Below are 60,948 nucleotides of genomic sequence, written 5' to 3' on the forward strand. Positions count from 1 at the left end.
AATTGCGTTATGGATTCCGTTACCACGGACCAGAACGCAATTCTATGACGGAATGCCTTTAGAGGCGTTCTGTTATTCATTCCGTCATAATAGAAGTCTATGGGCTGCAAAACTGATCCGTCCCGTTTCCGTTATGCAGGAGAAGACTCAGGATCAGGAGATGGCTCTCCTGCATAACGGAAACGGGACGGATCCGTTTTGCAGCCCATAGACTTCTATTATGACGGAATAAATAACGGAATGCCTCTAAAGGCATTCCGTTATGCATTCCATCATAGAACTGCGTTATGGTCCGTGGTAACGGAATCCATAATGTAAGTCACCTTTTACAAAAAAACCTAAGTGTGAACGAATTTCATAAGTGGATATTCGCTGATCTCTAATAATAATGCTCCCTGAGTGCGGCCCTAAAAAAGTTATAATGCCCCCCAGACAGTGCTTCTTTAATTAATAATCCCCCCAAATGTCCCACACATAATTGTCCCCTTTGTTCCCCCCAGAAAAAGAACTGTATGAACCATAATCAACAAAAAAGCATAGCAAACAAGTCCCTGCACAGCTTGCATTATGTCTTTGTGCCTCCTGCACCATCCACTGCTTGAGGCCTACAATACTGTGCATGGTAGAAGTATATGGCTCTCTGCTCTACCACAGGTTTTAACTGTATCAGCGCCTTGTGGACAAGAGTATTGCTTACCCTTGTGGGAACCATGGAGCCAGTGCCTCTGAAATGTGCACTACTTTCAAATGTGTCTGCATCCTCAGGACATGGAAACAGTTGAAAGCTATGATGGAGCTGGAGACCATCGAGCTGTCCCATAGTAAGCTCCAGGAATCTGGGCCTTTGGCAGGCAGCACAGTCTGTGCTATGCTGCTGAGACTAGGTGATGTCAGCAGCTGACTGCAAGCAGCACCATGCAGTGACATAATCACGCCCCCTAATGATGCCCTGTTCTAAGCAGCCCAGCAAGTGCCAGAGGAGGATCCACACAATATGCTTATAGTGGTTCGAGGTTTAGCCAAGCATCTTTTTTTATTTCTTTTTTTTTTTCATTTACATTTAGTGTACTCATTTTCTATTTCGAAGGCACAAAAGAGGCATTATTGCTCTGTGAGGAGCACAAATGTCACTGTGTGAGGGCTAAAAGGGACATAATTACTGTGTGGGACCTAACAGAGAACACTATTGGTGTATGGTATCAAGAGACCACTATTACTGTGTAAAACTCAATGGCAAACCGTAGTGTGCAGTGATGAAAGCAGGTTCTGTACGGGATTATGTACCCGCATTTGTATGGAGCCCGCTGGCACCTGGCCGCAATGACGGGGATCGACGATCCAGCCGAACTCCGCCATTTAACCCTTCAGCATACCATCCAACTTTTGAAAATTAGAAAGAGGGACATTATGTGCAGGCGGCACGCATGACGTGAGTTTTTTTCCACGCCTCTAACTCCCAAAGCATAATTACTGACTCCGTCAGAACTGCAGAAGCTGGGGATCGGTTAAGTCCTTTTTTTTATTTTTATGTGGAGCCCCTGGGATAATGTTGTCCTTGTGCTTCAATATCCATTTAAATATTAGCAGATAAATAATCAGATTATAGATATTTTAAGGTCCAAATTGCACAAAATAATGATTTTATGGTCTAATATACAAGTAGAAACTATACAGACACTTTAGTAAGGAGCAATTTAGTAAATTTTTTAATGCATATTTATGCATTAATTCCCCAGATGAAAAAGGGGGACATTTAAAGGGAACCTGTCACCAGTTTTATGGTGTCCTAACTAAGGGCAACATAAATAAGTGACTGATTCGCTTAGCAAAATGCTGGGTCACTTTCTTTAATTGACCCAGTCAATCTGCCAACATCTTGTATTGAAAAGCTCCAGATGATAATGATGAGTCGTTAATATTCATGAGCTCCTGACTCTCCCCGCCCACCTACTGCTGAATGACAGTTATTTTCCATATGAATCAGCAGCAGGTGGGCAGGGGAGTGGCTATAGCTCTGAATTAAATATACGCTGGACTCAATGACATCATGCTGGACTCAAATCAGCTCATTAGCATGCGGCATCTTTGTGTGTATATTATGAGGTAACCATCTGTCACACCAGTAAGTGAATACATCTAAGGCACTTTTTAGTAGTTAATGATTGTATATAATTAGTTAGATTATAATCAAATATCCACATGACAGGTTCCCTTTAAGGATCAAAGGGGGATAGAGGGACATGGGTCAAAACAAGGGACTGTCCCTCCAAAAGAGGGACACTTGGGAGGCATGCTTCAGATGCCACGATCAACACTGATTGCGGTGGAGTTAGGCCTCATGCACACGGCTGTTGACCGGCCCACAAACAGCGGGTCCGCAATATGCGGGCACCGGCCGCGTGCTACCCGCATTCACTTGAATGTTCTATTTTTTTGCAGTGCGGACGGATCACGGACCCATTCAAGTTGAAAGGGTCTCGATCCGTCCCGGCCGCCACACAGATGTTGCCCATGCATTGGAGACCGCAAATTGCGGTCCCTAATGCACGGAACAGCTGCACAATGGCCGTGTGCATGAGGCCTTAGGCAGAGGGATGCGGCTCCCTCTGCCTTACGATCTGAGCCCCTGCACGAGGCACAGCGCAGCAGGGATAGTGTAAAAATCCTGTTCGAGCTCATTCACACAAATGTATTTTTTTTCCCGGCCAGTATGCGGAATCATTCATTTTAACGGGGCCACAAAAAACGAACGTCCCTCTTGCAGTTGAACCGGGAATCTGCGATAATGAAAAAATCGTCCAGGTATGGTACTCTCAACACGTTCTTGAGTCTTATGAAAGAAACCAGCTCTGCTACAACCTTTCTGAATATCCTTGGGGCCATGGACAGGCCAAAGGGCAATGCCTGGAACTGATATTGTTGAATGTGACCCTCCATCACCACCCTGAGGTATTTCTGAAATTCCTGGTGCATAGGAATATAAAATTGGCATCTTTTTAAATCTATTACCGCCATGAAACAATGAGGGAAAAGAAGCTGGACTGTATTCCTCATTGTTTCCATTTTGAACTTTTTGTACACAAGAAATTTGTTCAAATCCCTCAGATTGATGATTGTCCTGTGAGAGCCACCCGGCTTTGGAACTAGAAAGAGATGGGAGAAATAGCCTTCGGATTGTTCTCCTAGCGGAACAGGAATCAGGACATCTTTCTCTATAAGGTCTAATACTTCCTTTATTATGGGAAAAGAGCCTTTTACACAAAAGTTTTTTGTAGTGACGAATCTTTGCGGCGGCAAGATCCCCCCCCCCACTCCAACTCTTAAGCCAAAGTGCGGAGTTGGTTAGGGATGCCAACTGAGCACTGAGCTTGATCGTATCGACTGAAGCGTCTGTCAAAAAGTCAGCCGCTTTTTGTAATGTGGGTAAGGAAGATACAATCTGTTCCCTAGGGCATCTATGTTTTTAACTCCAGTTGCTGCAACCAAAGAGCTAATGTTATGGCCGTAACCGTAGCCGCTATAGTCGGGCGAAAAGATAACGTGGAGGCCTCCCAAGCTCCCCTAAGGAAAGACTCAGCTTTTTTTATCTAAGGGTTCTTTAAGCACACCATTATCCTTAAAGGGAAGAGATGATCTTTTCGATACTTTAGAAATGGCGACATCAATTTTTGGGGCTTTTCCTCCTCTAAAGGATACTTGCGCTTAACCCCTTCAGGACACAGCCTTATTTCACCTTAAGGACCAGGCCATTTTTTGCTAATCTGACCAGTGTCACTTTAAGTGCTGATAACTTTAAAACGCTTTGACTTATCCAGGCCATTCTGAGACTGTTTTTTCCTCACATATTGTACTTCATGACACTGATAAAATGAAGTAAAAAAAAAAAAAAAAAGGCTTAGAAGTAATGTTACAAGGCTTAGAAGTTTAGAAGCAAATCTTGAAATTTTTCAGAAATGTTCAAAAACCCACTTTTTAAAGACCGGTTCAGGTCTGAAGTGACTTTGTGAGACTTACATAATAGAAACCACCCAAAAAAACTATACCCCTCGAGGTATTCAAAACTGATTTTAAAAACGTTGTTAACCCTTTAGGTGTTCCACAAGAGTTAATGGCAAATGGTGATAAAATTTCAGAATTTAGATTTTTTGGCAAATTGTCCATTTTAATAATTTTTTTCCAGTAACAAAGCAAGGGTTAACAGCCAAATAAAATGCTATATTTATTGCCCTGATTCTGTGGTTTGCAGAAACACCCCATATGTGGTCGTAAACTACTGTATGAGCACACAGTAGGGCGTAGAGGGAAAGGTGCGCCGTATGGTTTTTGGAAGGCAGATTTTGCTGGACTGTTTTTTTTTACACCATGTCCCATTTGAAGCCCCCCTGATGCACCCCTAGAGTAGAAACTCCATAAAAGTGACCCATCTAAGAAACTACACCCCTCAAAGTATTCAAAACTGATTTTACAAACTTTGTTAACCCTTTAGGTGTTGCACAAGCGTTATTGGCAAATGGAGATGAAATTTGAGAATTTCAATTTTTTGGCAGATTTTCCATTTTAATCAATTTTTCCAGTAACAAAGCAAGGGTTAACAGCCAAACAAAATGCTATATTTATTGACCCGATTCTGTAGTTTGCAGAAACACCCCATATGTGGCCGTAAACTACTGTACGGGCACACAGTAGGGCGTAGAGGGAAAGGTGTGCCGTATGGTTTTTAGAAGGCAGATTTTGCTGGACTGTTTATTTTTTAAACCATGTCCCATTTTAAGCCCCCCTGATGCACCCCTAGAGTAGAAACTCCATAAAAGTGACCCCATCTAAGAAACTACACCCATCAAGGTATTCAAAACTGGTTTTGCTAATTTTGTTAACCCTTTAGGTGTTCCACAAGATTTAATGGAAAATAGAGATACAATTTCAAAATTTCACTTTTTTGGCAGATTTTCCATTTTAATATATTTTTTTCCAGTTACAAAGCAAGGGTTAACAGCCAAACAAAACTCTATATTTAAGGCTCTGATTCTGTAGTTTACAGAAACACCCCATATGTGGTCGTAAACCGCTGTACGGGCACCCGGCAGGGTGCAGAAGGAAAGGAATGCCATACGGTTTTGGAAGGCAGATTTTGCTGGACTGTTTTTTTTTTGACACAATGTCCCATTTGAAGCCCCCTGATGCACCCCTAGAGTAGAAACTCCAAAAAAGTGACCCCATTTTAGAAACTACAGGATAGGGTGGCAGAATTGTTGGTACTAGTTTAGGGTACATATGATTTTTGGTTGTTCTATATTACACTTTTTGTGAGGCAAGGTAACAAGAAATAGCTGTTTTGGCACAGTTTTTATTTTTTGTTATTTTCATCATTCATCTGACAGGTTAGATCATGTAATATTTTTATAGAGCAGGTTGTCACGGACGCGGCGATACCTAATATGTATACTATTCTTTTATTTATGTAAGTTTTACACAATGATTTCATTTTTGAAACAAAAAAAAATCATGTTTTAGTGTCTCCATAGTCTGAGAGCCATAGTTTTTTCAGTTTTTGGGCAAATATCTTGGGTAGGGTATAATTTTTGCGGGATCAGATGACGGTTTGATTGGCACTATTTTGGGGTGTGTATGACTTTTTGATCGCTTGCTATTACACTTTTTGTGATGTAAGGTGACCAAAAATGGCTTTTTTACACCGTTTTTTTTGTTTGTTTTTTACGGTGTTCACCTGAGGGGTTAGATCATGTAATATTTTTATAGAGCAGGCTGTCACGGACACGGCGATACCTAATATGTATACTATTCTTTTATTTATGTAAGTTTTACACAATGATTTCATTTTTGAAAAAAAAAAATCATGTTTTAGTGTCTCCATAGTCTGAGAGCCATAGTTTTTTCAGTTTTTGGGCAAATATCTTGGGTAGGGTATAATTTTTGCGGGATCAGATGACGGTTTGATTGGCACTATTTTGGGGTGTGTATGACTTTTTGATCGCTTGCTATTACACTTTTTGTGATGTAAGGTGACCAAAAATGGCTTTTTTTACACCGTTTTTTTGTTTGTTTTTTACGGTGTTCACCTGAGGGGTTAGATCATGTAATATTTTTATAGAGCAGGCTGTCACGGACACGGCGATACCTAATATGTATACTATTCTTTTATTTATGTAAGTTTTACACAATGATTTCATTTTAAAAAAAAAATAATCATGTTTTAGTGTCTCCATAGTCTGAGAGCCATATTTTTTATTAGTTTTTGGGCAAATATCTTGGGTAGGGTATGATTTTTGCGGGAACAGATGACGGTTTGATTGGCACTATTTTGGGGTGCGTATGACTTTTTGATCGCTTGCTATTACACTTTTTGTGATGTAAGGTAAAAAAATAGCTTTTTTTACACCGTTTTTTTTTTTTTACGGTATTCACCTGAGGGGTTAGGTCATGTGATATTTTTATAGAGCAGGTTATTACGGACGCGGCGATACCTAATATGTATACTTTTTTTAATGTAAGTTTTACACAATCATTTTTGAAACAAAAACCAAAAAATCTAGTTTTAGTGTCTCCATAGTTTTTTCAGTTTTTGGGCGATTATCTTAAGTAGGGTCTTATTTTTTGCGGGATGAGGTGACGGTTTGATTGGTACTATTTTGGCGTACATATGACTTTTTTGATCACTTTTATTACCTTTATTTATGGGCAAAATTTCAATTTCATCATAGTTTTTTTTTTTTTTATTGCGTTCACCATTCGGGTAAAGCAACATGACCGTTTTATAGATCAGGTCATTGCGGACGTGGTGATATCAAACATGTGTAGGGAATTGTATTTTTTTCATTTTTAATCAGTGATAAATGTGTTTTTTGATTTTTACTTTTTTTCACTTTTTTTTACTTTTTTTTTTTACCCAGACCCACTTGGTTCTTGAAGATCCAGTGGGTCTGATGTCTGTATAATACAGTACAGTACACTATATAGTGTATTGTACTGTATTTTACTTACACTTTGTCTGAACAGATCTATGCCTTTAGCACAGATCTGTTCAGCACCATGGACAGCAGGATACCTGAGAAGGCGTCCTGTTGCTATGGGAACCTTCCCCGTCTGCCACAACTGAGAAGGAGGGCAGCTCCCTCCCTCTGTCACCCCCCATCCTGTCTGGGGGCTGCAAAGGCACAGCAGCCCCCGGATGGGAGAGGGAGGGAGCTCCCTGAATGTTAACCCTTTCCATACAGCGGTCCGTACGGACCGCGGTATGGAAAGGGTTAAACGGCTGACATCGCAGTACAGATGACATTCTGGTATAAACACTGGACACCAATGAATATTCAAGAGGAGGCGGACGGGGGATCGCGATCCCGCCTGCCGCACCGCCCGCCACACTGCCCGCCTCTCGCACCTCCTGCACTGCCTGCAACACCCCCCCTGCACCATCCGCCGGCATAATAATCATTCAGGGGTGCAGGAGGGGTGAAAAATCAATATTTCCGGCATTTTAAAGTTTCTGATCCCGGCAGTCAGGGACCGCGGGGATCAGAAACTGCAGAAAGTGCAGCAAACCGCAGGTCTGAATTGACCTGCGGTTTGCTGCGATCGCCGACACAGGGGGCGAAAAATAATAGAAACCACCCAAAAAAACTATACCCCTCGAGGTATTCAAAACTGATTTTAAAAACATTGTTAACCCTTTAGGTGTTCCACAAGAGTTAATGGCAAATGGTGATAAAATTTCAGAATTTTGATTTTTTGGCAAATTTTCCATTTTAATAATTTTTTTCCAGTAACAAAGCAAGGGTTAACAGCCAAATAAAATGCTATATTTATTGCCCTGATTCTGTAGTTTGCAGAAACACCCCATATGTGGTCGTAAACTACTGTATGAGCACACAGTAGGGCGTAGAGGGAAAGGTGCGCCGTATGGTTTTTGGAAGGCAGATTTTGCTGGACTGTTTTTTTTTACACCATGTCCCATTTGAAGCCCCCCTGATGCACCCCTAGAGTAGAAACTCCATAAAAGTGACCCATCTAAGAAACTACACCCCTCAAAGTATTCAAAACTGATTTTACAAACTTTGTTAACCCTTTAGGTGTTGCACAAGCGTTATTGGCAAATGGAGATGAAATTTGAGAATTTCAATTTTTTGGCAGATTTTCCATTTTAATCAATTTTTCCAGTAACAAAGCAAGGGTTAACAGCCAAACAAAATGCTATATTTATTGACCCGATTCTGTAGTTTGCAGAAACACCCCATATGTGGCCGTAAACTACTGTACGGGCACACAGTAGGGCGTAGAGGGAAAGGTGCGCCGTATGGTTTTTAGAAGGCAGATTTTGCTGGACTGTTTATTTTTTAAACCATGTCCCATTTTAAGCCCCCCTGATGCACCCCTAGAGTAGAAACTCCATAAAAGTGACCCCATCTAAGAAACTACACCCATCAAGGTATTCAAAACTGGTTTTGCTAATTTTGTTAACCCTTTAGGTGTTCCACAAGATTTAATGGAAAATAGAGATACAATTTCAAAATTTCACTTTTTTGGCAGATTTTCCATTTTAATATTTTTTTTTCCAGTTACAAAGCAAGGGTTAACAGCCAAACAAAACTCTATATTTAAGGCTCTGATTCTGTAGTTTACAGAAACACCCCATATGTGGTCGTAAACCGCTGTACGGGCACCCGGCAGGGTGCAGAAGGAAAGGAATGCCATACGGTTTTGGAAGGCAGATTTTGCTGGACTGTTTTTTTTTTGACACAATGTCCCATTTGAAGCCCCCTGATGCACCCCTAGAGTAGAAACTCCAAAAAAGTGACCCCATTTTAGAAACTACAGGATAGGGTGGCAGAATTGTTGGTACTAGTTTAGGGTACATATGATTTTTGGTTGTTCTATATTACACTTTTTGTGAGGCAAGGTAACAAGAAATAGCTGTTTTGGCACAGTTTTTATTTTTTGTTATTTTCAACATTCATCTGACAGGTTAGATCATGTAATATTTTTATAGAGCAGGTTGTCACGGACGCGGCGATACCTAATATGTATACTATTCTTTTATTTATGTAAGTTTTACACAATGATTTCATTTTTGAAACAAAAAAAAAATCATGTTTTAGTGTCTCCATAGTCTGAGAGCCATAGTTTTTTCAGTTTTTGGGCAAATATCTTGGGTAGGGTATAATTTTTGCGGGATCAGATGACGGTTTGATTGGCACTATTTTGGGGTGTGTATGACTTTTTGATCGCTTGCTATTACACTTTTTGTGATGTAAGGTGACCAAAAATGGCTTTTTTACACCGTTTTTTTTGTTTGTTTTTTACGGTGTTCACCTGAGGGGTTAGATCATGTAATATTTTTATAGAGCAGGCTGTCACGGACACGGCGATACCTAATATGTATACTATTCTTTTATTTATGTAAGTTTTACACAATGATTTCATTTTTGAAAAAAAAAAATCATGTTTTAGTGTCTCCATAGTCTGAGATAAAAAGAAGAAGTTCTGCATCGGCGCAAATCCACCAGTGTGACCAGTCTTAATTATTTTAGTTTTTAATTGGAAACAACGCGTTTCGGGGATGAAACACTCCCCTTCATCAGGTTACATATATACATAGCAAGTGTTACATTATTTATAGGTGAATAACTCCAGAAAAACCGCCAAAAACGATGTACCTGGGTGACGCCCCTTGTGGGAGGAGTCATCACCAGGTATCATCTGCATTTGCAATATTTTCGAATACCATAAACTAAGTGTGACTGTAGGCTGTTTATATATAAAGATCGCATGGGTTTTATCTAAACGTTCTTAGTAGATCATATTTTCTTTCTGTGATTCAAATACATTTAGTATCGCTCCCGGTCATGTGATCACTGGTATTAGTGTCACATGACTCGGGAGTCCGGAAGTCTGTGCTGGCATGGTGCCGCTGCTAGCATGGGGCGGAAGTGGAGAGTCCCCGCTCGCTTCAGACTGCGCATGTCTGCGCTGGCCGGCGGCTTGGATCTCTCACAGGATGGTGGCCGCACCATGCTTGCTCAAGCTGCGCATGCCCGTCCTGGCCTGCAGCTAGGATGTCACATGATCGTATCTTTGCGATCATGTGACCTACCCCACTTGTCATTCTGGTCTAGGGGATACTGTGGATCGGTTTATAGAGCTAGATCGAGCTCATTTAGAAAAGTGTATGAGACACATAAATAGATCAAATGAAAATGTTTAAATAACCATTAGGGGTAGTGATAAGAAAGAAATGGTAGATTTGTATACAGGGCAAAGGGATTTGTATACAGCAGACATATCAGTATAAGTAAGAATACATCTATAGATATATATATATATTTTGATAATAAAAATAGATCCTTATATATATTTAATAAATAAAACATGAATTAAATATGTATATAAAAATGTATAAAAAATTCCTATCAAATATGAAATTCCATGAAAAATTCCATAAAAAAATGTGAAATCACATAAAAGACTATAGGAAAATATACATATAAATAAAAAAAAAAAAAAAAAAAAAAAAAAAAAAAAAATTAAAAAAATTCTATATATATATAAAATAAATGAAGATAAATAAAAAACATATATATATATATAAATAATAATAAATAGTAAAAAAAAAAAAAAAAAAAAAAAAGTGTATATATGTATATAAAGGTAGGAATAGATAGGTAGATAAATCAATGAATAAATATCCTCATTATAAATTAATTTCAAACGCCTCATTCAGACCATACGGGTTCAAACTATTGATTTTAAAAATCCAATACATCTCTCGACGTCTGATGTACTGGGTGTCTGTTTGGAGATGTAATGGAATATGTTCAATAGGTGTTATAGTGAACCCCGCTGGGTTCCCTTCATGGTGTTCTGCTGCATGTCTGGACACACTGTGTTTCATATACTTTTTTCGGATTTTTGAACGGTGTGTGTTGAAACGTTTGCGTAGAGTTTGTATTGTACGGCCCACATATTGTAGGTGGCAGGGGCACTCCAATAGATAAATAACATGATTCGAGTTGCAGGTCAAGTGGGATTGAATTTCGAATGATTCCCCAGTACTCTTACTATTAAAAGCTGAACGTTGATAGATATTGGTGCAACAGAGACATCTCGAATGGCCACATTTGAAACTCCCTTTCGGAGCATCACTCTCTTTTTCATCGTTGGGGTAATGTGTTGTAGATCTCATTTTGCTGGGGGCCAGTATATTTTTAAGGGTTTTGGCTCTTCTGTATGTAAATTTCGGATTTTCCGGAATGATTTGACTCAGTATTGGATCTCTTTTGAGGATATGCCAGTATTTCCCCAGAGTTGTCTTGATGACATTGTGGTTTTGGTTGTATGTTGTTATGAAGTTAAAACAGTATGAATGGGTATCATCTTTGTTGTCGTTCTTTTTGTCATCGCTTTTTCTGGAGGGGGCTAGACTTTCAAGTTGGGTTAGTTTGTTCACTTTTTCTCTGGCTCCTGAAGTGATGTTGCTAGGATACCCTTTTTGATTGAAGCGAGATGTCAAAATATTGCATTGTGAACTGAAATCTGAGTCTAGTGTGCAATTCCTGCGGATCCGTTTGAACTGGCTAAAGGGGACATTTGTCTTCCACTTTCTAAAATGTGTACTACTAAAATCCAGATAGCTATTGCTATCCACCTTTTTAAAGAAGGTTCGTGTTTGGATTTTATTGTTTTGGATGAAGAGCTCTAGATCTAAAAATTCTGTTTTTGTTCTATCGTATGTGCCTGTAAATTTAATACCCCAATTGTTGGTGTTTAGGTGAGACATAAATTCTTCAATAGTTGATTGTTCACCGTCCCAAATGAAGATCAGATCATCGATATATCTTTTGAAGTAAATAATGTTTTTCTGCCAGAACTTGGTTTGGTATACAAAAAATTCTTCAAATCTACCCATAAACAGATTCGCGAAGCTTGGCGCGAAACGCGTCCCCATAGCGGTGCCTCGTATCTGTTTATAGGTTTGCTCTTGAAAGGAAAAAACGTTGTGGGTAAGAATGAATTCCATGCCTTTAGTGATAAAGGTTTTTTGTTCTGGAGGCATTTCGAAATCATTGTTTAGGAAGACAGTAGTGCAATCGAGTCCTAGGTTATGGGGAATATTTGTGTATAGGGCTGATATGTCCAAAGTTAGCCAATGGTAATTTTCTTGCCACTTGATATCTTTTAAGGATGTTATTAATGATGTTGAATCTTTAAGATGTGATTTTAAATTTTGGACATATTTTTGGAGGTATACATCAATGTAATGGGAAAGGTTTCTAGTCAGAGAGGACACTCCGGAGATTATAGGTCTACCAGGAGGATTTACTAAGGTCTTGTGTATTTTTGGCAGATGATAGAAAGTTGCTAGAGTCGCTTCCTTGACTAGGATATATTCCTTCTCTTTTTTATCCAGAACAGTGTCTGCTGATTTTATTAGTATTTCGAATTCATCCCTATACTGTTTAGAGGGGTCGCTATCTAATGGTAGATAATAGTTTTTATCTGAGAGTATGTTCAGGGCTTCTTTTATATAGTCGTCTCTGTTTTGGATCACGATTCCACCCCCTTTGTCTGCACTTCTTATCATAATTTCTGTATTCGATTGTAGATTTTTTAGAGCTATTTTCTCATATGGTTTTAGGTTATGTTTTTTGTGCTTCGTTTGAACTTGTGAAAGTGTCTCTTGGTTTATTTTTCTAAAATCATTTGATACTAACGAATAAAATGTGTCAAGAAAATTGCCCTTATGGTGAATTGGATAAAAATTGGATGGTGGTCTGAGACCTGATGGGATCGCTTTTGGGCCTAGTCCTTCTGTTGGGGTACTTTCTATTTGTATCTGTGGTAATTTCGCTGCTGAGTTTTCTTGTATTTTGAAGTGTCTTTTAAGGGTTAATTTCTTAATGAATCTATTGAGATCTAAAAACAGATCAAATTCATTTATTTTGCCTGTGGGGCAAAAGGACAGACCTTTCGATAGTACTGAAATTTCTGCTTTCTTTAGTGTGTATGATGATAGGTTAAAAATACCTGTAGATTTTTCGTTGTTAGCAGTTTTTTCCGTGTCATATCTCATGTTTATGTTTTTCTTTTTGATTTTATTTTTGCCTGCTCGGCATCCTCTTCTAGGTTTTTTCTTTTGGTGGGTTTCCGGCCTAGCGGATGAAAAAAATGAGTGATATCTACTGTTTTGGGGCTTTTCAAAATAGGATAAGCTGCCGTAGGGTGTATGAGAGGTGGTAGAGCTAAAAAAGATGGGCCTGCTATGGAAAGGTCTTCTATGGATTGGGGATCATGGATACGATCATGTGACATCCTAGCTGCAGGCCAGGACGGGCATGCGCAGCTTGAGCAAGCATGGTGCGGCCACCATCCTGTGAGAGATCCAAGCCGCCGGCCAGCGCAGACATGCGCAGTCTGAAGCGAGCGGGGACTCTCCACTTCCGCCCCATGCTAGCAGCGGCACCATGCCAGCACAGACTTCCGGACTCCCGAGTCATGTGACACTAATACCAGTGATCACATGACCGGGAGCGATACTAAATGTATTTGAATCACAGAAAGAAAATATGATCTACTAAGAACGTTTAGATAAAACCCATGCGATCTTTATATATAAACAGCCTACAGTCACACTTAGTTTATGGTATTCGAAAATATTGCAAATGCAGATGATACCTGGTGATGACTCCTCCCACAAGGGGCGTCACCCAGGTACATCGTTTTTGGCGGTTTTTCTGGAGTTATTCACCTATAAATAATGTAACACTTGCTATGTATATATGTAACCTGATGAAGGGGAGTGTTTCATCCCCGAAACGCGTTGTTTCCAATTAAAAACTAAAATAATTAAGACTGGTCACACTGGTGGATTTGCGCCGATGCAGAACTTCTTCTTTTTACCTACGAATTCTTTTGGAGGGACTGGACATCCCAGCCAAAAGATCCCAAAAATCTGCGGCTGCAACCCTGGTTCAAATGGTCTTATTTCTATCAAGTATACAGTAGTGTTGTGCCTGCCGGAGCACAACCCTATAAGGTGAGTTTGGATATTTCTCACCCTGATATCCCTATTTGGTGCTTTGAACATACTACCCTATTGTGCGCTCTTTTTTCTCTTTTTTCCCTTATTTCCGAGGGAAATCTAGAGTTGTCCGTGCTTCATACTTCCATAGTCTGAGAGCCATAGTTTTTTCAGTTTTTGGGCAAATATCTTGGGTAGGGTATAATTTTTGCGGGATCAGATGACGGTTTGATTGGCACTATTTTGGGGTGTGTATGACTTTTTGATCGCTTGCTATTACACTTTTTGTGATGTAAGGTGACCAAAAATGGCTTTTTTTACACCGTTTTTTTGTTTGTTTTTTACGGTGTTCACCTGAGGGGTTAGATCATGTAATATTTTTATAGAGCAGGCTGTCACGGACACGGCGATACCTAATATGTATACTATTCTTTTATTTATGTAAGTTTTACACAATGATTTCATTTTAAAAAAAAAATAATCATGTTTTAGTGTCTCCATAGTCTGAGAGCCATATTTTTTATTAGTTTTTGGGCAAATATCTTGGGTAGGGTATGATTTTTGCGGGAACAGATGACGGTTTGATTGGCACTATTTTGGGGTGCGTATGACTTTTTGATCGCTTGCTATTACACTTTTTGTGATGTAAGGTAAAAAAATAGCTTTTTTTACACCGTTTTTTTTTTTACGGTATTCACCTGAGGGGTTAGGTCATGTGATATTTTTATAGAGCAGGTTATTACGGACGCGGCGATACCTAATATGTATACTTTTTTTAATGTAAGTTTTACACAATCATTTTTGAAACAAAAACCAAAAAATCTAGTTTTAGTGTCTCCATAGTTTTTTCAGTTTTTGGGCGATTATCTTAAGTAGGGTCTTTTGCGGGATGAGGTGACGGTTTGATTGGTACTATTTTGGCGTACATATGACTTTTTTGATCACTTTTATTACCTTTATTTATGGGCAAAATTTCAATTTCATCATAGTTTTTTTATTTTTTATTGCGTTCACCATTCAGGTAAAGCAACATGACCGTTTTATAGATCAGGTCATTGCGGACGTGGTGATATCAAACATGTGTAGGGAATTGTATTTTTTTCATTTTTAATCAGTGATAAATGTGTTTTTTGATTTTTACTTTTTTTCACTTTTTTTACTTTTTTTTTTTTACCCAGACCCACTTGGTTCTTGAAGATCCAGTGGGTCTGATGTCTGTATAATACAGTACAGTACACTATATAGTGTATTGTACTGTATTTTACTTACACTTTGTCTGAACAGATCTATGCCTTTAGCACAGATCTGTTCAGCACCATGGACAGCAGGATGCCTGAGAAGGCGGCCTGTTGCCATGGGAACCTTCTCCGTCTGCCACAACTGAGAAGGAGGGCAGCTCCCTCCCTCTGTCACCCCCCATCCTGTCTGGGGGCTGCAAAGGCACAGCAGCCCCCGGATGGGAGAGGGAGGGAGCCCCCTGAATGTTAACCCTTTCCATACAGCGGTCCGTACGGACCGCGGTATGGAAAGGGTTAAACGGCTGACATCGCAGTACAGATGACATTCTGGTATAAACACTGGACACCAATGAATATTCAAGAGGAGGCGGACGGGGGATCGCGATCCCGCCTGCCGCACTGCCCGCCTCTCGCACCTCCTGCACTGCCTGCAACACCCCCCCTGCACCATCCGCCGGCATAATAATCATTCAGGGGTGCAGGAGGGGTGAAAAATCAATATTTTCGGCATTTTAAAGTTTCTGATCCCGGCAGTCAGGGACCGCGGGGATCAGAAACTGCAGAAAGTGCAGCAAACCGCAGGTCTGAATTGACCTGCGGTTTGCTGCGATCGCCGACACAGGGGGGTCACGGGACCCCCCGCGCCTCTAGCCAAGGTGCCTGCTCAATGATTTGAGCAGGCACCGGGTTCCGATCACCGCCCGCCGGGCGGCAGTGATCGGAACCATACATGACGTACCGGTACGTCATGTGTCCTTAAGTACCAGGACAGCAGGTACGTCATGTGTCCTGAAGAGGTTAAAGGACCTCGTGGCAAAGACCTTTCTACCTGGCTTTTTCCACTCCCTTTGAATCAAGGACATGATATTATTGTGTACTGTAAAACAATACCCTTTCCTCTCAGGTAAACCTTCAAAAAAAAGAGTCCGCTACTGATTTGTCCTCTTTAACGTCTTCAATGTTCATGGTAGATCTTATGACCTTTAATAATCTATCTGTATCCTCCGGGGGGGGGAAAAAGGAACTTCCCATAATTTCATCGTCCAAAGAAGAATCAGAAGAAACAGACTCTTTGGGAGAATTACTGTCGTCTTGACAAATAAAAGCTGGGTGGTAACTGGTTGCTGTGGGACATCTGTCCCATTTTGGGATGTCGAGGTCTGTATTCCGTGGCTGCCTGTCCATTGTCCCGAGACAGTACTTGATTATTATCTGGATGTAAAATTACATTTTATATTTGAGCCAATCCTATGATGTATGATGTATTACAGCTTGTTTGTACTTGATGCCTCCAAAAACAAATCACCAATTCCAAATGTTGTTTTATAATCAATTATCCGTCACCACACTTGACAGATGGTTGAAGACAGTTTGAGGAGTTTTTCACTGCTTTGGAGGACTACATCTGTTATTTTTTAGTGTTATAGTTTCCAGGTTCAGAGTTCGAGGGCTGCATTCACACAGCCATTACACAACAGTATGATCCAGACCCCGTGTATGACCACCATTGCGATCTATTACCTGCTGCCTCCAGGCATGTCGATTTTTAGCTGCCACAGGGATCTGGCAGCGGCATATCTCTCCTCCCTAGAGAAATAAACACGCACACTCAGCCATTCTAAGCATATGCTTACAGGGGAGTCTGAGAAGGCAGCTGTCATCTAAGGATGAGCAAATTAATTTGTAATGAACCAGGCTGAGGCTCATTAAAAATGACAAAAGTTTGTCCATTAAATGGACTCAAAGCCTTTCAGGTTCGCGTCTAATGAATTCAGTAAAATGGCACACAGCGCCATTTTACTACAGATATTGGTGGGCAAAACCACGAGGAAGGATCAAGAAGGATGCTCACGTGACCATAGGAAGAAGTAAGGGGGGGGGGGGGGGAGGGTTGCCCTGACTGGGTCCCAGGCTGACAGACAGCCTTGATCAGCCGATCAGAGCGGCGGCAGGCAGGGAGATGTGTGAGCAGAACTTCGTATGAATGCAGGGTCTGACAGAAAACCATCTTAGACAGTATATTCACAAGCAAGCATCTCTTGTAGTGTAAGGGTCCATTCACACGTCCGTAGCGTGTTTTGCGGATCCACAAAACACGGACACCTGCAATTTCCGGTCTTCATTTCCGGAGCCAGACCGCACATTGTGCGGCCCCAAAGAAATTATAGGGTCCGCAATTCCGTTCCGTAAAATGTGGAATGAAATTGCAGACGTGTGAATGGGGCCTAACAGGGACAGTGTAGGGAAATAATAGAAAGAACGAATTGGGGGACTTTGATCAGGGAAAGCAGTTTGAGGGAGAGATGGGCAGGGACATAGGGGGTAATTTATTAACCCCTTAATGCCCAGTGGCGTACATGTACGGCGTTGGTGGGGTCTTTAAAGATGGTGCCCGCTCCTGAACACTGCGGGTGCCATAGCCGCCTGCTTCTTCTAGCAGACACCCACGGCTCATGTCCGCAACCGGCAGTAATGTTGATCGCGGACATTTAACCCCTCAGATGCCGTGGTCAATCCTGACCACGGCATCCGAGCGCGTGAAACACCGGAAACGCGCTTTCGGTGATGCTCAGGCTCCCTGTGTGGCGATCGGAGGAGCCGGAGCGTGTATGCAGCAGCCCCTGTCTTTGTGAATGACAGGAGGCTGCTGCATAGTATTTCCTATGGAGCCCTTGCTTGTAATAGGGCTCCATAGGAAACAAGCAATTTTCTCATAGACTCCAATGCTAGTGCATTGGGGTCAATGAGAATAGCAATCTAAGGATTGCATGTTATAGTTCCCTATGGGAACTATAAAAAAGTGTAAAAAATAAATAAGTTTTTAAAAATAAAAAAACAAATTCTAATCACCCCCCCTTTCCCATAATAAAAAAAATGTAAAAAATACATATCATGGGTGTCACGATGTGCAAAACACCTATAGTATAAAAGTATAAAAGCATATTCCCCATACGGCAAATGGTAAAACGGAAAAAAGCGCCCAAATGGCCGATTCGCCGTTTTTGTTCACTTCATTTTCTACAAAAAATTACATAAAAAGTGATCAAAAAGTCACACACACATCATAATGGTATCAATGAAAAAATAAGCCCCCATACAGCTCCGTACACATAATTACAAAAAATCTATAGGGGCCAAATAATGGCAACAAAAAATAAAATAGTTTTTTTCCCCCTCTTTTTATTTTTTTTTATCACTATCAAAACGCAAGAAAAACTATACATATACTGTATCGCCGTATTCATACTGACCTGTAGAATAAAAGTAACTGGTCAGTTTTATTGCACATCGAACGTTGTAAATTAAAAACCCATAAAACTGTGGTGAAATAGTTTATTTTTTTTTGCAATTTCACCCCCTTTGGATTTTTTCCCCTTCTTCCCACTACATCATATGCAATATTAAATGGTGGCGTTAGAAAGTACAACTTGTCCCGCAAAAAACAAGCCCTCATATGGCTATGCGAACAGAAAAATAAAAAAGTTATGGCTGTGGGAAGGCAGGGAGCGCAAAACGAAAACGCCCAAAAAACAAACAAACCAGGGCCTTACAGCGTTAAACATAAATACAGCTAAATCAGGAGTATTTCTAGCGCAGATTGCAGCATAAAGGTCCTTTTCGATGCAATCTGTGACTTCTCCCCGTTCACGCCAAGTCTAAAAAAGTAGGCGGGGAAGGGAACAGGCCCGTGTCATTTACAATGCCTCTTCATAACTCTGGCAGATCCACCACCAGGTATAGGGCTTATTAAGACCGTCTAAAATGATGGTCTTAATAAATGTGCCCCATAGTGTTTAGTAATACAACTGCTGCAGAACCTCATTCTTGCTATTCTGCGCTACAAATCCAGCCAACTGCAAGAAAAAAAACAAAAAACTTTTTTCTCATTTGAACAGAGACAGCTTCCCCCCCCCCCAAAAAACCCCTCAAATTTCTACATAAATTTCCCAGCACAGCACCCCAATAGCATTCTGATGCTAAGCAATTGCACATTTTTTCAGCACGTTATATTTGTCCAGTAATATTAAAGGGGCAGCAGTAAAGCAAAAGCATTTTATAACAATAACGCAATTTTTCTAACAATGAAATTAAATTCAAATTAACCATCGACAGAAATATTACCGCCTTTCCTGCATAATTATATTGTTGGTGTTGGGAAGGGGGGGGGGGGGGGGGAGTATAATCTCCTTGTGTTTTACAGCAAAGTTTTTTTAGTTTTTTTTTAACTGAACTTTTAAATGTAAATTCCACAGTAGACAAATCTTACACCAGTCTTTCCTGCATCATTACATTGGTGTCGTATTATAAGTTTACAATGTGTTTTTAACAGTAGAGAGAGGTTTTTTAATCACCTCAGCCCCCCCCTAGCTTAAACCCCATTAATGACCAGACCACTTTTTACAATTCTGCACTACACTACTTTCACCGTTTATTGCTCGGTCATAAAACTTACCACCCAAATGAATTTTACCTCCTTTTCTTCTCACTAATAGAGCTTTCATTTGGTGGTATTTCATTGCTGCTGACATTTTTACTTTTTTTGTTATTAATCGAAATTGACTGAAATTTTAGCAAAAAATTAAAATTTTCACTTTCAAATAAAACTACATTTCTGCTAAATTACCCTCTCCTCAGAGTGAAAATAATTTCAGAATTACAGAAATGGCATTCGCTTCCCTTGTCCCTCCTAGGTAGATGTCAGCTCATCAAAATGATGAGCTTCTCTAAATTGCTCTACCCCCTCCAAACGCTCCCGATTTTACTGAAACATACTGATGTCGCTGCTCTGAATAAAGCGTTTACCACATTTTTGTGGTCCGGTAGGCGCCCTCGTATCTCTCTCTCAAAGCTCATGTTATGGAAACCGGAGGGAGGAGTGAAATTCCCGAACATTCGGGGATACAATCTATCCTGTCTTATGCGTCATATATCGGATTGGGTGCACAATACCGATCATTTCTCAAATAGGGAACTGGAACAATTAAAACCTCGCTTTTATTGAGAGATACGATAGCAGCCTGGAAGGCGATTAGGAAGACAGTAGGTCTGCCTCATGCAATCTCTAAATGGATGCCGTTGTGTGGTCATCCTGAGCTCCCTCCGGGGATTAGCCCGGGACCTTCTAAGCTGTGGGTGTCTAGAGGGCTGACAAGGGTGGAACATCTGATGCACCAAGGTGAGAGGCGATGGCTGACCCCAAAAGAACTGAAGGAAAAATATGCCCTGCCGGATTCCCATTTCCTGCTAATAATGCAGATTGTGGGTTTCTGTTCGCATAGGTTAAGGGATTTGTCAAAGGAGGCGATTACAAACTCCTTTTATGAGGTCCTCAGTTTCTCTCCTCAAACAGTTTCCCTCTCAAGATTGTATAGGGCTCTTTCAGGCAACTTTTTTTTTTAAACTCGTTTTATTGAAAAAGAGTAATAAGGCACTTTCATGGTACAAACATATGTATACAGAGTGTGTTTATACAGCATACAGTGACAATCATTGTGACATTTTCCTGTTAGAAGCACAGTGAAAAATATTAAGGTGGGTTTAATCACATCAATTTTCCTTGTATATATGAAGCGAAATGGAATGCAGACATCTATAATAATAAAGTAATCTAATAGAAACTTAATAAGTGTGTAAGACTTATTATTATACCACATCAAGAATCTATAGAGACTGCAGAGTCGGGAGAGGTGGTCAGATTAGACTCATACCACAGACCCCATACTTTTTGAAACTTCTCAGGACATTTTCTGTTCACATACAGTACTTTCTCAAAAGTGATGACCTGGTTTATTAACTTTTTCCAAATACCTACTGTAGGATAATCCTCCGCCATCCACTTAAGGGCAATAACTTTGTGGGCCATAAACAGGGATTCACTCAGGAGTATTTTATTATAGTGAGTCCATCCATCATTGTCCAATTGTCCAATATGCCCAACAGACATACCTTGGGACACATAGGTATAGGGCCCATACCTAAAGATGACAAAATACTCAGTACATCACGCCAGTACGATTTGATATGACTACAGTCCCACATCATATGCCAAAAGTCTGCACTGCCGTGAGTGCACCTAAGACAATGAGGCTGGGGCGTCCTCCCCATCTTATGCAGCCTGGTAGGAGTCAAATAGCTACGGTGCAGCATAAACAATTGAATGAGTCTGTTATTAATCGAGGGGGACACATGAACAACTGCCTCCAGCGCATCCGTCCACTCCTCTGCAGTAAGATGGGTCTTTCAGGCAACTTCACGAAGGCCAAGGTATCCACCCTGTTCAAGAAGTGGAAACGCATCACCATGGATGATGAGATTGGGGAAAAGATCCTGGAAGGTTGGAGTAAGGTCCGCCAGTGTGTAATAAGTGAAACGTGGCGTGAAACATATTTTAAACTGATGCATCGTGCCATTTATGGTTTTAATTTTGCAGCCTCGCCTCAATTCCCGGATCGTATCACCCATTGTCCAAACTGTAAAATGGCGGCAACGTATTTCTGGCATGGTATATGGACATGTACCAAGGTAGCAAATTTTTGGGCCACCGTGGTTGATTATGTCAAGAAACACTGGTTGTTGGATTTACCTATGGAGCCCTAGGCTCTGGTCTTTCATTATATAGGTCTTGAGGGGGGACAGCCTGACAGCCCAACTCAGATCCCGATAATCTTACATTCTGTACTACTGATAGCCAAAAGAGTTTTGCTTCAACGATGGCTTATGGATGCCATGCCAGATGTTCCCGTTGTGGTCTCGGAGTTAAAGGTACTGTTGGGCTTTGAAAGAATAGAGGCATCGAGACACAAGGAGGGTTCAGCTTCCAAATTTTTCAGCAAATGGCGCACTTTTATTGCCGCACACTTCAGTCCAGATGAGATTACCGAATTGGTCAAACCCTTTCAGTACACCTCCTGGTATCTTAAAGTATCTCTAGGTAATACCTTGGGTCCCCTGGCAGTGTAGCCCTGCCTCCCCCCCATGCTCCCCACCCTTCCCACTTCTCTCCTTTCCTCCCTGGTTCTTTGACTCTTGTCATGTCTTATTTATGTAGATTAAACTAAAAAATGCAGTCAGATTTGCATGTACAGGGTTCGTGTCCCTATGATGCTATATTTGACCCCTCTGCTCCTGTTTCAGGAAACGTGGGGGAAGTATGTTACTATATGATATGTGGGTACATGACCCTTGTTCTTTTGTGAATCTGCTTCAAATAAACATAATAAAAAAACTACATTTCTATATAAATTTTTCTCTAAATGTATTGTTCTACATGTCTTTGATTTTTAAAAAAATGCAATAAGTGTATATTTATTGGTTTGCGCAAAAGTTATAGCGTTTACAAACTATGGCACAAAAATGTGAATTTCCGCATTATGAAGCAGCTCTGACTTTCTGAGCACCTGTCATGTTTCCTGAGGTTCTACAATACCCAGACAGTAGAAACACCCCACAAATGACCCCATTTCGGAAAGTAGACACCCTAAGGTATTTGCTGATGGGCATAGTGAGTTCATGGAAGTTTTTATTTTTTGTCACAAGTTAGCGGGAAATAATTTTATTTGTTATTTATTTATTTTTTCTTACAAAGTCTCATATTCCACTAACTTGTGACAAAAAATAAAATTTTACATGAATTCGCCATGCCCCTCACAAAATACCTTGGGGTGTCCTCTTTCCAAAATGGGGTCACTTGTGGGGTATTTATACTGCCCTGGCATTTTAGGGGACTTAAAGCGTGAGAAGTAGTTTGGAATCCAAATGCGTAAAAAATGCCCTGTGAAATCCTAAAGGTGCTCTTTAGAATTCGGGCCCCTTTGCGCACCTAGGCTGCAAAAAAGTGTCACACATGTGGTATCGCCGTACTCAGGAGAAGTAGGGCAATGTGTTTTGGGGTGTCTTTTTACATATACCCATGCTGGTGCAACACGCCAGACCTGCAGGGTATAGCGAAGTGAGGTCACGGTTATGGGCAATCGAGGGTTGCTCACTGTATTGGAGAACCCTGTGCAGGCATGTGGCAGTGAAGCAGAGGTAGACACGGTTCCTCTGGGGCACACTCTGTATGTAGGGACCAGGCCTGATGGTTGATGAGGTGCCCTGGATGTTACAGGTATTTTGAGTGCCTGGGGCAAGGTCCCTTTAAGGTTCGTGACGCCAGTGCCTGTGACGGTGGCACACCGGTTGATAGTTGGAATAAGTGAGGTACACAGATGGTATAGTGAACCAAACGTTGCTTTACTTAACAGTCCAACTTTATACATACAGATGGTAATACAGTCCTTTAGAGCACAAGCTTCACAAGCAGGCTTATTTCACAAGATGGCAGGTATTGATTATGCAAGATACTCAGAGGGTAAATCCACAATGCACTCAGAATCAGGTTGTACCTTTCCTCAGAAATAGTGTACACTGTTCTTTTAGAACTCCTGTCTGGCTTTCAATCCCAAGGCCCGGATGCCTAAATGGTGGCTTAAATCCTTGGTAAAATATATATCTTCCTCTTGTATTAAATCCTTGCTTTGCTTTCTAATGCCTCTGCCTATCAGTGTTACTTATCTTTGTGATGACACTGTCTCTGCTTGACTTGAGGGTAACGGCAGGTTTTCTCCCAGGAGGTGCTGTCCTACTACTGGGGTATCTCAACTGAGCTATCCTTAGCCTCAGGAGCTTCAGGCTGACGAGGTAACTCCTCTAATCCCCTGGAATACACTCGGTCTCCAAGCAGGCTGTACTTCATCTAGCCTCCTGGTGCAGCTAGGAACCAGGACTATCTAGCTGCATGTCAGGAGGAGGCTCTCAGCATATCCTGGGCTGGTGCCTTCTCACTTCTGTCTCCACAGACTCCTGACTATGACCTAAACCCTCCCTGTCTGGGCCTGGACATTTATACTAGGGGCTCCCTATCTCCCTCTAGTGTCTGGAATGCTAAATTACACCCCACTAGGCCTGCAAAGCATATAACAGGGAAAACCATTGCATGTAAGGCTACTTTCACACTAGCGCTTGATCGGATCCGTTCTGAACGGATCCGATCATATTAATGCAGACGGAGGCTCCGTTCAGTACGGATCCGTCTGCATTAATAACTTAGAAAAAATTTTAAGTGCGCAAGATGCCTGAGCGGATCCGTTCAGACTTTCAATGTAAAGTCAATGGGGGACGGATCCGCTTGAAGATTGAGCCATATGGTGTCATCTTCAAGCGGATCCGTTCCCATTGACTTACATTGTAAGCCTGAATGGATCCGCTCGCCTCCGCACGGCCAGGCGGACAGCTGAACGCTGCAAGCAGCGTTCAGCTGTCCGCCTGGTCGTGCGGAGGCGAGCAGAGCGGAGGCTGAACGCCGCCAGACTGATGCAGTCTTAGCGGATCCGCTCCATTCAGACTGCATCAGGGCTGGACGGAGGCGTTCGGGTCCGCTCGTGAGCTCCTTCAAACGGAGCTCACGAGCGGACCGACGAACGCTAGTGTGAAAGTAGCCTAAAACACACAATAAATTACATTAAATGCATAGATCAATACAATATCACTGTCCCTTGTGAGTAGAAGTAACACGCCACCCAATTGACCCTTGTGTAGTGCCCACTCCTACCTAGTGGGACACTACACTGGGTGAGAGAAATATCTCTGTAAATTGACAACTTTGTATAATTTTTTTTTAAAAGTTGTCATTTCAGAGATATTTCTCACACACAGTATGGGTATATGTAACTACTTCTCCTGAGTACGGCGATACCACATGTGTGACACTTTTTTGCAGCCTAGGTGCGCAAAGGGGCCCAAATTCCAATGAGTACCTTTTTAGGAGGGCATTTTTAGGCATTTGGATTCCAGACTTCTTCTCACGCTTTAGGGCCACTAAAATGCCAGGGCAGTATAAATACCCCACATGTGACCCCATTTTGGAAAGAAGACACCCCAAGGTATTCCGTTAGGGGCATGGCGAGTTCCTAGAATTTTTTTTTTTGGCACAAGTTAGCGTAAGAAAAAAAAATATATATATAATTTTCCGCTAACTTGTGCCAACAAAAAAAAATATTCTAGGAACTCGCCATGCCCCTCACGGAATACCTTGGGGTGTCTTCTTTCCAAAATGGGGTCACTTGTGGGGTATTTATACTGCCCTGGCATTTTAGGGGACCTAAAGCGTGAGAAGTCTGGAATATAAATGTCTAAAAATTTTTACATTTGGATTCCGTGAGGGGTATGGTGAGTTCATGTGAGATTTTATTTTTTGTCACAAGTTAGTGGAATATGAGACTTTGTAAGAAAAAAAAAAAAAACGATTTCCGCTAACTTGTGCCCAAAAATAAAATCTTCTATAAACTCATGACCCTCAAAAGTTATCTTTATAGCGCCGCAGAGATTTTACAGTCATCAGACAAAAAATTCTGTCACTGCGGTGGGGCGGACTGAACGCAAGTGTGCGCACAAGATCAGGCCTGATCGGGCGAACACTGCGTTTTTTTGTAGCGCCTATAAAACATGTCCTATTCTTGTCCGCAATTGCAGACAAGAAAAGGCATTTTCTATATAGTTATGGCAATGTGCGGATCCGCAAAATGCGGAAAGCACATTGCCGGTGTCCGTGTTTTGCAGATCCGCAAAACACATACGGACGTCTGAATGGAGCCTTACAGGGGGATGATTAATGACAGGGGGGTGATCAGGGGTTAATAAGTGACGGGGGGGGGGGGTGTAGTGTAGTGTGGTGCTTGGTGCTACTTACAGAGCTGCCTGTGTCCTCTGGTGGTCGATCCAAGCAAAAGGGACCACCAGAGGACCAGGTAGCAGGTATATCAGACGCTGTTAACAAAACAGCGTCTGATATACCTTTTCAAGGGTTAAAAAAAAATCGCATCTACAGCCTGCCAGCGAATGATCGCCGCTGGCAGGCTGTAGATCAACTCGTTTACCTTCCGATCCTGTGAGCGCGCGTTCACAGGAAATCTCGCGTCTCGCGAGATGATGCGTAGATGGGTTAAGGAGGAATAAACCGACCGCCCGCAGGACGCATCCCTGCGTTAGGCGGTCGGGAGCTGGTTAAAGACAATTTTTTTTAAATACATTTCTTTAAGACAAATAACACAATAGGCAGAAATCTTACTTTTGCCAATACTGCATTATTCCCAATGTAAATTGTCAATTGCAGTATTCGCTGAGTTTGTAGAAGGGGAAGGAAATTTAATTGCACCTCTGTCTTTAAGTTAAAGAAAACACGCTTGCAATTTTGCTATAACCGCTCCGTAATTTGTGTGATTGTACTAAACCCGTGACTTTTCATTTAGGAAAATCGGGAGTTTACATTAGGCCTCCATAATAAATTGTCTAGAATACAGAAGGGTTCAAAATGAAAGATCCAGGCCTTGTCCTCATAGAGCCAGAATATGGGTAATATCAGCACCAGCTATCCGGCCAGAAGTAGTAGGCCACAGTTTTCCCTGGCTTCAGAAAGGCGTAGCATATGATTGAGGGGAAAGAGGATGAGCTTGTGGAATGGATGGCTCACTCCTTCTCTCAGTCACAGCAGGATGACGTGGAGGTCACTTCTGTGCCTTTAAGCCAGGGGTCACAGCTTTCCCCTTGCCCCTACTTCTTGTAGCCCCAGAGAAGCCTTTCAGTGGCATCCTCTCTGTCTTTACTGCTCCCTCCTATCAGGGCACCTTCTTTTTTTACTAAGCATATGAGGTTGCTTCACCAGATCCTTTAGGAAAATAAAACTGGCCAGCATTCTTATTCAGAACAAGTCTGTCCTTCTTCTCCCGGTCTTCTTTGTGGAAGCCAACCTGCATCCCCAAGCTGTGCAGTGTCCTTGTCATCAACAGCTGCTTCTTCTCCTGTTCAGACTCCTCCTACTCCTTGTCCTCTGCTCTATCCTGAGACATCCATAATGTGTGGTCATGAGGAAACTATTCTCGACCAGCAGTTAGCTTATGTGCAAGCTGAACTTCTCTACCTGGATAAGTTGCGCATGGTTCAGTTTCTGCCCAACCACTTAGTTGTGGTAAATGCAGTGCACTTCTGCACCTTCACCTAAATTAAATTTTTCTGGGCTCAGGCTTGAGAGGTATGGTAGGAATTTTGACTAGTAAGTCAAGAGTACCCAGTGGCGTACATACAGGGGTCGCTGTTGCGACCGGGCCCGGCACTCCAGGGGTCCCGGCCGCCTGTGGACCCCTGGCTCCGCCCTGCTGTAGTGCTGTGTGTACCCAGGGGCCTGGCCCGCCGCCCAGTGCTCCTCGTGCCCGCCCCCCAGTGCTCCTTGTGCCCGCCCCTTTAATATACTTACCCTCCCCGGCCGCCGCTTCACTGTCCTGAGCGCATACAGCGTCAGGACGTAGTGCACGCACTATGACCTGACGCTGCACGCTGTCAGGTGACAGTGCAGCGCCGGCTGGGAAGACAGACAGAGATGCGGAGTGCGACTTCTGCCGGGGGCCTGAAGAGGAAGAGTATCCCCGTGGCGCAGAACAGGTAAGTATTGGGGCCTGGGGGAATGGGGATCACTCTGGGCTGCCGCCGCTGATTGGTGTGAGCTGATGGTGGCTGAGTGGGAGTCTTTTGGCTGATCTGATGTCTGATGGGGGCTGAGTGGGGGTCTTTGGGCTGATCTGAGGTCTGATGGGGGCTGAGTGGGGGTCTTTGGGCGGATCTGAGGTCTGATGGGGTCTTTGGGCGGATCTGAGGTCTGATGGGGGTCTTTGGGCTGATCTGAGGTCTGATGGGGCTGAGTGGGGGTCTGGTTGATCTGAGGTCTGATGGGGGCTGACTGAGGGACCTGGAGGTCTTTGGGCTAATCAGACTTTCAGCAAGTCGATTCAGCAGCTCAGGTAAGAGTTACTATCTGGCCTTGGTATGTTCTGTATATTATATGTGAGCTGGCCTGGTATAAGTTATACATCTTCTGGTATATTAAGATGTATAACTTATATCAGCTGTACACATAATAATATACCAGAGATACCCAGGTTATATCATCAGCGTGGTCCACTATATCACTATATACAAGAAGATGTTATACCGTATATCATCCTTTTGTATATCGTAATATACAGTATATATATATATATATATATATATATACAGTACAGACCAAAAGTTTGGATGGTCCCAACCCCATTTATAAGGCAAGAAATCCCACTTATTAAACCTGACAGGGCACACCTGTGAAGTGAAAACCATTTCAGGTGACTACCTCTTGAAGCTCATCAAGAGAATGCCAAGAGTGTGCAAAGCAGTAATCAAAGCAAAAGGTGGCTACTTTGAAGAACCTAGAATATGACATATTTTCAGTTGTTTCACACTTTTTTGTTATGTATATAATTCCACATGTGTTAATTCATAGTTTTGATGCCTTAAGTGTGAATCTACAATTTTCATAGTCATGAAAATAAAGAAAACTCTTTGAATGAGAAGGTGTGTCCAAACTTTTGGTCTGTACTGTATACACACACATACGCGCGGTGGGGGGTGGAGGCAGGTTGGGGGGGGGGGGGGCGTCGACGGGGAGGTTGCCCCATGGATAAGTTTCGCATCAGTTTCCCCATGGATTGTGTGTACGCCACTGAGAGTACCCCTTCTATATAAAAAATGTTTAACTTGTCAGTCCACAAATGTAGCACACTTCTGCACCTTCCCCTAAATTAAATTTTTCTGGAATGTGGCCCAACTGGTGTGCTGGGACTCTTGGCCAGGCAAGCAAGGGTAATGCTAGTATATAGAAAATTTTTCTAATTGGTCGGCAAATGTGGTGCAGTTGCGCACCTTCACCTACATGAAATTTTCCTGTGCTCTGGCCTAGGAAGTATTGTAGGACACTTGGCATGTGTGTGTCGTATCATTCTGACCCCATTACGGCATAATTTTTGGACACTTGGTTGCTGAACACAGGTCCTAAAAGTAGATGAAGATAACAAAGTTAAACAAATGAGTCAAAAATATTAGACTTGGGCCTCTTTCCCATGGGCGTGTGCGCCGCGTGGTCGTGCTGCGGCCCGCAAAATGCAGGCCGCAATGCACGAGCACAGTCCGTGGGGCAGCCGCAACGGATCACGGACCCATTCACTTGGGTCCGCGATCCGTCCGTTCTGCAAAAAGGACATGTTCTATCTTTTTGCGGAACGGAAGCACGGAACGAAACCCCACGGAAGCACTCCGCAGTGCTTCTGGTAGGGCTCCGTTCCGTGCTTCTGTTCCGCATCTCCGGAATTGCAGACCCATTGAAGTGAATGGGTCCGCATACATGATGCGAAATGCCCACGGAACAGCACCCGTGTATTGCGGATCCGCAAATGCGGTCCGAAAAACAGCAACGGGGCGCACATGCCCGTGGAAAAGAGGACTTAATTATTTATTTATTGAGGAGTGGCAAAAGTATATGAACCTTTGCTCTCAATATCATTTCCAGTCATTTTTGATTATTCCTGCACATTGACTTGGATGAATTGTATCCCAATACTCCATACAAAATAGCTTCAACTGTCTTATGTTGGTGGGTTTCCTCCCAAGAACTGCTCACCTCAGGTGCTTCCACAACATTTCTATTGGACTAAGGTCAAGACTTTGACTTAACCATTCCAAAGATTTCACTTTATTCTTTAAAGGCTCAGGGGCCCACTGCAGGATTAATCTACTCCACTGTGCACTAGTCGGAGCCTCATTTTGCTGCATGATCCACGTTCTCTTGAGACTCAGCTCATGGAACGATGGCCTGATATTTAACTTTAGAATTTGCTAGTATAATTTAGAATTCATTGTTCCATCAATGATGGCAAGCTGTCCTGGCCCAAATGCAGCAAAATGCATCCTCCAGTGACGCAGAGGATAGGTATCACATGATGGTCTTGATAGAGCTCCCCCTATATTCATTACAGTGTACAACTCTTGTATCACGTGGCTAATCTGTTATTAATGATGTATCCTACTGCTAGGCCATCAATATAAAGGTTTTGTAAATCCCTTTTAAACAAACCATCTGTATACATTGTTGTTTTAATTAAATTAGCTAACACCCATATTGGAAGAAGATCACAGTACCTTAAGGTTCATTTAGTCTTGTGTTACACTATGCCAGGCATGGCCAACCTGCGGCTATCCAGCTGTTGTAAAACTACAACTCCCACCATGCTTTGCTGAAGGCTGATAGCTGTAGTCAGTCTGAGCATGCTTGGAGTTGTAGTTTTGCAACAGCTGGAGAGCCTCAGGTTGTCCATGCCTGCACTATGCAATCATCCAGGTTATTGTTAGGAGGGAAGCACTCCTTCCTGGAAATTGTCTGCTCGGCAGTGGAGGAGACTGCTGCTATTACACGCAGCAATCTCCTCCACAGTATGGGGAGGAACGATCGCTGATGCCACCGCTTGTCCCCATACTAAATTATTGTTTGCCGGCAGCAGACTGATTACACTGCCCCATCTGCCTCTGGCTAAAGATGATTTTTAAATGCTTGCATGCTTAAAAATCTGGATTGCCAGATGAATGAGCTTTTGCTTGTTCATCGGGTAATCAGTGTAATAAAAGCCTTAGGCCCCTTTCACACGAGCGTGACGGATTAGGTCCGGATGCGTTCAGAGAAACTCGCACCATTTTGCAAGCAAGTTCAGTCGTTTTGTCTGTGATTGCGTTCAGTTTTTTCCGCGTGGGTGCAATGCGTTTTGATGTTTTTTACGTGCGTGATAAAAAAAACTAAAGGTTTGCAAACAACATCTTTTAGCAACCATCAGTGAAAAACGCATCGCACTCGCACTTGCTTGCAGATGCAATGCTTTTTTCACTGAAGCCTCATTCACTTCTATGGGGCCAGGGCTGCGTGTAAAACGCAGAATATAGAACATGCTGCGTTTTTCACGCAACGCAAAACTGATGCGTGAAAAAAAAAAATGCTCATGTACACAGACCCATGAATGGGTCAGGATTCAGTGCGGGTGCTATGCGTCACGCATTGCGCTTGTGTAAAAGAGGCCTTAGATGAGCAGCAGATTGTTGGGACTCGGAAAGGAAGCGTTCCTACCCGATAGTTGGTTGCTTGTTCAGTGGAGATGAAGCTCTGTATTTACATGCAGCGATCACCTCCATAGTATGAGGGATCGCTATGGCTCATACAGCTGCATTGCTTCTGGGCAGCATATTGCTCTTTAGATGGCACAATCTACTGCCCAGAAATAATAATTTAGGTGTCTGCATGAACAGTATCACCCGATGAACAAGTGTTTCGCTCGTTCATCGGGTGATCGAATGCACCTTTACACAATTGTCAGGAACGAGATATTGCAGGAACAATAATCTGCCTGTCTTAATCCACCTTTAGTCCAAAACTGATAACATTGTGACCAGCACTCATATCTTCAAACACTAAAGTCACTAAAAATGCTCTTTATCACGGTCACAATCAGCAAATGTAAATTCTTGTATAATCATTTAGGCTAGTTTCACACTAGTGCTTTCCAGCTACGCCACATAGACATGGTCCTCTTGTGCGTAATAAAAAATCTGGCACTAGCTGAACCTCTCTTGAACTGATCAGCGATTTCTGGTAAAGCCGGCTCCAGTAGATGACTCCATTGCTCTTACAGTCCAAAAACTTTTTCCTTGCAGATGAGCTCAGAGTGAACACCATGTTGACATGACTTTCTTTATGTAATATATATATATATATATATACACACACACACACATATATATATTTGATCATGTCTCTCCTTAAAGGGAATGTGTCATGGGAAAATGACCTATACTTTTAATCAGGTTTTTAAAAAAAATTTGGTGGTTATTTTTTATTTTCTATGTTAATATTAGATTTGAGCGAAGCGAGCTTCGGATGCTAAATCCGAAGTCGCTTCGTTGAAAACTTAGGAATAATACTGTACGGAGATTCGTCTCCGTACAGTATTAGAATGTATGGGCTCCGATTAGCCCAAGTCAGTTATTCACTTCGTTGAATAACTTCAGTAGTTGATTTTTTTAAAGTGGAAAACCACTTTAAAACTTGAAACCGAACTCGGCTTCGGTTCTGAGGTACTAGTCTGAAGTCAGAAATTAAAAACGTGTGTTGCGATCTGGTTTTAACTGGCAGAAAAAATTCCAGTGACATTTTCTTTAAATAGTGAACAAATTATTATTTTTTAGGTATCCCCCTTAACTTTTTGCCAAAAATGTAACAGGACCTCCATTTCCAGTCATACTATTAATTTACCATAAAGCATAGCTATCCGCTCATCCGCATAGCTGCCATTTCTGGGAAGCGAAACCCTGGAATGTGGATATACTGCTTTCTTATGATCAAATGTCACCAAAAAACGCCTGTTCCATTTACACTGTAAATAAAGTATACAAGTTGAACACTCCCAGCCTCTGAAATGGGAGAAAGAATATTCACATACTAGACTGATCACTGTATTTTAATTGTAGTCTTCTGTCAGTGATCCAGCACCAGCTAACTGCAGAGACTACAACCAGTTAGATGCCCTGAAATCTGTCAATGAGGAACCTGAACTCGCCAAGCTTAGTTTGTGAATGGCCTTGCAGTGAGCTTTTTTGAACCTAGGCCAATTTGCCAACTTTAACATTGCTAGTGTCCTTGGTCGCTTTTGAGGACTTTCTTGTTGCATTGTACCTATTTTGGGTGTAAAAATATTTTTCCAATAGGATCCTATTTAAAAAAATTCTATTTTTCTTCTGCACCCTGCATGTTTTCACATACATTGCAGGCAGCTCTGTACCATTCAGAGTAAAATCAGATGAGCTGTAGGCAAGGAGAGAGAGGGGGGGCTATGGTAATGTCTGATTTTGTTTGTATTGTCTGATTGTAAAGTGCTGTGGAATATTATTATTATAGCCCAAGCAGACAGACGGCTCCTCTGATGGATTTTACGCTGAACAGGACTTAGCAGTCTGCAATGTATGAGAATACATGCAAACTGCAGAATAAGGCCTAATGCACACAGCCGTGAGCGGTCCGTGGAACCACGGGCTGGATTCCTGCTGAGAGCAGGAGCGCACGGCGTCACTGGTTGCTAGGACGCCAGTGCGCTCCCTGCTGCCGGCACAGTACAGTAATACACTGGTATAGATCATACCAGTGTATTACTGTATTGCGGTGGCAGCAGGGAGCGCGCGGCGTCATAGCAACCAATGACGCCGTGCGCTCCTGCTCTCAGCAGGAATCCAGGCCGTGGTTCCACGGACCGCTCACAGCTGTGTGCATTCGGCCTAAGTCTGACAGCAGGAGACAACAAATGTATGATGTTGCTCCTGAACAGGACATTTGCATTAGAGGCTTTGAGTATTGTATGGTGACTTCAGCAACTGTACCATCTGCTATGCCAGCAGAGTCACCTTCCATCAGAAGGCGGCAGGAGACTAAGATGCCAGCATTTTTGGAGGCACGTCATTGGCATGTTAGACTAGGACAATTGAACTTACCCTTGGGCGTGAAACACGGAAGCAGGATAAATACAGATCTTTTTCCTAGCCCTCTAATTACTGCCAAGGCCAAGTGGAATGATTCATAATCTAATCTTTTATCCTCAATATTACTTGAATCATTTACCTCTTTATGGAAATTTTCCTTCTCCCATATCAAGCTGACGGCTCAGTCTCCATCCCCTCCTCCTCTCCAGAAGAATCTTCTGAGCTGATTTATACCCAAATCAAAGCAGACCTTTACTTTGGTCATAAATCAGCTTAGAAGAAGAGATGCTTGCTGCGCATGCACTGAAACTGAGGTGCACGCCACTGACACGCTACTACGGGGCAAGGAGAAAGGATGCTCATCTGCACAAAGAAGTAACCCAGCTCCAGGGGTAAATAAGACTAAAGCTTATGTGTTTCGATCTTAAAAAAAATGATCAGCTGGTCCTTCTCTCTCCAGTTTGAGAGCATGCTGATGCCTGGTCCTGTCAGTCAAGGGGAAGGAAGGTGTGGAAAACCGAGCAGCTGAGTTGCATCAAGGGGATAGGCCCCACAGTGAAGCCCCAATTTCCATACAGAAGAAAAAGTCAGTCTCTCTGGAACAGCTAAACGGTTTTTCGATGTCCAGGCATGTTTTTACTCTGCAGTATCAACCCTCCCATGCAGTATGCCTGGTTTAGTAGGGCTGATCCTGATGACGGAGCTTCTTTAATGACCAGGCATGTTTTTGTGATTTAGCATATAGGATTGTTAAACACTTTTTTTTTTTTTGCTGGGCTACAGAAGTTTTTTTTTTTTTTCATTTGGGGAAAACTGTAAAAATAAAGTCATGTGGTTAAAAACCTATTACAAATATTTTAGCTCAAAATACATCTAAAAATCTAATTAAAAAACAGCATACAACTTATAAAAAAGGGCCACCATCCGTTCCGAATCCATAATAAAGGTTAATTGTATAGTAAATTAAAACTTTATTTTTAGAAGCAAGTCTTGAAAGCAAGTCCTTTTCAGTTTACAATGATAATATATATTATCATAGCAGGAATGTATGGCATCGCTCTAGCAGAGTAATAACCACAAGACGCTGCGGGTATAATTACATTCATCCAGGATAATAACATACATAAGACACTTGGGTCTGCAGCAGGCTTGTCTTCTGTGAAATCTGTGCATGCTACACTTTGGTGCAGGGGATTAACCCTGAGGATTTTTCAATAATTTTTAATGTGTTTTAGTCACTGCTAGAGGAAGAGGAGGATGAAGATCTCTGCAGAAAAGACAGAAAGAGAAATGTCAACATTAATATTATTATTATTATTAAAGCGCCATTCATTCCATGGCGCTGTACATATGATAAGGGGTGCACACACATACATAATACAGACAATTGCACCAAGAATGAACAAGACGAGTTACAAACTGGTACAGAAGGAGCGAGGGCACTGCCCGTGAGGGCTTACAATCTACATACATAACACATTATACAGAGCAGTATTATTGTAGGATGTAAAATAGATAGCTATCTAATTGGTGCACATGTAAACCCTGAAACCAAAATGAGCAAAGCGGCCTCTTGAAACAGCTGATTGGCGGGCATCCCGGAAGTCGGACCCCCACTGATTGGATACTGACGACCTAGTCTGAGGACAGGTCATCAGTATCATGTAACTGGACAACCCCTCTCATGTTGTGAGGACATGCTGTATGTCAGTCGCATTGTTAATTTCCAGAATTCCGATCCCCCAATATACATCACATTGTCAGTGACAACCTGTACGGGGGGCTGGCTCTTCTAATCAGCCTACAGAGCATGTGTGATCCATCACCCTTCCCCACATGCTCAGTCTCTGTGACCATTGTTGTATGCAGTAGGGGTGCACCGAAATTTCGGCGGCCGAAAATGCACCTAATCTGTTTCTGCCGATATTTTTACATATCGGCCGGAAATAGCGGGGAGGGACTGGGAGGAGGAGCTGGGGGCCGGTGTGTTCACTGTTCTCCGGCCCCCAGCTCCAGTAGTTATAAAAAGTGTGCAATTAATACGGATTCTATTCATGAGGCCCCCTCTGCAGTAGAACATTCAATATAGCCACATCCTACTCACAGGGCTGTGCTGGCCGGCCGGGCAGACGAGCGGCAGCGTCACGACTGACGTCACATGCCTGCGCCGCCTCCTTCATTCAGAAAGTAGGCCGGGCACATGACGTCAGTCGTGACGCTGCCGCTCCTCTGCCCGACCGGCCAGCCTTAAGATGACAGCCCTGTGAGTAGGATGTGGCTGTATTGAATGTAATACTGCAGAGGGGGCCTCATGAATAGAATGCTTATTAATTGTACAACATTTTATAACTACTGGAGCTGGGGGCCGGAGCACAGTGAACGCACCGGCCCCCAGCTCCTCCTCCCAGTCCCTCCCCGCTATTTTCTATTAATTGTACAATGGGGAAGGGGGGGGGGGGGGGCGCGGCTGTGGATGGCACTGTTATGGGGTGGGGGTCTGTGGATGGCACTGTTATGGGGTGGGTGGGGGTCTGTGGATGGCACTGTTATGAGGTGGGGGGGTCTGTGGATGGCACTGTTATGAGGTGGGGGGGTCTGTGGATGGCACTGTTATGGGGTGGGGGGTCTTTTAAAAGTATTTGGGCAAAAAGGCAGTTTCGGTTTCGGTCAAGGGGTATCCTGAATTTTCGGTTTCGGACCAGAATTTTCATTTCGGTGCACCCCTAGTATGCAGGCAGCACTACAAGCAGTGACAATGTACACAGCACCGAGGAGGGAGCAACTAAGGGGAGGACTCTGCACAGTGCAAACCGGCTGAGGCTACCGACATCCCCATTTACTTTACTCGCTGTTTTATGTGTAACAGACAAGGTTTCAGGTTTTTTTGCGTCATAAAACTAATGTCATACCTAATTAACTAATTTTATGTATTTGTATTTCCATTTTTGCTATGCCATAAAGAGGACCACCACCAATCCTGAGAATAGGGATGCTGACCCCCATTTATGGACAAAAAGATCCACGTTTCTCAGCACCTTGAGGTCTCCAGCTGCCAGACCCTTGGTAATCAGTTACTTACGGCATATCAACTCCATATATACCAACATGGTCATTGATGAGAAGTATGGTGGCTCAGTACTTCCACGTTCTGTGTCGGCACTTCAGGTCTTCGGTTCAAATCTGACCACAGAAACATCTGTATGTTTTTCCTGTGCTTGCTCCCACCATCCAAATTTTGCTTCCTATGTAAATGATTGTGGCGAGTGTCCAGGACATATAGGCAAATTAGTCTCGCTGGCAAAAGAGGCTTTGCGAGTCGATAAAACTGGTTTATGAAAATTTTTGATTTAAATTAAAAAAAACTGGTGAAATATGCTACATAAAAGTATATATCATCCTGAAAGCAAGATGTACAGGTGAAACTCGAAAAATTAGAATATCGTGCAAAAGTCAATTTATTTCAGTAATGCAGCTTAAAATTAGAATTTTGTGAAAAGGTTCAATATTCTAGGCTCAAAGTGTCACTCTGTAGTCAGCTAATTCATCCATACCCCCCGAGCAAAGGGTACCTGAGATGGTGACTTTGGGGTTTCATAAGCTGTAAGCCATAATTATCCAAATTATAACAAATAAAGGCTTGAAATATCTCACTTTGCATGTAATGAGACTCTCTCCTATGTTAGTTTCACCTTTTAAGTTGCATTACTGAAATAAATAAACTTTGCACAATATTCTAATTTTTCAAGTTTCACCTGTATATGTGCAAGGGCAAATTTGACATTTCAGGGGACCCAAGCAAAGTTACGGCTTGGGCCCACGTTGCACTATTCCATCCCTTCATACTGCTAAGTTCTGCCCCCTTCAGCCTGCTAAGCCCCACTGCAGCAATGGGCATTCCTGCTACTGCTCTACAGCCTCCGTCCCCTACTGGGTCCCTGTGCAGCAGAACTGGATGCATAGGCGGTACATAGCCACTGGTTTAGCCTTTTTTTTTTTTTCTTTTTTCAGCCAACTGCTTGTGGCTACTTGGGGGCCCCAAGCGTTTGCTTGCTTTGCATGGTGGTAAAGTCTGGCCCTATATGCTACATGAGGATGTACATACCCCTGAAGACTATGTGGACCTTAGAGAGAAAGGGTCCAGCGTCGGTCCCATCCTCTCTCGTACTGGATGGCAAGATCTTGTTCTCCTCTCCTGAGCAACTACATTGCTACAAAAAGAAGGGGCTGGATAATTGGTTCACGGGTAGTACTGTATGTAGGTCATGGCATGAGAAAAGAAAACCAAGCCCTTCTGCCCTGGGTGGCCAAACCTGGTAACGCATAGGGTGGTCTGCTCTCTTGCACGTACAGCACTACATCATGACCAGCTATATTACGGTACATTTACGGTTTTCTATACAGTTACATGCCGTCTCAGTTGTTGATTTCTGGTTTGTACAGACAATTAGCAGCTTCCTAATCTCCAGCATCGCTGCTTCACATCTGAGCTCTCAAAATGCTCTTTTCATACATTATTTAGTAGAAGACACTGGAGTGCGCACAGAACACATTGCTCTCAATACATCAGATCACATCAGCGTGAAGCTAGGAGAGATTTACCCAGGCTTGGTCTAGTCTTCGTTGTCCACAGTATATAGCACAAAGGAAACATGAACTTTATTCCCAATATTCAAGCAGTTATTCCACAAAGCATTCCGACTTAACAGGGTTTTCTAGGGCAATTCGTAGGAGAGGTTGTGTATATGAGATTGTTGGGGGTCCGACTTATGGCACCACTGCCGATTAGCTGTTCAAAAGGCTGCTGTGCACTGGATAGAGGCACCGGAAATTCACAGCTCTGTACATTGGCCATGCCGGGTTACTGCAGCACTGCTCCCATTGACTTTTTAAAAGGAGTTTACCGGGACTTTACTATTAGTGACCTAGTCTTAGGATATGGTACTGCACACCATGACCTATACAATGGAAACAATACAGTGGTACTAGCCTTAGGATAGGTCATCAGTATTAGATCAGCAGGGCTTCTTGTGGTTGCAGTCATGGCACTTTAAGTGAACGGGGCACATACAGACACACCATTGTGCCTAGAACATTTAGGGAGAAGTGGTTGCTTCCTTGTGCAGAAGTAAAGACTGCCATTATTTACCTCTGGAAATTCCATCTAAAGGGGTTCAGCCACTCATATAAATGTATCCCACCTAACAAATCTATTTTGATATTCAGTTGCTGTAGTTTACACTGGAGCCTTGTAGGGGTGGGCGATATGCAATATAAATTTGTGCATATCGCCTATATCGCCGGACCGCGATATGACCACCGAGTGGTAGTGAAGATCAGTTACAATGGCAGCCAGGATGCTACTGAAGTCCTGGCTGCCATGGTATGTTAGTGAAAAGCATTATACTCACGTGCGCCGTGGCCACCGGGCGCTCCTTCTTCTGTCTGTGCGGCGCATTGCTAATGCTTATAGCATTAGCAATGCGCCGCACAGACCTATGAGAAGAAGGAGTGCTCGGCGGCAACGGCGCACGTGAGTATAATGCTGCTCACTAACATACCATGGCAGCCAGGACTTCAGTAGCGTCCTGGCTGCCATGGTAACCGATCGGAGCCCCAGCATTACACTGCTGGGACTCCGATCGGAACTGCCCACTGCCACCAATGATGGGGGGGGGGGGGGGAGGAGGGGGACCCTGTGGCCACTGCCACCAATGATTAGTACTGGGGAGGGAGGGGGGTGGGTTTGAGTTACCAGAGGGGGCTGAGAAGAGGGGGCTGAGAAGAAGCTGGGGGGCACAAGAGAGGCTGGGGGGCGGATCAGGGGCTGGGGGGGGGGGATCAGGGGCTGGGGGGCACATGAGAGGCTGGCTGCCATGGTCAGCTCCCTGCTCACAGGGCAGCAGGGAGAGTGTAAAGTCCTATTCACCCTAATAGAGCTCTATTAGGGTGAATATGACAAGGGTTCTAGCCCCAAAGGAGGCTAATAGTTATTAAATAAAAAGTAAAAAAATAAAATAAAAAGTTTAAACCCCCCCCCCCAAAAAAAATATAGAAAACAATATATATCGCATATTGCACATGCTTAAAATTATATCGCAATATAGATTTTAGGCCATATCGCCCACCCCTAGAGCCTTGTAATGTAGGCTGCACAAGCGTCATTGGCAAGAACAAGGGGTGTTGTTGGTGTCACATGTCACTGCGCTAAGGCATGATGGGGCAGCACGCACATGACAGAACAGGAACTAGGATTCAAGCATGGGGGATAAAAGAAAACTGCAAATGAGGTAAAGTTGAAAATAAAAATCCAAGGAGGAATGGGAGCTAGAGTACTTGATGAAAATATACTTTTAGAAGTAAAAAGTAGTTGACACAACCCCTTTAATATCCCTCAGGTGTTCATTTCTTTTACAGGGTAGAAAACATACCAATCTATATAAATTAATCTGCTAAATGCAAACCTCACAGAACGGAGCCTAAAGACCCTTTAAACAATGACTAATAATTGTTTTCCCCATACCGTGGAGCCAATAATCGTTTGTGCCCAATATTTGCCTGCTCTGTTGGCCGTGTAAAATCAACTGATCGGAAAATCAACGTTTAAAGGGGTTGTGAAGTTCAGAAAACCAATTTTCATGCAACCTGTTAGGGCATTTTGAGTTGATAAAGGGGGATGCTCTGTTCAGGATCCTGATCTCTTGGCCAAAGTGGAGAGCAGCTACAAAAAGGGTCTCCCTCACTCTGGAGGACCTGTCCTGCTTTATGCAGACATCCCTTTTATTTAAACTAGACATGCTAAATAACGTGTATGTTCTAACTATCCAGCTATATACTATGCTGGACAATTTGCCTTATATGTATATTGATTATAGAGATGAGCAAATCTGTTCTGCAGTCACAGCTCTAAAGCCTTGCTCTGCCAAACGGAGCAGCAGCGTGGGCAGCAAATTGTCAGAGCCAGGCTAAATGTCCGGCCATGTCAATCTAGCGGCACGTGGAGCAGACATAGGCCCGTCACAGGGGAAGAAGTCCTGCTGATGAGACAAATCAATTTGTAGGATTCGATGCATCATAATGAGCTCTTCATCTATACACTAGGCTCTGACATATATTTATCTGATACTCACCCTCCCATAGCCATGCTGCTTGTGTGCTTTTTTGTGTGCCTTCTTCATCTTCTTTTTCATTTTTTTATCCATTGGATAACCAGGCATCATAGGATTCCCTGGATACCCTGGCATGACTGGTGGGCAAGGACCAGAATGTGGAGGGGGATAACCAGGTTGTCCAGGATAACCAGGTTGTCCAGGATAACTTGGGTGCCCGACAGCATATCCAGGCTGACCAGGAGGATAAGCAGGGTTCCCTGGGGGATATACTGGTTGTCCTGAGGGGTATCCAGGCTGTGTAGATGGAGGGTATGCTGGATTAGTGGGTGGTAGATATCCTGGATTTGGTGGGTAACCGGGCTGCCCTGTTTAAGAATAAAAATAATATATATATTTGTCTATCAAGGGCAGCACAGCAAAAAGAGAATAATGTGGCTGGGTGCCAGCGGCTGTGGGGGCGATCCACCCACCTTACTTACATAAAATGATAAATTCCACGGCACATCCAAAGAAAATGTAAAAAAATAAAAACTGAGTTTTATTCACCAGAAATACAGCAACGCTTAAATCCACTCCATGGAATCTTTTAGAAAAATCCCACTGAGTGGATTGAAACGTTGTTGTATTTCTGGTGAATAAAACTCACTTTTTATTTTTTTGGATGTGCCGTGGAATTTATCTATTTAATATATATCACACACACCTAAGATAGATAGATAGATGATAGATATATATAATGTTAAGAAGAAAACAAGACGGCTTGGAGTAAAATCCACCACCATTCACCCGTTGTTAGAGAGTAGGTGGCTGAAACTTTTAGGCCTCTTTCAGACGGGCGTTGCGGGAAAATGTGCGGGTGCGTTGTGGGAACACCCGCGATTTTTCAGCGCGAGTGGAAAACATTGTAATGCGTTTTGCACTCGCGTGAGAAAAATCGCACGTGTTTGGTACCCAAACCCGAACTTCTTCACAGAAGTTCGGGCTTGGGTTAGGTGTTCTGTAGATTGTATTATTTTCCCTTATAACAATTCTGAATACAGAATGCATAGTAAAATAACGCTTAAAAAATAGCAGGTTAAAAAAAAAAAAAAAAAAAAAGATTTAACTCACCTTAGTCCACTTGCTCGCGTAGCCGGCATCTCCTTCTGTCTTCATCTTAGCTTTGTGTAGCAAAAGGACCTGTGGTGACGTCACTCCGGTCATCACATGATCCATCACCATGGTAAAAGATCATGTGATGGATCATGTGATGACTGTGACGTCACCAAAGGTCCTTGTTGCTACACAGAGCTAAGATCAAGACAGAAGGAGATGCCGGGCTGCGCGAGCAAGTGGATTAAGGCGAGTTAAATTATTTTTATTTTTAACCCCTCCAGCGCTATTTTACTATCCATTCTATATTCAGAATGCTATTATTTTCCCTTAAAACCATGTTATAAGGGAAAATAATAATGATCGGGTCTCCATCCCGATCGTCTCCTAGCAACCGTGCGTGAAAATCGCACCACATCCGCACTTGCTTGCGATTTTCACGCAAACCCTATTCACTTCTATGGGGCCTGCGCTGCGTGTAAAACGCACAAAGAGGAGCATGCTGCGATTTACACGCAACGCACAAGTGATGCGTGAAAATCACCGCTCATGTGAACAGCCCCATATAAATGAATGGGTCGGTATTCAGTGCTGGTGCAATGCGTTCAACTCGCGCATCGAATCCGCGCGGAATACTCGCCCGTGTGAAAGGGGCCTTAGTATAGTCATCTCCCTCTCCATTTTGGGTGCTGAAATCAGAGGGGCAGAGTAGAGGTTCCTTTACTGATTAATTTTGCTGCCCTTTTGGATATACTAAGCACAGAGCAGCCAACAATATCCCCAGAAGGAAGATCCCTTGGATGGCTTTTCCACTCAAGGAATACAGAGATATCTAAGAGAAAAGGATATGGGGGTTGCAACTTAAAAATTTATGAAATATTGTTTTGTATTGATAACAGCTTGTAGCGGTTATCTTCAACATGAGGAAATATGTCATCAGTAACGCTAGTTGCTACAGTGTAGATACCAGATGATCAGGGGTTCTCCTTAGCCCATCGGGCATCAAGATGGCTCACTGGTGCCTTGCAACACTCGGGTTCTGGGTTCGAATCCGACCAGGGACAACATCTGCATCAAATTTGTATGTTCTCCCTATGTTTGCGTGGGTTTACCCCGGTTTCCTCCTACACTCCATAGGGAACTTAGATTGTGAGCTCCACAGGCAACAGTGGAAATACAGAGAACATGCTATAAATCGAAAAATGCAAAGAACATGCTACAGATGGGGAAACGAAGAGAACACGCAACACACAGAGAAACATAGAGAACACGCTACATACCTGGAGTATTGGGATACATGGTTTTGTTTGAAGATTCTTTCTACAGATAAACCAAAAACCTTTGTCAGATTAGAAGGTTACAGCGGAAACACCTTACTTTTATCTGATCATTGGGGAGGTGCTGCACACGGCAGGATACAGAGGGTATGGTGACATTAATATCAGGTTATCACAATGGTGAAAACAAAGGCTAGAAGCCAGATGAGAATATTCCTGAGGACACTGAATATAGGGGGAATATTTGAAGTCAGTTTTATTTCAGTCTGTGTCGGTGCACTTTGTGCCAAAATGTTGCATGTTGTTTGTTAAGGGCTCATGCACGCGGATCGCAACTAGCGAGCGGTCTGCAATGCACGGGCACAGGCTGTGAAAGGCTCAGTTTCATCAGACTGACACCAAAACGCTGCAAAGCGGAATGGAGACGGAATGGAGGCAATAGACCGGGGAAATAAAGCACAGCCTTAGTTGTCATGCGCACAAACGTGTGAGACCAGTGCCTGGATTGCGGCCCACAAACAGCGGGTCTGCAATATACAAGCACCTGCCATGTGCGCTCCGTATCATGGATGGGGACCAATGCACTTGAATGGGTCTGCAATCCACAAGATACAAAGTGGAGGCATGAAGCGGAAGCCCATGGAAGCACTACTGAGCGCTTCTGTGGGATTTCGGTCTGTGCCTCCGCACCGCAAAAAAATAGAACATGTCCTATTTTTTTGCGGTGCAGACTGGATGTTGGGGATTGCGGACACATTCAAGTGAATGGGTCTGCATCCATGATAAGGAGTGCACACAGCCTGTGCCAGTATACTGCACGCTCATGTGCATGAGCCGTAAATTTCATCATCTGTATCTGATTAGCGGGGGTCCGACACCCGGGAACCCCGCCAATCATCTAAGCTTTTCCTAGACCGTGTGACGTCACATTCATCAGTCTTGTGGCCTAGACGCAGATGAGCGCGATACCAATCACAGCTGCTATACAATGTACGGCGCTGTGCTTGATGAGCTGAGAAAAGGCTGCGGTGCTACTGGGAGCGCCAGTGGCTTCTCAAACAGTTGATCAGGGACTGATGACCTATCCAGAGGACAGGTCATCAGTTAAAAAATTTTGCGGTCCGCAAATCGCGGATTCGCAAAACACGGATGGCGTCCGTGCGCGTTCCGCAATTTTATATTTTTTTAGCGGGGCCACGGAACGATGCAACGGATGCGGACAGCACACGGAGTGCTGTCCGCATCTTTTGCAGCCCCATTGAAGTGAATGGGCCGAAAACGGCGGCTCGGATGCGGACCAAAACAACGGCCGCGTGCATGAGGCCTAACACTGATCAAAACATATGTATCAGAAAGTGACGGCAATAAATTACAGGTCATCCAACAAACAGAAAAATAAACATTATGGTGATGCACACATGAAAAGGATTTTTTTTTTGGTGCAAAAGTAGTAAAATATAGTCCTGATCAAAAGTTTTAAGGGAGTCTGTCACCAGCATTTCACTTTTTTAACCCTTCCCACAGCTCCCTAGCAAGCTTACAGTTAATAAAAACGTTACCTCTGGCATCAATCCTGGACTTATAAAATCATCAAAAACGATCTTTATAAGATATGCAAATGAGGGCTCGCAAGTGCCCAGGGGCGTCGTTACTCTCTTAGGTGCCCTGCTTGCTCAGCCTTTTCATTGCGTCCCCCCGCCCTTTCATACCCTCCGCCCGCCCATCCTTTCCCTCTGACCGCCTTTCTACTAACTTGTTATTCTGCCGATATCCCACGCCTGCGCACTCATTCCTTTGGCCGGCGCATGTGCACTGCGATGCCCATTCCTTGTACGGCATCACAGTAACTATTGCGCATTAATTACTGTGATGCCGTACAAGGAATGGGCATCGCAGTGCGCATGCACCGGCCAAAGGAATGAGTGCACAGGCGTGGGATATCGGCAGAATAACAAGTTAGTAGAAAGGCGGTCAGAGGGAAAGGATGGGCGGGTGGAAGGAAGGGGCGGGGGGACGCAATGAAAAGGCTGAGCAAGCAGGGCACCTAAGAGAGTAACGCCGTCCCTGGGCACTTGCGAGCCCTCATTTGCATATCTTATAAAGATCGTTTTTGATGGTTCTATAAGTCCAGGATTGATCCCAGAGGTAACGTTTTTATTAACTGTAAGCTTGCTAGGGAGCTGTGGGAAGGGTTAAAAAAGGGAAATGCTGGTGACAGACTCCCTTTAAGACCACTTGAAAAATGGCAAAAAAAATCATATTTAGCATGGCTGGATCTTAACAAGATTCCAAGTAGAGCTTCAACATGCAACAAGAAGAAATGGGAGTGAGACAAAACACTTTTTGAGCATTCAATTAATTGAAAATAACGATTAAACTGAAACAGGCAGTTTTTCAGCTGATCCAAATTTTAGGACCACATGCCTTTAAAAGGCCAAATCTGTGCAAAGATGTGGATTCATTGTCATTTTCTGTCAGGTAGTTACACGTGATGGCAAAGGCAAAAAAACTCTCCCTTTAACGTGGTCAGGTTGTTGAACTGCATAAGCAGGGTCTCTCACAGCGCGCCATCGCTGCTGAGGTGGGACGCAGTAAGGCCTCATGCACACGACCGTTTTTTTTTTTAAGGTCCGCAAAAACAGGGTCCGTAGGTCCGTGTCCGTTTTTTTTCTTCCGTGGGTCTTCCTTGATTTTTGGAGGATCCACGGACATGAAGAAAAAATCATTTTGGTGTCCGCCTGGCCGTGCGGAGCCAAACAGATCCGTCCTGACTTACAATGCAAGTCAATGGGGACGGATCAATTTGACGTTGACACAATATGGTGCAATTGCAAACGGATCCGTCCCCCATTGACTTTCAATGTAAAAAGTCAGGAGTCCCTATTATACCATCGGATCGGAGTTTTCTCCAATCCGATGGTATATTTTAACTTAGAGGCGTTCCCATCACCATGGGAACGCCTCTATGTTAGAATATTCTGTCGGATATGAGTTAGATCGACAGTATATTCTAACACAGAGGCGTTCCCATGGTGATGGGGACGCTTCAAGTTAGAATATACTAAGAACTGTGTACATGACTGCTCCCTGCCCCCCCCCCCCCCCCCCATTGCATTAGTTTTATTGGTGGCCAGTGTGTGGCCTCCCCCCCCGATCATTGGTGGCAGCGGAGAGTTCCGATCGGAGTCCCAGTTTAATCGCTGGGGCTCCGATCGGTAACCATGGTAACCAGGACGCTACTGCAGTCTGCTAGCAAACATGCGTGAAAATCGCACCGCATCCGCACTTGCTTGCGATTTTCACGCAACCCCGTTCATTTCTATGGGGCCTGCGTTACGTGAAAAAAGCTGAATATAGAGCATGCTGCGATTTTCATGCAACGCACAAGTGATGCGTGAAAATCACTGCTCATGTGAACAGCCCCATAGAAATGAATGGGTCGGTATTCAGTGCGGGTGCAATGCATTCAACTCACGCATCGCATCCGCGCGGAATACTCGCCCGTGTGAAAGGGGCCTTATAGATGAAGTCTATGCCAGCCTGGAGATAGCGTACACTTCAGTATCTGGCGGACGGCAGAGCAGAGGCTTCTGCCTCTTAAAAAAAAGTGGATAGATACGGCAGTCTTCATATATCTCCCCAATGTGGATTTGCGTGCAGCAAATTTGCAGCATTTTACAGTACCAGCAAAGTGTTTCTTGTGAAAATTTTAAATTGACCTGTAGTGTGGATTTTAGGCTACTTTCACACTCGCATTCGGTGCGGATCAGTCATAGATCTGCACAAACGCATCCGTTCAGATAATACAACCGCATGCATCTGTTCAGAACAGATCTGTTTTTTTTTAATTATCTTTAACATAGCTAAAACGGATCTCTCTTGAACACCATTGAAAGTCAATGGAGGACGGACCCGTTTGTGCCAGTGAAAACGGATCCGTCCTGACACACAATGTAAGTCAATGTAGACGAATCGGTTTTCACTGACACAATCTGGCACAATAGAAAACGGATCTGTCCCCATTGACTTACATTGTGTGTCAGGACTGATCCGTTTGGCTCAGTTTCGTCAGACGGTCACCAAAACGCTGCTAGCAAAGCGGAATGGAGACAGAACGGAGCCAAACTGATGCATTCTGAGCGGATCCTTATCCATTCAGAATGCATTAGGGCATTAAGGGCAAAACTGATCTGTTTTGGACCGCTTGTGAGAGCCCTGAATGGATCTCATAAACGGAAACCAAAACGCCAGTGTGAAAGTAGCCTTAAATCTAGCACGTTTTACTTTTAGCAATGCGTTGGGTGCAATCCCCGGCAAATCCACACCAAAAAGTCCGCCCCATGTGGCCCCACTCTAGTACGGAAATGTACTGTGCCTGGCAGCCTATTAGGTCCGTACGGTAGAACTGGATCAGACAATCAGATGCCATGGTCAGCACTGCCGGGGGTTAGGCATCCGGGATCAGACGGCAGCCACAGCTCCTGTGATGTGACTTTTTGGCAGTTTGCTCTAACTGCATTGCAGCTTGACCTAATAGTACGTTGCAGGACGGGAGGGGTTAAATTGGGCTATTAACTGTGACTATGCATGTAACTTGACACATTTACGGTAGAAAAGCCCTACATGGGATGTTCTCAGGGCAAAGTACAAAGAAATGACAAATCATCACGTAAGATAACTGGATGTTAAAGGGCTTGTCTGAGATTTTGATATTGATGAGCTGTCCTCAGGATAGGACATCAGTATCTGATCAGTGGGGGGCCGACTCCCAGCTCTGGTGACTAGTGACATCAGGTTCTTAGATCACATGTGCATTTGTGGGAAATTATATTGTAGGCCTCACTGGGGACAGAGACTGAATGGTGACAATCTCCAGATAGGAATCATTTATTTTTTTAAATGCCATTTTATTCCATATTTTCCATCATTTCCTCACAGCTTTTAAAAGCTCGGCTAGTGGTCAATGAATTGAAACTTTCTTAGTGACAGTCAAAGGATACAAATCTGTCCTGGTCGTGTGATGATGGCACAGGTACACAGATCATTCACCATCATACAGCCCAAGCTCCTTGTCACACAATCATGATGGAAACAAGAACTGTTTCAATTCACTGACTGTAAGCAGAGAGTTTAAACGCCAGGGGCGTAGCTATAGGGGGTGCAGAGGTAGCAGTCGCTACCACGCCCAGGAGCCTGAGGGGGCCCAAAGACCCTTGTGCCACATAAGAAGAAGACACTGGTATTATATAGAAAGTGCATGCTGGTCAAGTTATACCTCGGGCTGGAGGAAAGGGGTAAGGTCAAGAATTTGGCATGGGGGGGGGGGGGGGGCGGGGAAGGGGTGCCGTTAAAATTTTTGCCTCAGTTGCAGAGAGAGCAGAGCAACTAGGTGTAATGGCAACGCCCCCGTTGCTCCTAGAGGCTAATTTGCATATTTAAAAGGGTTTCTACCACCAGAAATACCGTTATGTAGCTGACTGATATTAGCAATGCACCTAGAGGCTCCGTCTACTCACCCTTTATCCCGCCCAGGTCCCCTGTTCTGCCCGCACCACTCCTCTTGATTGATGCCACGGTCCATCGCATCGTTGACGAAATCCCGCGCCTGCGCCGTTCACTTCTGTCTTCGGCGCAGTGAGTGAAGGCTGCTCTCCTGATGCCGGCTGTTGGCGCAAGCGCAGTGAGGAATCTGGCACCAGGAGCGCATCATTCACTCACTGCGCCGAATACAGACGTGAACGGCGCAGGCGCGGGATTTCGTCAGCGATGCTGCAAACCGTCACATCAATCAAAAGGAGCGGGGCGGGAACAGGGGACCTGGGCGGGATAAAGGGTGAGTAGACGGAGCCTCTAGGTGCTGATTTTACGCCCACATAGCACCTAGAGGCTCATTAGCATATAATAAAAGTGCTTTTTTTTTTTTACAAAAACGGCTACAGGGACAAATGTTAGAAACATACTGTTATGTAGTGCTGACATTAGCGCATCGCTATATCAGTCAGCTACATAACAGTATTTCTGGTAGTAGAAGCCCTTTAAAACCTCATTTTTCTCAGCAATGCGGACACATATGAACATGGGACCAACACAGATGTCTTCAGCTGCCAAGCGCACATGTAACAGGTCAGCCAGTTTCATGGGTACAAATCTGCTGACAGATGCCCTTTAACCCAGTGGCGTACCGTCCATAGAGGCAGACCACGCCACTGCTATGGGGCCCGCGGCACTGGGGGGCCCGTAGCGCAGATAAGGCCCCGCCCACACTATTTGGCCCCGCCCACTCATGACCTGCAGCCGGCTATGCGGCTGCTTTTCTCCCCAGGGCCCAGCCCCAACATCAACTCATCTCCGCAATCGCCGCCCAGTGACTATGTTGAAGCTGTTGCCCTCAGCCGTATTATCAGAGCGCAGGCAATCGCCGGCACTGCGCCTGCGCGGGATTTGGGACGCCGACGAGAGGAGGATCGGGTGTTTGCAGAGCGCAGCGCTGAGGAGGGGGGCGGGTGTTGAGGACTTAGCCGCGCCTCTGGGAGGCGATTCAGCTAAACATGGAGGCGTTAGTAGTTTTCATATTAGGCGGGCACGGCACTTCAGAGGGGCACCATTCCTGGGCACCGTGGAGAAAGAAAAACGCCCCTCTGGGCTCCAGTCCTTACAGCGTCATTTGCATATCCTAAGAATCGATTTTTAGAAGAAAGGACAAGACTGACATGGAAAAGAAGAACACAGATGGAAAAAAGGTACTTTATTAAACATGGATCCATGAGTACCTTTTTTCCATCTGTCTTGTTCTTTTGATTGTGAGTCTTGTCATTTCTTCAAAAAAATCGATTCTTATGATATGTAAATGACGCTGTAAGGAGCCCAGAGGGGCGTTATTCTTTCTCCACGGTGCCCAGGAACGCCCCTCTGAAGTGCCGTGCCCGGCTAAATTTGAAAACTAATAACGCCTCCAAGTTCATCTAAATCGCCTCCCAAATCCGATCCTCCTCTCGCTGGCATCCCAAATCCCGCGCAGGCGCAGTGCAGGCGATCGCCTGCGCTATGATAAGATGACTGACGGCACTGCGCCTGCGCAGGATTTGGGATGCCGGCGAGAGGAGGATCGGGGTGTTTGCCGCAGAGCGTGGCACTGAGGAGGGGGGGTGTTGAGCACTTAGCCGCGCCTCTGGGAGGCGATTTAGATGAACTTGGAGGCGTTATTAGTTTTCAAACTTAGCCGGGCACAGCATTTCAGAGGGGCGTTCCTGGGCACCGTGGAGAAAGAATAACGCCCCTCTGGGCTCCTTACAGCGTCATTTACATATCAGAAGAATCGATTTTTTGAAGAAATGACAAGACTCACAATCAAAAGAACAAGACAGATGGAAAACAGGAACTCTGTTAAACATGGATTCATGAAAAAAAAATTGGGGGTAAATTGCTAGTGACAGATTCCCTTTAAGGCTACTTTCACACTTGCGTTCAGAGCAGATCCGTCTGGTGTCTGCACAGACGGATCCGCACCTATAATGCAAACGCTTGCATCCGTTCAGAACGGATCCGTTTGCATTAACATGAACAAAAAAAAAAAAACATTTTTTTTTTTGTTCATGATAGTGCAAACGGATCCGTTTTGACTTTACATTGAAAGTCAATGGGGGACGGATCCGTTTGAAAATTGAGCCATACTGTGTCAACTTCAAACGGATCCGTCCCCATTGACTTACATTGTAAGTCTGGACGGATCCGTTTGCCTCCGCACGGCCAGGCGGACACCCGAACGCTGCAAGCAGCGTTCAGGTGTCCGCCTGCTGAGTGGAGCGGAGGACAGACGGAGCCATACTGATGCATTCTGAGCGGATCCGCATCCACTCAGAATGCATTAGGGCTGGACGGATCCGTTCGGTGCCGCTTGTGAGAGCCTTCAAACGGAACTCACAAGCGGAGACCCGAACGCAAGTGTGAAAGTAGCCTAACATGGCACCCCAAATAAGGAGACCTGCAGGCTGCAGCAGATATCCCATGTGACAGGTCACCCCCAGGAAACCCCTAACAGTTTCTGTAGGTCATGTATAAATTTATTTAATGGGGGTGTGGCATGGGAGGAGCAAGGTCAGGAAGTGGGAGGGGCCATGGTGGGTAGTGGGCGGGGTTAAGGGGCCCAATTCAGATTTTTGCTATGGGGCCCAGTGATTCCTATGTACGCCTCTGCTTTAACCCCTTCCTAAAACTTGTCATACATGTACGGCGGGCGCACTTATTAAGCGGTTGCAGAAGCTGCAACTTCTTGATCAGAGGCAAGTGCCTCAAGCGATGCAGGTGGGTACAGCCGTAAATGACTGCCAGGGCGGGCACCTGCCTCTGATCAAGCAGGTGCAGCTTCTGCAACTACTTGATTAGTGTGCCCGCCGTACATGTACAGCATGTGTCCAGGAAGGGGTTAAAGGCATGTTAAAAATGCTGCAAAAAAAATGTTGCGTGAATCCAGTCTTAAACTGGTCTGGTGAGAATCTGGTGAAGAGAGCAGGACATTTCTGGATCCCTGGCTTTGTCAGGAGAGAGGAGGATGAGGATGGCACGTGGCCGGTGCGATCTACACTGCCCTCCGGCTGAACACGTAATACAAACACCTGCAGTATAACATGTACAGCCTGCAGGAAGAGGAGCAGGGGCAACCATGAATTCTGTGTAGTCAGGGCTTTATCTATTATACATCTGCTTACACAAAATAGTATAATACATCAGGCAGACAGAAGAGATAATAAAGAGCACCTGTCAGCAGGGTTGATCCTGCTGATTAAAATGATATCTGCTGTGAGAAACTCGCTGGAAAAAGGGGGTCATTTATTATCCAGAAATCCGTCTATAGTAGCTGCGTAACGGTTAGTTGCGCTGCATTCTGCGAATTTTCCCCGCTTACGCCAGACTTAAAAACTGTGAGTGGAAAGGGACGAGACGGTAGGCCTGTCTCATTCATCATTTTCTACGCCCGTTTTAGGCATAGAAATTGGTCTAAATGTAAGCATCAATGTGGCGCAATATTTATTATAATGATTATCTATGGTGTCGCACAAAAATCTAACTCGGGATAGATTTTTTGCGACTGGCATGTCGCAATGCGACACCATAGACTATCATTACAATTAATGTTGCGCGACATTAGTGCAACAAATCCCTTGCCAAAAGGTTTTTCTTCACTCGGGAGTGCTGCAACTGATTGTCACAAGACAGGCGTTGTTTTGATCAGCAGGATCAACCCCACCAGGCAGAATGCCTGGTTTAATAGAGTTGATCCTGCTGACAGGAGCTCTTTAATACGACACAAGTAAGAGCGAGTTCCGTATAGAGCATTCAGTGTATGGAACAACAAGAGCAAGTGACCTACACCGATCTTTTATTTGCAATGGTACCTATGGGTGCTGGACACCGCTATATAGCATCTGTTGGAGGCCTCAATCTAACGTATAAGGCGATCTGCACCAAATCTGGCCAATAGGTACATCAGGTGTCGGGAAGGTTTTGGGTTTCAGATCTCTTGGACGTACCGTGCTTGAGACGGTCACAAAATTATGGCATTATCACATGACTTGAAGTAGCCAATAGAAACTCGCAGGTCCTTCATTGACTTCCAGGCATATACACAGTCACATGACCCCTGCTAGCCAATAAAAACTCACAGATCCTTTAGTCTTCACCTCACTGACATACTCAGAGTTTCCATGAAAACAGGGGGGAAAGGGCGCGCTGGGGATGTCACCGTCACGGGGGCACATAGTGTGAGCAGAGCTAAAAGGCTGTATTAGGCTAGTTTCACACTAGCGTTCGTCGGTCCGCTCGTGAGCTCCGTTTGAAGGGGCTCACGAGCGGACCCGAACGCCTCCGTCCAGCCCTGATGCAGTCTGAATGGAGCGGATCCGCTCAGACTGCATCAGTCTGGCGGCGTTCAGCCTCCGCTCCGCTCGCCTCCGCACGGACAGGCGGACAGCTGAACGCTGCTTGCAGCTTTCAGCTGTCCGCCTGGCCGTGCGGATCCGTTCAGACTTACAATGTAAGTCAATGGGAACGGATCCGCTTGAAGAGGTCACCATATGGCTCAATCTTCAAGCGGATCCATCCCCCATTGACTTTACATTGAAAGTCTGAACGGATCCGCTCAGGCATCTTGCGCACTTAGAAAATTTTCTAAGTTATTAATGCAGACGGATCCGTACTGAACGGAGCCTCCATCTGCATTAATATGATCGGATACGTTCAGAACGGATCCGATCAAGCGCTAGTGTGAAAGTAGCCTTAGGCTGCGTTCACATCAGTGTTCAGCCTTTCCATTCTCCTGTCCTGTTTAGGAGCAGAAGAACGGATTCAGCATATAAGGCCCCTTTCACACGGGCGAGTATTCCACGCGGATGCGATGCGCGAGTTGAACGTATTGCACCCGCACTGAATCCTGACCCATTCATTTCTATGGGGCTGTGCACACGAGCGGTGATCTTCACGCATCACTTGTGCGTTGCGTGAAAATCGCAGCATGCTCCTCTTTGTGCGTTTTTTACGTAACGCAGGCCCCATAGAAATCGCAACCATCCGCAAGCAAGTGCGGATGCGGTGCGATTTTCACGCGCGGTTGCTAGGTGACGATCGGGATGGAGACCCGATCATTAGTATTTTCCCTTATAACATGGTTATAAGGGGAAATAATAGCATTCTGAATACAGAATGCATAGTACAATAGTGCTGGAGGGGTTAATTATTTTTTTTACTCACCTTAATCCACTTGCTCGCGCAGCCCGGCATCTCTTCTGTGTGCAGGAAAAGCTCCTGTGGTGACATCACTCCGGTCATCACATGATCCATCACCATGGTAAAAGATCATGTGACGGACCATGTGATGACCGGAGTGACGTCACCACAGGTCCTTTTCCTGCACACAGCAAAGAAGAAGACAGAAGAGATGCCGGCTGCGCGAGCAAGTGGATTAAGGTGAGTTAAATTATTATTATTTTATTTTTTTAACCCCTCCAGCGCTATTGTACTATGTATTCTGTATTCAGAATGCTATTATCGCTCAGAAGACGATTTTGCAGCGGAGACAAAAGTAGCACATGCATGACTTTTGTCTGGGGTCTGTAGGCTCCATTTGGTTCAGTTATGTGCCGAATCCGTCCTTTCCGTTCTCCTGCTCCTATAACGGAGCAGGAGAACGGAAAGGCTGAACGGTGATGTGAACGAAGCCTAAACTTGCTTGCAAAATGGTGTGTCACTGAACGCATCCGGATCTAATCCGTATCGTTCGTGTGAAAGGGGCCTTTAAGTACTTCTGAGCCCTTGGCGATCATAGTCCATAGACCACGCCGAGCAGAACATTATTGACCTGTATGGGGCGTGTAGGCATAGGGTGGGGCCCCTTACAATGCCGCTAGATGGCTGATTATTAACCAGAGGCTTCAGAGACCAAGAAACCGCTGTGAGTCACTCAGCAAGGTGCAGCCTTAGATCCAAGGGAGAAAAATTATCTGCTTCTTCAAGGGGTTGTATGATATCAACCTAAGGCCTTATGCACACTGCCGTATTTTCAGTCCGCATCCAAACTGCTTTTTTTTTTGCGGTTCAGACGTGCTTCTGTGGGGGTCCACACCAACCTTGCCGGATTACGGACTCATTCAAGTGAATGGGTCCGCATCCATGATGCAGGGTGCACACAGCCAGTGCCCATGTATTGCAGACCCGCCTTTTGCGGGCTGCAATATGGCCACGGACGGGCAACGGCTGTGTGCATGAGCCCTAAGCTGTGTCTTGTAAAGAGCAGTGCACAGTGTGTCCACTACATGACCAGGACAGAACCGTATCCCATGGGAGTAAGCCCCCTCCGTGTGGGGGCGTGAATGCCCGTTGTGACGTCAGCTCCGGTGACCGGACTGCACGGCATTAGGATTTATAATTCTGTGTGACAGCGTTATCTCCGTACAAATAATTACAGATGACGTCAGAACACGCTTGTCTGAAACTGGCCTAAGGGTACGTTCACACACAGTTCTTTTGGCATGGATTCCGTGGCAAAAACAAAATGCTGATCTTTTCTATTGATTTCAATGGAAAATCCGTAGGTAAATTCATACCGCACTTTTTTTTTTTATGCAGTTCGGAAAAAATAATTAACCCATCCGTTTTTAAAGCAGATTCTGTATCCAGAATTCCTATCCGACAATGGGCAGGATGAAAAATTGCATCAAAAGACGCATCAAGAAAAAAAAAAAAAAAAGCACAAAATCCTGAAGCAGATTTTGCATCCTAATTTATTTATTTTTGCCTACAAAAGTCTCCGTGTGATCATACCCTAAAGGTTCATACTGAATGACAGCAAACAGAGATCCTGAAAATCACAAGGAATTGATATAGAAAGTACGTTGTACTAAAAAATTATATAATGTTAAGGGCGCATTCACACGACCGCAAGCGTTTTGCTGTCCGCAAACTGCGGATCTGCAAAACATAGATACCAGACGTGAGCGGACCGCACATATAGAAAATGCTTATTCTTGTGCGGGATTGCTCTATATTTTTTGTGGGGCCGTGGAAAGGAACTATAGATGCGGACAGCACAACTTTTTTGGCTCTATTGAAATGAATGGGTCCGCACCCGTTCTGAAAATTGCGGAACGGATGCGGACCCAGAATTACGGTCGTCTGAATGCACCGTTAATCATACAACAAAAATAAAAAATAACCTTTGATTTCTGAAACCAGAATACCCCTTTAAAGCAGTATTCCCACCTTACAAATGTGTAATGGTGGTGCACACGCGTGACCACAGTCATGTCTATGAGACTGCCACCTTCATGGGCACCTGAGGACCCCCATTCTCCTGATCACTGGGCATCCCAGCGGTCACCACATCACCTATCCCAACCCCTTCATGTTCTACCACATACCTCACCTACTGACCATCCTATACAGACCACTTTTCAATGCAATTTGGGTGGTCATTCCAAAGGGGTTTCACTATATTTTACCACTGCCCCACTGGGAGCAGCAGCCAGCCCCCGGTGACAGCTGCAGAGGAGCATAGACTGTACTGCAGATACTATACGCGTCTATATGGCGGTCATGTGACCAGCGGGCAGCACAGCCCCGTGCATACCGGGCACCATACCGGGCGCAGCGCAGGGATACGCACCTGTCAGCACAATCCTCCTCCTGCTCGTCCTGTATTTTATTTCCGGGAGACTTTGGACTATTTTTTACTTTTGGCCCCGCCCACCTCGCAGTTCTTACTCTGATTGGTTGCCTTGTCTCGTTCCCTCCCTGAGAAGCCCCGCCCAGCAGCAGAGTCCGTCCGCACGACACCGGGACACACCCAGGTTATCAGTACTGCAGTGTGGTGACCGTTAACCTCTTGGTTGCTTGGCAACGCGTGACATTCGTCACTCAGGACTCCGCTCAGTGAAGTGACGAGTCTGGGCGGGGAGGGGATGACACAGCAGAAGAGCTGGAAATACACAGGGCCAGTTCACGTTCTGGATTTTGTGTTTTTCCACTTTTTTTGAAGCATAAAAACCATTAATTAGAATCCATGAGAGAGCTTGATCTTATGCTATGTGGTCATGATATCCTCTCCATTAGGAAAATAAAAATGTCACTAGAAAAACAGAGAAAATCAGCCTGAGGCTAAAAGGAAATTAATTGTGAGAGGGCGTGTGCCAGCTGTGCCAGGCTCCTCATGTACGTGTGCCAGCGGTGCCAGGCTCCTTATGTACGTGTGCCAGGCTCCTCATGTACGTGTGCCAGGCTCCTTATGTACGTGTGCCAGGCTCGTCATGTGTGTGTGTGTGCCAGGCTCCTCATGTACGTGTGCCAGGCTCCTTATGTGCATGCGCCAGGCCTCTCATGTCTACATGCCAGCTTTGCCAGGCTCCTTGTGAGTGTGCCAGCTCTACCAGGCTCTTCGTGTGTGTGTGTGTGCAAGGCTCCGCATGTGCCAGGCTACTTGTGTGTGTGTGTGCCAGCTGTCCAGGCTTCTCGTGTGTGTGTGTCCAGCTGTGCTAGGCTCCTTGTGTGTGTGTGCCAGCTGTGCCAGTCTCCTCATGTACATGTGCCAGTCTTCCCATGTATGTGTGCCAGGCTCCTCATGTGTGTGTGCCAGACTCCTTGTGTGTGTACCAGCTGTGCCAGACTCCTTATGTGCCAGCTGTGCCAGGCTCCTTATGTGTGTGTGTGCCTGGTGTGCCAGGCTCATCATGTGCATATGCCAGCTGTGCCAGGCTCATCATGTGCGTGTGCCAGATTTGCCAGGCTCTTCATGTGGGTGTGCCAGCTGTGCTAGGCTCCTTGTGCGTGTGTGCCATCTGTGCCAGGCTCCTCGTGTGTGTGCCAGGCTCTGCGTGGGTGTGCATGTCCAGCTGTGCCAGGCTCCTCATGTGTGTGTGTGTGTGTGTGTGTGTGTCCAGCTGTGCCACGCTGGTGTGTGTGTGCCAGCTGTCCAGGCTTTTTGTGTGTGTGCCAGCTGTCCAGGCTTTTTGTGTGTGTGCCAGGCTCCTCATGTACATGTGCCAGGCTCCTCATATGGGTTTCTTCCCATGGAAGTTGCACTCAGCTGTTCTGTTGCATTTTAGGGAACATCTGGTGCAGAGCCCAGCCGGTATGTAGTGTGTATGAGGATGTCCTAGACGTTGTGAGAAAGAAGGATTGGGCATGCTGGGTATCAACATGTCTGAACCTTTCTTCCCACTGTGGATAAGCTGAGAAGTCTCCTCATTGAAATAAGCACACAGCCTTGGCCAGGCCAAGCACACAGGTATGTGGTGGAGTCGGGGGGAATAGCTGTCAACCAGGCGCTGTTGATGTCACTGTTATGGGGGCGCTGTGGATGTCACTGCTATGGGGGCGCTGTGGATGTCACTGCTATGGGGGCGCTGTGGATGTCACTTATGAGGGGTGTTGCCCCTACTTCTAGAGGCTCTGTTCTCCCTCCTCTGGCCAGGCCATCATCATGTTGATTGAATGATTGGCAGGGCCAGGTAGTATGATGTGAACACTCAGCATGATGGGGGCATGGCGATGGGAGAACCGAGCCTCTAGGAGTAGGGGCAACACCCCCATTGCTCCTAGAGACTCATTTGCATCAAATAAAAGTTCATTTTTTACAATAACGGAGGCACATATAACAGGGCTGGACAACATGCAGCCCTCCAGGTGTTGTAAAACTACTACTCCCACCATGCCCTGCTGTAGGCTGATAGCTGTAGGTAGACTGGGCATACTGGGGGTTGTAGTTTTGCAAGAGCTGGAGAGACGCAGGTTGGCCATATGTGACATATAAAGCAGGGACAAACATTGTTAGCTTCAGCTGACATTAGCGCATGTCTAAAGCCATCCAGTTTAATAACCATGTTCCCGATGACAGAAGCTCTTTAAAGGGGTTGTCCATCCCCTTACAAGTGATATAGTACAGGCCATCAATATCCGGCAGGGATCCGACACCCCACACCTCCGCTGATCAGTCATTCTGCAGTAGCTTAACCACAGAAAGATGGCGCCGGAACTACCCAGTTCTCTCTGCTGTGCAGCGCTGTTCCCATTCGCTTCAGTGGGTGCAGCGCTGTCCCCATTCACTTCAGTGGGTGCAGCGCTGTTTCCATTCACTTCAGTGGGTGTAGGGCTGTCCCCATTCACTTCAGTGGGTGCAGCGCTGTTCCCATTCACTTCAGTGGGTGCAGCGCTGTTCCCATTCACTTCAGTGGGTGCAGCGCTGTTCCCATTCACTTCAGTGGCTGCAGCGCTGTTCCCATTCACTTCAGTGGGTGCAGCGCTGTCCCCATTCGCTTCAATGGGTGCAGCGCTGTTTCCATTCCCTTCAGTGGGTGTAGGGCTGTCCCCATTCACTTCAGTGGGTGCAGCGCTGTTCCCATTCACTTCAGTGGGTGCAGCGCTGTTCCCATTCAATTCAGTGGGTGCAGCGCTGTCCCCATTCACTTCAGTGGGTGCAGCGCTGTTCCTATTCACTTCAGTAGGTGCAGCGCTGTTCCCATTCCTTCAGTGGGTGCAGGGCTGTCCCCATTCACTTCAGTGGGTGCAGCGCTGTCCCCATTCACTACAGTAGGTGCAGCGCTGTTCCCATTCACTTCAGTGGGTGCAGCGCTGTTCCCATTCACTTCAGTGGGTGCAGCGCTGTAACCATTCACTTCAGTGGGTGCAGCGCTGTTCCTATTCACTTCAGTAGGTGCAGCGCTGTCCCCATTCACATCAGTGGGTGCAGCGCTGTTCCCATTTACTTCAGTGGGTGCAGCGCTGTTTCCATTCACTTCAGTAGGTGCAGCGCTGTTTTCATTCACTTCAGTAAGTGCAGCGCTGTTTGTTTCCATTCACTTCAGTGGGTGCGGCGCTGTTTCCATTCACTTCAGTGGGTGCAGGGCTGTTCCCATTCACTTTAGTGGGTGCAGTGCTGTTCCCATTCACTTCAGTGGGTGCAGCGCTGTTTCCATTCACTTCAGTGGGTGCAGCGCTGTTTGTTTCCATTCACTTCAGTGGGTGCAGCGCTGTTTGTTTCCATTCACTTCAGTGGGTGCAGCGCTGTTTCCATTCACTTCAGTGGGTGCAGCGCTGTTTCCATTCACTTCAGTGGGTGCAGTGCTGTCCCCATTCACTTCAGTGGGTGCAGCGCTGTTTGTTTCCATTCACTTCAGTGGGTGCAGCGCTGTTTCCATTCACTTCAGTGGGTGCAGCGCTGTTCCCATTCACTTCAGTGGCTGCAGCGCTGTTCCCATTCACTTCAGTGGGTGCAGCGCTGTTTCCATTCACTTCAGTGGGTGCAGCGCTGTTTCCATTCACTTCAGTAGGTGCAGCGCTGTTTCCATTCACTTCAGTGGGCGCAGCGCTGTTTCCATTCACTTCAGTGGGTGCAGCGCTGTTCCCATTCACTTCAGTGGCTGCAGCGCTGTTCCCATTCACTTCAGTGGGTGCAGCGCTGTTTCCATTCACTTCAGTAGGTGCAGCGCTGTTTCCATTCACTTCAGTGGGTGCAGCGCTGTTTGTTTCCATTCACTTCAGGGGGCGCAGCGCTGTTTCCATTCACTTCAGTGGGTGCAGCGCTGTTCCCATTCACTTCAGTGGGTGCAGCGCTGTTTCCATTCACTTCAGTAGGTGCAGCGCTGTTTCCATTCACTTCAGTGGGCGCAGCGCTGTTTCCATTCACTTCAGTGGGTGCAGCGCTGTTCCCATTCACTTCAGTGGCTGCAGCGCTGTTCCCATTCACTTCAGTGGGTGCAGCGCTGTTTCCATTCACTTCAGTAGGTGCAGCGCTGTTTCCATTCACTTCAGTGGGTGCAGCGCTGTTTGTTTCCATTCACTTCAGGGGGCGCAGCGCTGTTTCCATTCACTTCAGTGGGTGCAGCGCTGTTCCCATTCACTTCAGTGGGTGCAGCGCTGTTTCCATTCACTTCAGTAGGTGCAGCGCTGTTTCCATTCACTTCAGTGGGCGCAGCGCTGTTTCCATTCACTTCAGTGGGTGCAGCGCTGTTTCCATTCACTTCAGTGGGCGCAGCGCTGTTTCCATTCACTTCAGTGGGTGCAGCGCTGTTTCCATTCACTTCAGTGGGCGCAGCGCTGTTTCCATTCACTTCAGTGGGTGCAGTGCTGTCCCCATTCACTTCAGTGGGTGCAGCGCTGTTTGTTTCCATTCACTTCAGTGGGTGCAGCGCTGTTTGTTTCCATTCACTTCAGGGGGCGCAGCGCTGTTTCCATTCACTTCAGTGGGTGCAGCGCTGTTCCCATTCACTTCAGTGGGTGCAGCGCTGTTTCCATTCACTTCAGTAGGTGCAGCGCTG

At 44.8% G+C, this 60,948-nt stretch overlaps 1 protein-coding gene across 2 annotated transcripts; it reads right to left on the reverse strand.

The window, feature by feature from the left end:
• Positions 1–34,626: 34,626 nt before the first annotated feature.
• Positions 34,627–56,417, reverse strand: PRR13 (proline rich 13). Of its 2 annotated transcripts, none has more exons than XM_044286069.1 (4): positions 56,304–56,417; positions 43,154–43,193; positions 40,800–41,146; positions 34,627–34,939 (listed from the first exon to the last, which is right to left on the reverse strand). In XM_044286069.1, the coding sequence occupies exons 2-4, from the start codon at positions 43,170–43,172 to the stop codon at positions 34,904–34,906; spliced, it is 402 nt and encodes a 133-aa protein (XP_044142004.1). In that variant the 5' UTR covers positions 43,173–43,193; positions 56,304–56,417; the 3' UTR covers positions 34,627–34,903. The 2 variants fall into 2 exon arrangements, with proteins under 2 accessions (XP_044142004.1, XP_044142005.1); XM_044286070.1 differs by lacking the exon at positions 56,304–56,417 and adding an exon at positions 56,059–56,078.
• Positions 56,418–60,948: the final 4,531 nt, after the last annotated feature.

Source organism: Bufo gargarizans, chromosome 3 (genome assembly GCF_014858855.1).
Source record: "Bufo gargarizans isolate SCDJY-AF-19 chromosome 3, ASM1485885v1, whole genome shotgun sequence".
NCBI lineage: Eukaryota > Metazoa > Chordata > Amphibia > Anura > Bufonidae > Bufo > Bufo gargarizans.

Coding starts and splice junctions, on each gene's coding strand:
- PRR13 (XM_044286069.1), bottom strand. Junction 34,940..40,799: donor AGCAGCATGGCTATGGGAGG/GTGAGTATCAGA, acceptor TCTTTTCTGCAG/AGATCTTCATCCTCCTCTTC.